Source organism: Lolium perenne, chromosome 3 (genome assembly GCF_019359855.2).
Source record: "Lolium perenne isolate Kyuss_39 chromosome 3, Kyuss_2.0, whole genome shotgun sequence".
NCBI classification, from domain to species: Eukaryota; Viridiplantae; Streptophyta; class Magnoliopsida; order Poales; family Poaceae; genus Lolium; species Lolium perenne.
The window spans coordinates 231,300,177-231,372,265 of record NC_067246.2 but is presented as its reverse complement, the minus strand read 5'-3'; the positions used below and the strand labels follow the sequence as shown (position 1 = coordinate 231,372,265).

The 72,089-nt window shown below is 45.8% G+C and overlaps 4 protein-coding genes and 1 pseudogene across 4 annotated transcripts; 3 read left to right on the top strand and 2 right to left on the bottom strand.

Moving 5' to 3' along the window:
• Positions 1–16,258: 16,258 nt before the first annotated feature.
• Positions 16,259–18,790, top strand: LOC139838110 (uncharacterized). Its single transcript, XM_071827462.1, has 6 exons — positions 16,259–16,327; positions 16,418–16,633; positions 16,713–16,889; positions 16,958–17,107; positions 17,618–17,743; positions 18,575–18,790. Exons 1-6 carry the CDS (start codon positions 16,259–16,261, stop codon positions 18,788–18,790), a joined length of 954 nt encoding a protein of 317 aa, XP_071683563.1.
• Positions 18,791–19,736: 946 nt separating this feature from the next.
• On the top strand, positions 19,737–20,843 carry LOC127343631 (chlorophyll a-b binding protein 2, chloroplastic-like). Its single transcript, XM_051369792.1, has one exon. The coding sequence runs from the start codon at positions 19,752–19,754 to the stop codon at positions 20,676–20,678; it is 927 nt and encodes a 308-aa protein (XP_051225752.1). The 5' UTR covers positions 19,737–19,751; the 3' UTR covers positions 20,679–20,843.
• Positions 20,844–22,861: 2,018 nt separating this feature from the next.
• LOC127343630 (probable serine acetyltransferase 1) lies at positions 22,862–24,100 on the top strand. Its single transcript, XM_051369790.2, has one exon. It carries the CDS (start codon positions 22,923–22,925, stop codon positions 23,841–23,843), a length of 921 nt encoding a protein of 306 aa, XP_051225750.1. The 5' UTR covers positions 22,862–22,922; the 3' UTR covers positions 23,844–24,100.
• Positions 24,101–26,458: 2,358 nt separating this feature from the next.
• LOC127338577 (chlorophyll a-b binding protein 2, chloroplastic-like) lies at positions 26,459–27,245 on the bottom strand (annotated as a pseudogene).
• A 15,268-nt stretch (positions 27,246–42,513) lies between these two features.
• Positions 42,514–43,328, bottom strand: LOC127338576 (avenin-E-like). The gene has a single exon (XM_051364635.1). The coding sequence runs from the start codon at positions 43,287–43,289 to the stop codon at positions 42,648–42,650; it is 642 nt and encodes a 213-aa protein (XP_051220595.1). The 5' UTR covers positions 43,290–43,328; the 3' UTR covers positions 42,514–42,647.
• Between the last annotated feature and the right edge of the window lie 28,761 nt (positions 43,329–72,089).

Genomic DNA, 72,089 nt, shown 5'->3' with positions numbered 1-72,089 from the left:
TCAATCTCAAATGAGAAAATTAATTGTTGCTACATGCTTATGCATAAAAGAGGAGTCCATTATCTGTTGTCTATGTTGTCCCGGTATGGATGTCTAAGTTGAGAATAATCAATAGCGAGAAATCCAATGCGAGCTTTCTCCTTAGACCTTTGTACAGGCGGCATAGAGGTACCCCTTTGTGACACTTGGTTAAAACATGTGCATTGTGATAATCCCGGTAATCCAAGCTAATTAGGACAAGGTGCGGGCACTATTAGTATACTATGCATGAGGCTTGCAACTTGTAAGATATAATCTACATGATACATATGCTTTATTACTACCGTTGACAAAATTGTTTCTTGTTTTCAAAACCAAAGCTCTAGCACAAATATAGCAATCGATGCTTTCCTCTTTGAAGGACCATTCTTTTACTTTTATGTTGAGTCAGTTCACCTATTTCTCTCCATCTCAAGAAGCAAACACTTGTGTGAACTGTGCATTGATTCGTACATACTTGCATATTGTACTTATTATATTACTTTATGTTGACAACTATCCATGAGATATACATGTTACAAGTTGAAAGCAACCGCTGAAACTTAATCTTCCTTTGTGTTGCTTCAATACCTCTACTATGAATTTATTGCTTTATGAGTTAACTCTTATGCAAGACTTATTGATGCTTGTCTTGAAGTACTATTCATGGAAAGTCTTTGCTTTATGATTCATTTGTTTACTCATGTCATTTACCATTGTTTTGATCGCTGCATTCATTACATATGCTTACAATAGTATGATCAAGGTTATGATGGCATGTCACTCCAGAAATTATCTTTGTTATCGTTTACTCGCTTCGGGACGAGCAGAAACTAAGCTTGGGGATGCTGATACGTCTCCGACGTATCGATAATTTCTTATGTTCCATGCCACATTATTGATGATATCTACATGTTTTATGCATACTTTATGTCATATTTATGCGTTTTCTGGAACTAACCTATTAACAAGATGCCGAAGTGCCAGTTGCTGTTTTCTGCTGTTTTTGGTTTCAGAAATCCTAGTAACGAAATATTCTCGGAATCGGACGAAATCAACGCCGAAGATCTTAGAATCCCCGGAAGCATCCAGAACACACGAGAGTCGCCAGAGGGGGGCCACAGGCCCACCAGACCATAGGCCGGCGCGGCCTAGGGGTGGCCCGCGCCCCCCTATAGTGTCGTCGCCCCGTTGACCTTCTGACGCCGCCTCTTCGCCTATTTAAGGGCCCTCGACCTAAAACTTCGATATGGAAAAGCCACGGTACGAGAAACCATCCAGAGCCACCGCCATCGCGAAGCCAAGATCTGGGGGACAGGAGTCTCTGTTCCGGCACGCCGCCGGGACGGGGAAGTGCCCCCGGAAGGCTCCTCCATCGACACCACCGCCATCATCATCAACGCTGCTGTCTCCCATGAGGAGGGAGTAGTTCTCCATCGAGGCTCGGGGCTGTACCGGTAGCTATGTGGTTCATCTCTCTCCTATGTACTTCAATACAATAATCTCATGAGCTGCCTTACATGATTGAGATTCATATGATGATGCTTGTAATCTAGATGTCGTTATGCTAGTCAAGTGAATTTTACTTATGTGATCTCCGGAGACTCCTTGTCCCACGTGTGTAAAGGTGACAGTGTGTGCACCGTGTGGGTCTCTTAGGCTATATTTCACAGAATACTTATTCACTGTTATGAATGGCATAGTGAAGTGCTTATTTATATCTCTTTATGATTGCAATATGTTTTGTATCACAATTTATCTAAGTGCTACTCTAGTGATGTTATTAAAGTAGTTTATTCCTCCTGCACGGTGTAATGGTGACAGTGTGTGCATCCGTGTTAGTACTTGGCGTAGGCTATGATTATGATCTCTTGTAGATTATGAAGTTAACTATTGCTATGATAGTATTGATGTGATCTATGCCTCCTTTCATAGCGTGAAGGTGACAGTGTGCATGCTATGTTAGTACTTGGTTTAGTCGTGTTGATCTTTCATGCACTCTAAGGTTATTTAAATATGAACATTGAATATTGTGGAGCTTGTTAACTCCGGCATTGAGGGTTCGTGTAATCCTACACAGTTAGTGGTGTTCATCATCCAACAAGAGAGTGTAGAGTATGCATTTATCTATTCTGTTATGTGATCAAAGTTGAGAGTGTCCACTAGTGAAAGTCTAATCCCTAGGCCTTGTTCCTAAATACTGCTATCGCTGCTTGTTTACCTTGTTTCTTTGCGTTACTACCGCTGCGTTACTAAGCTTGTTTCTTGTCTGGGCAAAGCACTTTTCTGGTGCCGTTGCTACTACTTATTTATACCACCTGTATTTCACTATCTCTTCGCCGAACTAGTGCACCTATTAGGTGTGTTGGGGACACAAGAGACTTCTTGCTTTGTGGTTGCAGGGTTGCATGAGAGGGATATCTTTGACCTCTTCCTCCCTGAGTTCGATAAACCTTGGGTGATCCACTTAAGGGAAAACTTGCTGCTGTTCTACAAACCTCTGCTCTTGGAGGCCCAACACTGTCTACAGGAAAAGGAGGGGGGCGTAGACATTGATACGTCCAAAACGTATCTACTTTCCCGAACACTTTTGCTATTGTTTTGCCTCTAATTTGTGTATTTTGGATGCAACTAACACGGACTAACGCTGTTTTCAGCAGAACTGCTCTGGTGTCTCGTTTTTGTGCAGAAATCCAACTTTCGGGAAAAACCTCGGAATTTATGCAGAAGGCCCTATTTTCCCAGGAAACTAACGGAGCCAGAAGGGCAATTGAAGTGGAGGCCCGAGGGCCCCACACCATAGGGCGGCGCGGCCCAGGGGGGGCCCGCGCGGCCCTGTGGTGTGGCCCCCTCGGCCGGCCTTCGACGCCCTCCTTCGGACTATTTATCGGCCTCGACCTAAAAACGCCAAAGAAGAAGTCGAAGTCAGCAGAAACCCTCCAGAACGCCGCCACATCGCGAAACTCCGTCGCGGGAGCCAGAAGTCTCCGTTCTGGCACTCCGCCGGGATGGGGAATTGGAGGAGATCATCACCGCCATCACCGCCAACGCCTCTACATCAACCAGCCATGTTTCCCCCATCCATGTGTGAGTAATTCCCCCGCTGTAGGCCGAAGGGGATGGTAGGGATTGGATGAGATTGGTCATGTAATAGCATAAGATTGTTAGGGCATAGTGCCTAGTGTCCGTAATTGGTACTTTGATGATATTGTTGCAACTTGTTATGCTTAATGCTTGTCACTAGGGCCCGAGTGCCATGATCTCAGATCTGAACATGTTATTGTTTCATCATGATATTCATTGTTTATGGTCTTACCTATAAGTTGTATACACATGTCGCCGTCCGGAACCAATGGCCCCGAAGTGACAAGAATTGGGACAACCGGAGGGGATGGTAGCGATGTGAGGATCACATGTGTTCACGGAGTGTTAATGCTTTGCTCCGGTACTCTATTAAAAGGAGTACCTTAATATCCAGTAGTTTCCCTTGAGGCCCGGCTGCCACCGGCTGGTAGGACAAAAGATGTTGTGCAAGTTTCTCATTGCGAGCACGCACGACTATATATGGAACACATGCCTATTGATTGCTTTGTACTTGGACACCGTTTTATTATTATCTGCAAATGCCCTGCTATGATTGTTACATGAGTTTCTCTCATCCATGCAACGCCCGTCATCCGTCCCCGTGCCTACAGTATTTTAATCCTGCTGTTTACTAAAATCACTACTGCTGTCTTTGTTACTCTGCTGCTGTTATTTCACTACTGCTACTGCTATAAAACTCGTTATTACCGATAAACTCTTGCGAGCAAGTCTGTTTCAGTGCGGCTGAATTGACAACTCCATTGTTAAGGCTTCCAAGTGTTCTTTGTCTCCCCTTGTGTCGAATCAATAAATTGGGTTTTACTTCCCTCGAAGACTGTTGCGATCCCCTATACTTGTGGGTCATCAAGACTATTTTCTCGCGCCGTTGCTGGGAGCATAGCTTTATTTGGAAGTTCACTTGGATTATTATTGTTCGCTGCAAATTCTCCATCATGGGTAAACCTCGCGATACTAAGATCGCCATATTACCATCCACTACAAGAAAAGGTACAATTCTGAGTACCTCCGCTGCTCTTGATTCACCATCTGTGATTGATAAACTTGTTTCACCGCCACATGCTTTGCATGCGGGTACATCTGCTGAATCTGAATACTCTCATAATATTGATAATGTTTCTGCTGTGCTTGATGATAGTGGTTCATTGGGATCTTTTCTAGATGCTACAATTGCTAGGTCTAGACAAATTGAAAATACTGAAACTCCTAATGCTACTACACCTGTTAGTTCACCTGAACTTGGTTATTTTAGTGATGATCCTGAGGAAGATTATGTGGAGCTTAATGATGATTTTATTGAAAAATGCAATGCTACTACTGATGCAAGAAAAATTAAAAAGTTGCTTGCAGAACATGCTGTTAGATATAAACTGTCTCCTGATCCTAAGTTTGCCACATCTCCTATAAACATTAGGGATAAAGATTATGATTTTTCCCTTGATCTATCTCATATAGCTATTGTTGAGAAAACACCCTTTTGTGGTACTGAAAAAGAAAGTGCTGTTGAACACATGACTGAGTTATCTACTCTAAGTAGCTTGTTTTCTGATGATGTCAAGATGCGTACTTACTTTGTTGCTAAAATATTTCCATTCTCATTAAAGGATGACGCTAAATCTTGGTATAATAATTTGCCACCTAATTCTATTAAAAGTCCGAAAGAATTGCTTGATGTTTTCTTCCGCAAATACTTTCCTGCTAGTGCTCAACATATTGCTTTGCAGAGAATTTATAATTTTAATCAGGGAGATGAAGAGAAATTGCCTGAGGCTTGGTCGAGATTCTGCTCTCTTATTAGAGCTCGACCTGAGCATGATTTGGAAAAGCATGATTTACTTGATATATTTTATAGTGGACTAACCATTGAGTCTAGGGCATACCTGGATAGTTGTGCTGGTTGTGTTTTCAGGAAAAGAACTCAGGGCAATATTTGAAGAATTATTGGCTAAAATAAGCCGGAATCATGATGAATGGACTACGCCTGAACCGACTCCAACTCCAATATTGAAGAAGCGGGGTTTAATTAAATTGAATGATGAAGATATGAGGGAAGCCAAGAAGTCTCTCAGGGAGAAAGGTATTAAATCTGAAGATGTGAAGAATCTACCTCCTATTGAAGATATATGTGAGATAATTCCCCCTTCGTCTATGATTGAGGTAAACTCCCTTCAACGCTTTACTAGGGAAGATATTCCGTATTCGAAACCTCCTGCACAATGTTTAGATGAGTTTGATAATTATATTGTTAAGCAAGAAAATTTTAATATGAGAGTAGAGAATCATTTAATGGAAAATTCTCAAGCTATTAGTGAATTGCATGATATTGTGGAGAGAACCTCCAATGATGTTAAGATGCTTGTTAAACATTTTCAAATGATTCAAACTCAAATTGATCAACTCACTAAAGTGCAAAATGACTTGTTAGGGAATAATTCTAAAGAGAAACATGCTTATGAAGTAACAACTAGAGGTGGTGTCTCTACCCAGGATCCTCTATATCCTGAAGGGCATCCCAAAAGAATTGAACAAGATTCTCAACGCATTGAACCTAGTGCTCATTCTAGGAAGAAAACGAAGAAGAAACATAAAAATGTTGTAGAATCCTCTGAACCTGCTAATGATCCTAATAGTATTTCTATTTCTGATGCTGAAACTGAAAGTGGTAATGAACATGATAATGATAAAGATAATGATAAGAATGATACTCCTGATAAAGAAGAGGTTGAAGAAGAACCTGAAAAGCATGCTAAAAATAAAAAGTATACTAAAGAAGACTTTATTGCTGAGAAACATGGTAATGAAAGAGAACCTTGGGTGCAAAAGCAAATGCCTTTTCCTGCTAAGAAACTAAAATCAAAGGAAGAAGAACACTATAATAAATTCTGTGATTGGATGAAACCTTTATTCTTGCAAATCCCTTTGACTGATGCTATTAAATTGCCTCCTTATTCAAAGTATATGAAAGATATTGTTACTAACAAAAGGAAAATCCCCAATGAGGAAATTTCCACTATGCTTGCTAATTACTCTTTCAATGGCAAAATACCAAAGAAGTTGGGCGACCCAGGTATACCTACTATTCCTTGTTCTATTAAAAATAACTATGTTAAAACTGCTCTATGTGACTTGGGAGCCGGTGTTAGTGTTATGCCTTTTTCTCTTTATAAGAGACTTTATTTAGATAAGTTGATACCTACTGATATATCTTTGCAAATGGCTGATAAATCTACTGCTATTCCTGTTGGTATATGTGAGAATGTTCCTGTTCAAGTTACTACTAACTGCTTGATATTAACTGATTTTGTTGTGCTGGAAATGTCTGAAGATGATAATATGTCTATTATTCTTGGGAGACCTTTTCTTAACACCGCAGGGGCTGTTATTGATTGCAATAAAGGAAAGGTTACTTTCAATGTTGATGATAGGGAGCATACCGTTTATTTTCCCAAGAGGATTGAGAAAGCGTGTGGAGTTAATACTATTTCTAATGTGAGAACTATCAAAGTGGGAACTATTGATTGTCCTATATATGAGCCTAAGGAAGAATATCAAACTCTTGTGATTGGATCCATATCAATACAATTCAAGGTAACATGATTGATTTGAGGTTTAATTCTTCTCATGCTATGAAAAAGTTATTTGGTGACAAGACTTGATCAACCTTGTTAACGGATACTTTTTATATGCATAGAGGAGGTAAACAACATATTTTTCTTCCTCCACTTGCTCTAGTTGCTGTAGCACTTTTAATTTGCAAAGTTCTTTAGTTATTTGAAGATTTCAAAAATTTTCCTGGCCAGTAATAATAAACTAAATACCCAGAAATGTGCGTTTTTCAAAGTTTTCAAAAATTCACAAAAATTATACCATTGGTCCTATTTTTCGACGAGGCACCTGGGAGCACCAGAGGATGACCTGTGGGGCACCAGAGGGCGCCAGACCACAGGCCGGCGCGGCCAAGGAGGTGGCCGCGCCACCATGTGGTGTGGGTCCCCCTCTGCCCCACTTTGTCATCTCTTTCGCCCAGAACAGTCTCTCTCCCGAAAAAACTCGTACCAAGTTCCTCTCTCTCGCGTTTTTGCTTCAGAACTCCAGATTTTTCGATCTCTTTGCTCAGCCCAGATTTCTGTCTGAAATTTGGCACATTTGCTCTTCGGTATGTGACTCCTCCACCCATCCAAGTAGAATTTCGTTTGGTTGAGTATATCTTGAATATTTTGCTGCTGTAGGTAACATGTTTAGTGAGCTTGCATGCTTGTTCTAAGTGGTAGAAACTAGTTTTGATGCATGATTAGTACTCTAGCAAGTTCCCTTGGTAGTTTCCCTCAATTATATGTCACCAAATCAAATTTGTATATTGGTTGTTGAAATTTCAGAAAATGGAGTGGAATAGATATCACTTGAACCAGCAAGAATTGGAAGTCCAACAAGTTATGATAGTCAATCACGAAGAAGGAGTATACCCCTCTTACTACCCGTGCGCGGATTTCATGAGAAGCGCGGGGATATTTGAAGATGTTCAAACTCTAATTTCTCGTGCAGGGCTGAGTGACTTTATTGAAGGAGAGCCAAGACAATATGTAAAATTAACTATGGCTTTTGTGCAGGACTTCAAGTTTAATTGGTCGCGATCTAACCCCACGGTCCAGTATAAAATTTACAATAAAACTGTCAACTTGCCATTTAGTGCTTTTTGTGCAGCAATTAGAATACCGCAATGGGGGTCGTGCGAGAAGATAAGGGGATCGCCGCAAGAACTCTCGGATCTTTACAAGATGATTTGCGATGGAAGGAGTTTCTCAGGTGAAGGTGGTAAAATCACTAGTATTCAGCTCCCGGCTATCCGCTACTTTGCCTATTTTATTACCAAATGCGTTCTCGCTAAAAGGATCGGTGGTAAACTTTCTATCCCGGATTTAGCTTTTCTAGCTGCAGCACTGCAAAATAGTAGGTCTTATAATTTGGGGGCATTAATAGCTTATAGACTCGCTACTAACCGTGAGAAAGGTGGAATTTGTGGAGGTCTCATCGCCTCTCGTTTACTAGCTTTTCATAGTGTAGAACCTCATCATTTTGTTATTCCGTTCCCCATAGAAAAACTTGATATAGCCTCTATGATTAAACATGAATTTGTTTCAGATTCCTCCAACTTGGGTAACCTGTATTATAAGATGATATTTTATAAGAAAGTTTGGAGAATAACTAAGAAAACTGAGAAACTAGTAAGATTGCCTGCGCCTGTTTTGTCTAACCTTGATTCCAGGGGAGATTGGTCGGTTACAGAAGGTGCACTGGATGCACACATAGAGAGAGGAGGTCAACATGCAAGAGACGACATGGAGGTCGAGGAGCACCTCGACTCGTCATCCGATGCAGCAAGTTCCTCGCATCAACACGGTGGATATGCGGAGCCTCCACGCTTTTCTTCTGCGCAGGAGTTTTACTATGACTACTCCATGGACTACCCACCGGCGAGGAACAACGACCCTCGTTGGGGTTGAACTCCACTTAGGCCAAAAGCCTAAGCTTGGGGGGAGGTATACCGGCATCACTCATTCTTTGCATATTATGGTTGCTGGATACTTGTACATACTTGTTTTGTTCGTTTGAGTGGTTTTCTAATGAGAGGAAGATGATATTTGGGGAAATGCTGCCTGAAAACAGATTCTGGAACGTTACCGTAAAAATTGTCAAAAATAGCCAGAACGTCATTTTGAGCTGCAAATTTTTGTGCAGGTTCCCCAGGTTGTTATCTAACTTTCATTAGTTGAACACTTTTAGATCTGAGCAACGTAAGATTTTTGTAAAAATCGATTTCTGTACTGCTGTCAGGTTTTGGCAGATTCCTGTCATCTCGCTTTTCTGTGTTTCTTTTAGTTTGCTATTTCTTGTTTTTATTTTGTTTCTTCCCCAAAACACAAAAAGACCAAAAATATTTCTGTTGTCTCTCTTCACCATTTGTTTGCTTTGGTTTCTTGCATTTGTTTCGCTTTATTTGCTATTGCTAGTTTGCTATAAGAAAACCCAAAAAGATTTTGCTTTGTTTGTTTGTTTCCTCTTGTTCTTATTTGCAATTTGAAAACACCAAAAATATTTGCTATTCTTCTCTGGTTTGTAAAGTTCTTTATGAGTTCAATGGTCTTCGGTGGCTGGAGCGTGGTTTTCATTTCATATTATCCAAGCTACACAAGTGAAAAGGCAATAATGATGATCTACGACAATTGGATTGTGGTGAGAGGCTGGTATGAACTCTATTTGTTTTCATTTTTGTACATATACTCATCCATGTGAGCATGCTTAGTTGGTTCATGTGAGGTATATGTTATTTGAGAAAGTCTAGTAGTTTATGATCTCTCATGTTTAGCTCCAATCTATTAATATGAGTAGCATGTCATGGATGTTTGTTTGCATTGTTTTATTCATAAGTAAGTATGGCATTGTGGTATCCTCCTCTGAATAATTCATTTATATCGACTTGGCACATGCTCACGCATGCATATGACTGAACAAAAAGTCAATTAAGCCTCGATGATCTATATTGCTTCAGAGTTCTTGTATCACTTTTATGCCTCCGTTAATTTATTTTGCCGCAAGCATGATTATGACGATTCTTTGCTCTCTTGATTTGTCGCTCCCTAGTCTATTGCTAGCCTTCACTTGTACTGAGCGGGAACGCTGCTCGTACTTCCAAACACCTGAAAACCAAGTTGTTCCAAAAGTGTCCACCATAAATACCTATGCATGGCATTTCAAACCATTCCAAGTAAATTCTCATGCGCTACCTTTAAAACCTTCAAAATGCTTCTCAATTTGTGTTTATGTTTCATAGCTCATGAAGAAGTATGTGGTGTTTAGCTTTCAACCTTGTCATTTACTTTTGACGGACTCTCATATGGATTAGTGGCACATCCGCTTATCCAATAATTTTGCAAAAAGAGCTGGCAATGGGATTCCCAGTCCCGAATTAATTAACTTAAATAGACACTCCTCCATGGTTTGTGATTGTTGGACGGCACCCGAAGGATTCGGTTAGCCATGGCTTGTGTAAGCAAAGGTTGGGGGGAGTGTCATCATCATAATAAAACCAAAATAAAAAGGCACTCCTTCATGGTATGAGATTGTTGGCAGGCACCCGAGGATTCGGTTAGCCATGGTTTGTGAAAGAAAGGTTGGAAGGAGTGCCAAATAAATATGCAATAATTCATGGGAGCCGCTCTTGAAAGTCCGGTTGGCGAGGTAGTTAGTGTACCCATTACCATTCGTTGACAACAACAAACACCTCTCAAAATAATTTTACTCCTGTCTTTATAAAAATGAAAAGCTCTAGCGCATGTTAATCCCTGCTTCCCTCTGCGAAGGGTCAATCTTTTACTTTTATGTTGTGTCTCCATTATTTCTTTGAGCACTATCTTGAGAGCACAACTGTCATTCTTAGTACAATATGCTTGTCTCAAAATATGATTGATTGTGGTATAACTTTGATGCATTTATCTTTTGACAATCACTACTTCTAGTCTTTCTATGAACTCCAGAGGTGCCCGGGCATTTATGTTTTGCCAATCAAATACAGGCAAGCGAGATACCACTTTATCATGCTCTCTTATGAACATTGCAATTCTGCTTATATGCATGATTCATGATGCTTCTTATTAATTGTTGGTACCTCTCCATGATTGACATAGCTGTTAGATGATCTTATTTGCATGTATCTCATTATGAACTGCTTAAGTATTAGCCTTTGCATGAGAATATATACATCATATGAGCAAATGTGTTCGTGAAAGTTCTTTTATCGCTCAGTTGTTAACTGAATTGCTTGAGGACAAGCAATAAGCTAAGCTTGGGGGGAGTTGATACGTCCAAAACGTATCTACTTTCCCGAACACTTTTGCTCTTGTTTTGCCTCTAAGTTGTGTATTTTGGATGCAACTATCACGGACTCACGCTGTTTTCAATGAACTGCTCTGGTGTCTCGTTTTTGTGCAGAAATCCAACTTTCGGGAAAAACCTCGGAATTTATGCAGAAGGCCCTATTTTCCCAGGAAACTAACGGAGCCAGAAGGGCAATTGAAGTGGAGGCCCGAGGGCCCGACACCATAGGGCGGCGCGGCCCAGGGGGGGCCCGCGCGGCCCTGTGGTGTGGCCCCCTCGGCCGGCCTCCGACGCCCTCCTTCGGACTATTTATCGGCCTCGACCTAAAAACGCCAAAGAAGAAGTCGAAGTCGGCAGAAACCCTCCAGAACGCCGCCACATCGCGAAACTCCGTCGCGGGAGCCAGAAGTCTCCGTTCTGGCACTCCGCCGGGACGGGGAATTGGAGGAGATCATCACCGCCATCACCGCCAACGCCTCTACATCAACCAGCCATGTTTCCCCATCCATGTGTGAGTAATTCCCCCGCTGTAGGCCGAAGGGGATGGTAGGGATTGGATGAGATTGGTCATGTAATAGCATAAGATTGTTAGGGCATAGTGCCTAGTGTCCGTAATTGGTACTTTGATGATATTGTTGCAACTTGTTATGCTTAATGCTTGTCACTAGGGCCCGAGTGCCATGATCTCAGATCTGAACATGTTATTGTTTCATCATGATATTCATTGTTTATGGTCTTACCTATAAGTTGTATACACATGTCGCCGTCCGGAACCAATGGCCCCGAAGTGACAAGAATTGGGACAACCGGAGGGGATGGTAGCGATGTGAGGATCACATGTGTTCACGGAGTGTTAATGCTTTGCTCCGGTACTCTATTAAAAGGAGTACCTTAATATCCAGTAGTTTCCCTTGAGGCCCGGCTGCCACCGGCTGGTAGGACAAAAGATGTTGTGCAAGTTTCTCATTGCGAGCACGCACGACTATATATGGAACACATGCCTATTGATTGCTTTGTACTTGGACACCGTTTTATTATTATCTGCAAATGCCCTGCTATGATTGTTACATGAGTTTCTCTCATCCATGCAACGCCCGTCATCCGTCCCCGTGCCTACAGTATTTTAATCCTGCTGTTTACTAAAATCACTACTGCTGTCTTTGTTACTCTGCTGTTATTTCACTACTGCTACTGCTATAAAACTGTTACTACTGATAAACTCTTGCGAGCAAGTCTGTTTCCAGGTGCAGCTGAATTGACAACTCCGCTGTTAAGGCTTCCAAGTGTTCTTTGTCTCCCCTTGTGTCGAATCAATAAATTGGGTTTTACTTCCCTCGAAGACTGTTGCGATCCCCTATACTTGTGGGTCATCAGACATCACTTTACTTGACTGAGGAGACCGCCAAACAGATGACGTGGCACAAGATGGGGACTCGAATAAAGGACAATCAGGGGCGGGCGAAGATGGGACATCCATCTGATGGCAATGCATGGAAGAACTTTGATAGAAAATACCCCCATAGGGCAGCAGATGCTCGGAATGTCAGAATTGCGATAGCTACAGATGGCTTCAATCCATATGGTATGTCGAATGCCAATTACACTTGTTGGCCCGTGTTTGTAATTCCGCTCAATCTCCCTCCCGGAGTCCTAATGACGAGGAAGACCATGTTTCTGTCGCTGATCATTCCAGGGCCCCATTACCCGGGGAAGAACTTGAGTGTCTACATGCAGCCGATTGTGGATGATTTGAACCACTCTTGGCACCACGGGACGTTGACGTATGACCGAGCATCGAAGACAAACTTCTGCATGAAAGTTTGGTTGCAGTATACCATGCATGACATGCCCGGGTACGCCCTAACATGCGGATGGTGTACAGCTGGTAAATGGCCATGCCCAGTGTGCAGGCATCGACTTGAGTTCCTTTGGCTAAATAAGGGTCGCAAGTATGTTGCGTTTGACACGAATCGGCAGTACCTCAAACGGAGGCATCCGTTCAGAGAAGACAAAAAGAACTTCAAGAAAGGCAAAGTTGTGCATGAAGTAACAGAGGTGCCAAAGTTCGATGGTATAGCTGTTGATGCCGAGCTACGTGCTCTCGTGCCAGCGGCATCGGAAGCTGGCCATCAATTTGAGGGATATGGTGTAACGCACAACTGGACTCACGAGGCAGCCTTAACGAAGCTCGAGTATTACAAGGACCTCGAACTTCCCCATAACATCGATGTGATGCACATCGTAAAGAATGTCGCGGAGTCCTTATTTCACACGTGCCTAAACATTCCCGGGAAGTCAAAGGATAATGTCAAGGCTAGAGTCGATGTTGAGAAGCTCTGTGATAGGAAGAAATTACACATGCAACGTCCTACTAGCCGTCGAAAGAATTGGTTCAAGCCGCACGCCGACTTCTGCCTTGATTCCATCCAAAAGAAGGAGGCATTCAAGTGACTAAAATACGTCGTGATGTTCCCTGATGGTTATTGTTCGAATATGAGCAAGGGAGTCAATCTTTTGACGGGAAAAGTCACCGGGCTCAAGAGTCACAACTATCATATATGGATTGAGCGGCTGATGCCGGTGATGCTTCGAGGGTATCTCCCCGAGAAAATATGGCGAGTGCTCGCGGAGTTGAGCCATTTCTTCCGCACGCTCTGTGCTAAGCAGATATGTCCTAAGGTTATTGAGAAGCTGCAAGTTCAAGTGTCGGAGTTGCTATGCAATTTGGAGATGATCTTTCCGCCAGGCTTCTTTACTCCGATGGCACATCTCATTGTGCACCTCGCAAACGAGGCACTCTTGGGTGGCCCAGTGCAGTTTCGGTGGCAGTTTTGTATTGAGAGAGAGTTCAAGTATATTCGGAAGATAACTGGAAACAAAGCCAAGATTGAAGCATGCATAGCTGAGGCAACGTGCCTTCGGGAGATGGCAGATGCCGCAACAACGTATTATCCTGATGAAGTTCCCACTCTGCATAACCCGATCTCTCGTTACAATGTCGACGTGCCCATGAATGACCCCAAGCTTCAACTATTCCAATGTCCCGGTGGCAAGGCTGGTAAAGGACAAAAATATAGATTGGAGAGGGAAGAGAAGGATTGCATAATGCTCTATGTGCTTATGAACATGAAGGAAGTGGTGGGAGGGGACGACGACGATGGCGGTCACGATTTCATTAGGTAACATGGTGTGATGCTTATTGTATCTAGTTTCGATCACCTACATGGTCTCGGTCTAATGCTTATTGTATCCTTTCAGCAAATTCACGGATGAACAGTGGTGGCTTCCGCGCGATCCCACTGGCGCGGAGTTGGACACTCTACTGAAAGAGGGTGCTCCCGAAGTATAAATAAACTTTGTGTCTTGGTTCATGAAAAAAGTAATGTCTAAGTTGTCCCTCTTACCTACCAATATGTGACTTGTCCCTGTTATTCCACGTAACTAATGCACACAACAAATTTGAACCGTGCTTGTAGGGAGCTGATGCAAACGTTGAGATGACAGATGAGTTGAGATGTGTTTCCCAAGGTTGTAACCGTGACGTCATGAAGTATGAGAAGTATGACGTGAATGGGTTTCGATTCCATACAGAGACACACCAGAAGGGCCGGACGAATCCAAAAACGATAAATACTGGTGTCTTCACTAAAGGATCCGATACCTTTGATTACTACGGGAGGTTAGAGAATGTATACGAGCTGACCTTCAATCGTACAAACAAACAACTCAATCTCGTTGTGTTCAAGTGTCATTGGTTCGACCCAAGAGGTGGACAGAGAATTACCAAGTCCATTGGGTTAGTTGAAGTTAAGCCTTCCACCACCTATACCGGAGCCGATGTCTATATTGTTGCTCACCAAGCCAAGCAAGTTTATTATTTTCCGTACCCATGCCAGAAAGCGGCACTCAACGGCTGGGAAGTCGTGTTCCAGGTATCGCCACATGGTAACCTACCGATTCCCTCCGAGGACGATTACAACAACATTGACCCTGTAACATACGAGGGAATTTTCTATCAAGAGGAAGAGGACTTCGGGCACTTTGAGTTAGAATGTGTTCTTGAAGAGGACCTCAGGAACGATGCAGAAACTCGTGGTGAGTCAGTGGTGGATCTAAAGGACATAGATATGCTCGAGAAGTTACAAGTGGAAGATGATAGCGATGATGAGCCTCCACCCGTCTATCAAGATCCAACTTACTACTCAAAAGATAGTGATAGTGATAGTGACAAGGAGAAACAAAATGAGATTGACGATGAGATTGATGACGGCTGGTGAGGGTCTTTTATGTGTTTATATTTCAACATGCTTCTTATTTGTTTAGTGTCTTTATGCTTAGTATTTCTATTTTTTTCAACATGCTTCTTATTTGTTTAGTATCTTTATGCTTAGTATTTATATTTTTTTCAACATGCTTCTTTATTGTTTAGTATCTTTATGCTTACTATTTATATATTTTTCAACATGCTTCTTAATTGTTTAGTGTCTTTATGCTTACTATTTATATATTTTTCAACATGCTTCTTAATTGTTTTCTCTTTCTCAATGCAGGTGATTGAACAATATGAGCGGCGGCAAGGAGGACTCGTCGAGCTTGCTTAAGAAGATGCAACAGCGCAAGACCAATGTTAGAAGGAGTGAGAGGGCACCGCGTCGCAATCCGCGTTACGAGGACGGCGCGGGAGGAGGACGAGGACGGGGACGAGGTGGTGGAGCTGGAGGTGGAGGTGGCTTGGGAGGAGCTGGAGCTGGAGGTGGAGGTGGAGGTGGAGGTGGAGGTGGAGGTGGCTGGGGAGGACCGGACTTTGAGCCACCACCCTCGGCTTCAGGCGACGTTGCTTCCGGGTTCTTTTTGGAGGGGACGTCTAGAGAGGAGGCGGAGACGGAGTCTAGAGCCGAGGAGGACTCTAGCCGCGGGTTTGAGACTCCGGAGGAGGATGGGCGGCCGAAGCCACTGAAGATTCGTGGGGAAGCGAGAGTCCCCGACGAGAGGAAGGAGCCTAGGACCCATGAGGCGAAGACCCTTATTATTCCTGCTGGCCCTGAGTAAGTGTACTAATTTGGCAATTTCGATTTTCATGTACTAATGTTTGATTTTCATGTGCTAATGTTTGATTTTCATGTGCAGCAATTGGACATTTCCTCCGGGGGTCAAGGGGCGCCAGCCTAGCAGCATGATTGGAGCTTTGCTTAGGAAGTTCTGGCCGGGCAAGTACTATCCCCTCGGCACTGTCCCCGTTGGCGAGAAGAAGCTAGCCACTACTTGGATGGACTATGAGAGTGCCCCTGGCGTAGGCTTCCCGACGGCTGCTGAGGCCGTGATGAGAAAGTTTTGGGTAAGACATATTTTCTCGAGCTTCGTTCATATTTGATGACCCCAATGTTCTAACTCATGACTCTCACAATTGTTTTTTGCATGATTGAAGTGTTTTTATCGTGTGGCGCCCGAGGTTGAGGAGACGGCCGCGAACATGACTTTGCGGGCGACTTGTGAGAGGTTGACACCGCAGGTGTGGTACAACCAAAGGATCACGGCCGCGGGTCACTTCTGGGCACAGAGAGGCGAGAGGGTCCATAAGCCGGACATTGTCGGTAAGAATGCTAAGGCCGAGTACGAGATGACGGTGGAGGACTACATGTCGGTGAGTAAAATGTCAATGAGATTCTACATTGCTACTAAGTTGCAATTGCATTAGATTGAGTTGAGTATTGCATTTTCAGGTTATCCCCGATTGGGCCGAGCCGCATGCCGAGGCATGGGAGGAGATGGTTAGGACGAGGTGGCTCAAGATGGACGAGGACTTTGCAGCCGTGGCGAGGCGGAACGCGGAGAACCGAGGCGACGGTGGCACACACTGTGGGGGAAACCTCAGCTACGAGCGCTACAAGGGGAAGATGGTATGTATACATTTTATTTTCCGTCAGGTTCAAAGTTGGTACTCACAACATTTCCTTTCGCGATGCAGAGGGCCGCGTTAGGACCCGAGGAGGAGATGTCTGACCTCGAGATATACAACAAGATGCGGCTTAAGAAGCCCGATCTCTCGCAGCCTCAGCCCTCGCTCCCTGAGTACTTCAGCACCTACGCCGAGGACGTCGAGAACTACTGCGCGATGGTGAGGCATCGTCACCCGGAGGTGGATGACCCCATGAGCGCGGATGTCGACGAGGAGTCGTTGGTCCTGTCGTCCGGAGGGTTGCCGCTTGGTCGTCTCGCCATGCTGAACAAGGCCGTCAAGCATACCCTCACCACGACCTTCACGCGTCTCAAGGCGGGCCTCACCAAGGACAGCCCCCCTCTCCCGCCTCGTCGCCGGGCTCGGTAACAACCCGCATACGACATAAGTTTCCCTCATTTCAATCCTCTTTCCGACTTTCGTTCATACATTGCTAAGTGCTAACGAGACATGAATTTGTGAAATTGTAGCCTGACTTCGAGGCGGCCTACGCGGCCGCTCATCAAGAATATCAGGTGGCCTTCAACCGGCAGCAGCAGCAGTTCACGGAGTACATGGCATATATACATGTAAGTTCCAACCTTTGTTTTCGCAAATGATGACAAGTCCCACTTTCCCCTAGTTTGATGCTTCATTTCTGCAAAGACTGACATGCAAACTATCTTGCAGGCGTCGATGCTGGCCAATCAAACTGGACAGACAGTGGATTTAGGGCCGATGCCTCCCTTTCCGGGGCCGGCGCCAAACTATCCATCGAAGGAAACTTTCGCTGCAGAGTACTATGGGAGAACAGCGGTAAGTTCTTCGCCAAACCGAATACTACGACTTTCCTTTGCCTCGCAAATTGCTAACATCTCGGGAACATGTGTGTAGGGAACGGGATGTTCCGGAAACCAGGGTGGTGGGAGGCAGATGACACCGGTTCATCATGGTGGTCCTTCTCCCGGTGCTACTCCCGGTAGTTCTCCCGGTACTTCTCTCGGTGGTTCTTCCGCAGCTTCTACTGGAAGGCATCCGCCCGGGCCGGTGTTTAGCGGCGACGAGCTCCTCTAGTTGTATGCACACTATGGCACCATGTATGCACTATGGCACTATGTATGCACTATGGCACTATGTATGCACTCTATGACACTATGACACTATGTATGCACTTCATGTTACGTGTATTTGCACTTCATGCGATGTTTTTGTGAATTTTATGTGAATTATATGTTCTTTTATATTCTGTCAAATCTGGAAAACGAAGGAAACAACAAAAAACGAAAAAAACTGGACCAGATGGTCGCCGATACGCCGACGGGTTTCCCCTCGGGGTAGGGTCGACATGGACCAAATGGTCGGCCCTACGCCGACGGCCACCCCCTCGGCGTAGCTTGCGCGCGGGCTTCCCAGGCTGCGCCACGTGCCCCCGTATGCCGAGGGCCACCCCCTCGGCGTAGCTTGCGCGCGGGCTTCCCAGGCTGCGCCACGTGCCCGCGTATGCCGACGGTCCCCCCTCGGCGTAGTGTGCGCCAGGGCTTCGCAGGTCGCGCCACGCGTCCACGTACGCCGACGGTGCGGCCCTCGGCGTAGCCGTAACGGCCGTTACCTTGACGGTGCCGGGTAGCCACCTGTGCCGACGGCCAGTACGCCGACGGGTGGGGCCAGCCGTCGGCCCACTCCGTCTACGCCGACGGGCGGCGCTACGCCGAGGGCCACGTGTGCTGTGCCGAGGCCAGCCTTCCCCGAGGAGCTACCCCGAGGGGCCCCGTCGGCGTAGCGTATGCCGAGGGCGAGGCGGTGCTACGCCGAGGGCTGGAGGCCGTCGGCATCTTGGCAGATTCCTGTAGTGTCATGTCTTAATTTGTACAAACTAAACTGAGAAATACGCAATGACAAGAGGCAGACCTGAATTTGCGGAACTGGACTTGAACCCAGGAGCACAAACTGTGCTCCTAATACAACACTTCTGTGTATTGCATGCCTAATAAGATGCGATCCCTTCTGAGGAACTAGCCTGTTTGTGCAGTAAACCTGGTCGTTCAGAAATTTTCATCACAATACTTCTATAGAAGTGTTGCAAAAAATGAGAATCAGAGCTGAACATATGGAGACATAAACAAAACTACATTTGGAATGTAGAAACTTTGCACCAATTTCGTTAATCCCTTCCCAGAAGAATTAGGGAGAATCCTTGCACGCCAAGTGGGGACAAACTGTAAGATCTAAAAACGTAGTTCAGTAAAACCATTTTGCACCTTATTCTTCTGAAACAATCAAATATTTTGTACTGCCAAGTACACAACCATAAATTGATTTTGACATTCATAGCAAGAGTTATTTTGATTCTAGGTACTAATGATATGCTAGTAAAAGATAGTTATGTTATATTATATCAACACTACCTATTGGATCGGTCATCTGGGATAGTTTGCTCGTAGGAAGATCTAAATGATATCAGAGTGCCCAGGATCCTCATTTAGGCATCTGGCTCTACATAAAACTGTGGACCTGCATGGCATGACCCAATGAATTGAGCATACGAAATCCACGTGGCACCAACATTATGCTTGCATGCAATATGGATATATTCCTATTGGCTATTGCTGCCTTGACTCCCTATCTAGTCCTATTGGAAATCGAGATGTCCACCTGCCATCTCCCAATTGGCTGTGCCCGCTTCCATAAGGTTACACTTTACATGTAAGCAATACATTCATAGGTGGCATGCTAAGACAGAATCAAAGAAACCATTGTCCAATCAGAGCATCACGAGGGATACCGATAGGCCCATCCATCCAGTGACATAGCGGGCAAGGCCCTCATGGAATCACAGCTGCACTCACTATTTAAACTCCAGTACAGGTCTCTACTTCACACTACTTCACAGCACGGCCTACAGCTTACAAGCATAACAGAAGTAACAGAGTCTCCCTCCTACCCTGTCCTCTCCTCTGCAATGGCAGCTTCCACCATGGCACTCTCCTCCCCGGCTCTTGCAGGTAAGCCCTCTTCCACCTTCAATGTGTTCGGTGAGGGCCGCATCATGATGCGCAAGGCGGCTTCCAAGTCCAAGCCTGCTGTGTCTGGCAGCTCGTGGTACGGCCCGGACCGTGCCCTCTACCTTGGCCCATTGTCAGGGCAGCCACCATCCTACCTCACCGGTGAGTTCGCTGGGGACTACGGCTGGGACACAGCCGGTCTCTCGGCCGATCCCGAGACGTTCGGCAAGAACAGGGAGCTTGAGGTGATCCACTGTGGGTGGGCCATGCTCGGCGCCCTCGGGTGCGTTTTCCCGGAGCTTCTAGCTCGCAATGGTGTCAAATTCGGTGAAGCAGTTTGGTTCAAGGCCGGATCTCAGATCTTCAGTGAGGGTGGCCTAGACTACCTCGGCAACTCCAGCCTCGTCCACGCACAGAGCATCCTCGCCATTTGGGCTTGCCAGGTCATGCTCATGGGCGCTGTCGAGGGGTACCGTGTTGCGGGTGGCCCATTCGGGGAGATTGTTGACCCACTCTACCCCGGTGGAAGCTTCGACCCTCTTGGCTTGGCTGACGACCCAGAGGCATTCGCAGAGCTCAAGGTCAAGGAGATCAAGAACGGCCGGCTTGCCATGTTCTCCATGTTTGGATTCTTTGTACAAGCCATCGTGACTGGAAGGGGGCCCCTCCAGAACCTTGCTGACCACATCGTCGACCCTGTCAACAACAATGCCTGGGCATTCGCCACCAACTTCGCCCCCGGCAAGTGATTCTCAGGCAATGCAATTCATTGTGCAACTTCGAATGCGGGGCTTTGAGCTTATTGCCAAAGGGCATTGAAAGCATGAAACTGATAGGCTGTGGTGAAATAAGCATTCCGCCCACCTATATTTGTTGATTTGGGTTGTATCATGTAATATTAATCGATTGGTTTATGACACAAGAGTAAGGTAGACTTGAAGGAATTGATCTAAAAGTAAAGAATGATACCGTTAAAAAGGAAAGATTCAATTGTAACAATGAAAGAAAAAAACATTGTACTCAACTTTGGTCAAATAAACTGATTAATGACGTGAAAAAGAATGGTTGGATAGAAGGAAACCACTCACCATCAGGGAAAATATGAAGCGCTGTTCGGGATAACCGGGGTACAGAATAGAATTGCAAACTCGCAGGAAGTCCCAAAATTTCTTCTTTGTAACAACTTGGCCATGGTAATTTACAAATTTGTATGCGTTTGTGTTCTTGATCAGCTCTGTTGGCCACAGCAAGGATGACCATATCAGTATACGGAAGGGATGATGAATGTGAGAAGATAAATATAATTTTGCTTCAAATGCCTAATTTGCAGCTGATGCACCAAGCACTAAATCTGGAAAGAAACCAAGCTCTTGAAGGCGTAGAAAAACAATATGTTTGAACTGCTACCCTTACCTGACCAACAACACTCTGATTATGCAGTTTACCAGTCATGGTAGTGGATAATATCTACTTTCTACCCTGATTGGTGAAGTAGCACCAACACTTCACGCCTAAAGTACGAATAACTCAAGAGGTTTTCCTCCCATGACTAAGAAAGACGGCTATCAAGGGTTTTCCATCCGGGGATCGACGGGTCCTCGTCTCCTCTGCTTGTCGCTCCAGCAGCGGGTGGGGATGGGTACCTCGGACCTGCGCCCGGTGCTGTAATAAGTTCCCTAAAGTAAAATTTAGCCAGCCGGCAGCGACGTTATGGTGGCTGTAGCGGCACAATGCGGAAGAAGAATAGGGTATACCCTTCTCCTCGTCCACTTTGTCGGCGGCGGTCTCACTTGCGGCGTTCAGGGGAGCGGAGAATTGTTTGGTCGCTACTTTCATAGAGTGTTGGACGTCGCAAAAGTTTTCTCATCTTGATAGACGCAAGTAACAAATGTCCTTATTTCAGCATTAAGTCCACACGAAGCTGACTAATGTAGTACCGTTCTTCACAGCCATTCGGCCTTGTACTTAACTTAACTTTAAGCAAGAACCCAGGAATGGAAATCATGTAGCTGATACTGAAGGTAGGTAACTATCAGAAGAATTTTGTTCTGACCTGTATTGGTTAGATAGAAGAAGTGACATTGAGAAAAATGTACAGATGTTTTATGAAAATTCCCTCGATAACTGGTCGAGTACCAATCACCTTCCCAGAACATACTTACATCTCCAGCTCTGAATGATCTCGGCGATCAGGCACCAATCAAGGGTGATCTCGCCTTGCCTGCAGCCTCGACGACAATATGACATAGGGCACTCCAGTAGAGTGGTGCTTCCAGGTGAGAGAACACTGCAGCAGCAGCAGCAGCACAAGCAATGAAGACAACTGTAAAGAGAAAGCTCCGCAATCAACCGCCGGGTAGCAGATGTGCTCATCAGCCATTCGTCGAGCACATCGGCGGCCGCCGCCTAACGACATTCAGGACATTCAGGTGGGTCAAATGCACGCACCTCGGGTTGCAGGGGTGGGGGCGGGTGCGGGTGCGGCACGAGATGGTGAAACGGCGGTGTGTGCTCCGCTCGAAGCGACGGGACGGGAAAGCCGCCACCGCTTAAGGGTGTCAAGTGGGATCCCACTTTTATCCCACTTGTATTATAATTTGATTTTTTTAGTACAAATTTTGACATCAAAATTTAAACTACATAGTACAAAATAACATCCCACCCAGACCACCTTGACACCCTGTCCGCTGCATTGGTCGCCGCGGCCGCCATGTCAGTTTTTCGCTCCTGCTTTTTTTTGTCGATGGCAAAGCCAAGCTAGGCCACCGAAGTCAACCGGCCCACCCCGGGGAGGGGGCCCAGTTGCAGGTCGGCAACTCGGGCTCGTGGTCTCCGTGTGGTGTCGTGTTGCGTGTACCACCTCGCTGTGTGGTTGGTTGGGATAAGCTTGGAATTGGATTGGCGAGGAGGTCCACGACGTGTCTGCACGCGGCCCCTGCCTCCTATACATTCTCTCCCGCGGACGGCGCCCAGACACCGTAGAGGCGACGACAATGACGGCCGGGCAGCCCCTCCGCGCAGACCCCGATCCCCAGCCGCGCCGCCACGCGCCACCGGCCCTCCACCCGGCCATCGTACCGGCCTACCCGCCCCCGGAATCAGACAGCGAGGAATCCTGGGTCTGGTCCCAGATCAAGGCGGAGGCGCGGCGCGACGCGGACGCGGAGCCGGCGCTGGCGTCCTTCCTCTACGCCACCGTGCTCTCCCACCCTTCCCTCGACCGCTCCCTCGCCTTCCACCTCGCCAACAAGCTCTGCTCCTCCACGCTGCTCTCCACCCTCCTCTACGACCTCTTCCTCGCCTCCCTCGCCGCGCACCCCACCGTCCGCGCCGCCGCCGTCGCCGACCTGCTCGCCGTGCGCGCCCGGGACCCCGCCTGCGCGGGCTTCTCCCACTGCCTCCTCAACTACAAGGGCTTCCTCGCCGTCCAGGCCCACCGCGTCGCGCACGTGCTCTGGGCGCAGTCCCGCCGCGCCCTCGCGCTCGCGCTCCAGTCCCGGGTCGCCGAGGTCTTCGCCGTCGACATCCACCCCGCCGCAGCCATCGGCAAGGGCGTCCTCCTCGACCACGCCACCGGCGTCGTCATCGGCGAGACCGCCGTCGTCGGGGACAACGTCTCCATCCTCCACCACGTCACCCTCGGCGGGACCGGCAAGGCCGTCGGCGACCGCCACCCCAAGATCGGGGACGGCGTCTTGATTGGCGCCGGGGCCACCATACTTGGCAACGTCCTCATTGGCGCCGGCGCCAAGATCGGGGCCGGCTCGGTCGTGCTCATCGATGTGCCGCCGAAGAGCACCGCCGTGGGGAACCCCGCCAGACTGATCGGCGGGAAGAAGGGCGATGACATGCCGCCGGGGGAGTCCATGGACCATACCTCCTTCATACAGCAGTGGTCAGACTACACCATTTGAGGAGCCATTCAGCCGAGCAAAAGGTGCCACTGCCCTCCTCTGTAAGATCTGCCTCCGGTGAGGCGAGAAGGTGAACAGTATTATCGTACATCCCCGTGCTCCACTCCGCCCATATGTACTCAACTATAGGTTCACCCTGTACCTGTAATTTTTGCCAAGATGCTCTCTAGTGAAATGTTATACAGTACCCATCACAAAAGTTGGCATCATCTTTCATGTTCTCTATACTCCCGAACAAAATTGGTGTTGGTACAGTCTGGATAATCGTGCTAAAACTAATTTCTGAACATTCTAAAAAAAATACTTTCTGCAATTCCAAACATAAAACAACCACATGGAGAGCTCCTGAACATGCATCTCTCACTCCACTCACATGGGAAAACACCAGATGTGTCATTTCTTTCAACATGCTTCTCAACAATCAGGTTGAGAGCTTCTGAACATGCTTCTGAACTACTTTCAGATGTGTCATTTCTTCTAAAACAAACACCTGTGACATGAGAAAACACCAAAACATCCATGCAGCATTAAGACAGAGTGATCACGCATGATGCTCTTACTCTGGCTGCCTCCCGTGACGGCAGCGGGGACAAGGTTTTAGGAGAAAGGGGCCTAGCCCCGGTTCCATTTCTGAAACCAACCGAGGTTTACAACATTCAAGTTATAGAGTTTTTTGGGAAAGCTCAAAATGTAGCCTACAGGACACCGAGCACAACCTACAGACAAAAACATCACTACCCCAAACAAGGGTAAGCTAGCTGCAGATGTCTAAGGCCATCCAGGGTTCTCCCTAGGCCAGTTGCCGTAATTCTTGTGAGGATGCCCTCTAGTTAAATGTCACGTCCATTGCTGAATTGTGCATCATCTTTGAGGCCCTCTATAATGGCATCCATAGTTTGACAACTAAAATTGGTGTTGGTACAAATCAAATTGCTCGTCTCCGGTTACATGTGCGTTGCGCCGCTGCCCCACCAAACCAAAAAACTAAAACCAGAGGAACGGAGCCGTCACGCCGACGGGGGCTGAGATCCACCCCGCCTCCATAGCCCGAAAGCCACATAAGCGAGGAAAATCGCCGGCTACACGGACGGGAGACAAAAATAAACCCTAATCGTCTCCTAAGCCTTCTCTCAGGTGAAGAGTATGACACGTGAGAAAGTACCCATTCCAAAAGTTGGCACTCTATACTCCGCATAACAAAATAGTACCCATTCCAGAAGTTGGCATTCTATACTCCGCATAACAAAATAGTACCCATTCCAGAAGTTGGCATTCTATACTCCGCATAACAAAATAGTACCCATTCCAGAAGTTGGCATTCTATACTCCGCATAACAAAATAGTACCCATTCCAGAAGTTGGCATTCTATACTCCGCATAACAAAATTGATGTACGCCCGGATAATTGTGCTCAAACTACTTTCTGGCAATTCCAGATAACCTTCTGAACATGCGTCTCTCCCTCCATATACTTAATACTTTCAGATGTGTCATTTCTTTTAAAACAAACACCGTTGATATGGGAAAACACCAAAACATCCATGCAGCATCTGCAAAATACCAAACAGATCAGCCATGATGTTCTTATTGTGTCTGCCTGTATGGCTACCTATAGGCTCCGGTGACGGCGGCGGGGAGAAGGTGAACTGTACTGTACGTGCTGCGAAGATGCCCTGTTGTGAAATAATGCTACACCCATTACTAAATTGGGTATCATCTTTGACGCCCTCTATATATAATATATAATGGGGTCCACAGTTTGAGAACTAAATTAGTGTTGGTACAAGTCAAATTGCTCGTCTCCGGACACATGTGCTCAAACTAGATTCCAAACATAAAACAGAAACCTGTGGTAAACACTATAGCAGCCCGTGGTTTTAATCAATCTTGTGGGTGATTGATTCGAATCTTCGCACGTTCACACTAATTGATATGATCTCTTATGCTTATTCCATGGTTTTAATCAATCTTGTGGGCGATTGATATGAGTCTTTGGACGTTCGCACTAATTGATATGTTTCCTATGCAATCGTGATGTTCCAACTTGGAACATATCAATTCGGATGAATTTGAATTCAAAGAAGTGGGCAGCAGCCGTCATAGAGACATCTATCCATTCCTCAACGCCGAAGCGATGCCGCCGCCATCACCTATCTTCGTAGACATTCCACTAGCCAGCTTAATAGCCATTCCATTCGTATCTTTATTTCATCGCGATTAGCGATATTGTAAGACTATCAATTATGAGGTCACCTTCAGGTAATTTTATTTTAATATTTATTATTGTTATATTAGTCGTGATGTGTGAGTAGTCCTCTCGGGCTAAGCCGCTTTTGTTTTGATTGATACGATTTAATCTTTCCTTTCCCATTGGTCTTCCAGACACTGCATGGAATCATTCCATACTTTACATCAATTCTTGCAAGTCTATCTCACTCTTGTGTCATAAACCAATCAAATGATATTACATGATACAACCAACCCGAATCAACAAATGTAGGTGGAAAAAACACTTATTTCACCACAGCCATCAGTTCCATGTTTCCAATGCCCATTGGCAATAAGCTCAAAACCCTGCTTTCGAAGTTGCGCAATGACTTGCATGGCCCGATCAATCACTTTCCGAGGGTGAAGTTCGTGGAGAATGCCCAGGAATTGTTGTTGACAGGGTCGACGATGTGGTCAGCAAGGTTCTCTAGGGGCCCCTTGCTAGTTACGATGGCTTGCACAAAAATTCAAACATGGAGAACATGGCAAGCCGGTCATTCTTGATCTCCTTCACCTTGAGCTCTGTGAATGCCTCTGGGTCTTCAGCCAAGCCAAGAGGGTTGAAGCTTCCGCCGGGGTAGAGTGGGTCAATAATCTCCCCGAGTGGGCCACCTGCAACACGGTACCCCTCAACAACGCACATGAGCACGACCCGACAATCCCAAATGGTGAGGATGCTCTGTGTGTGGACGAGGCTGGAGTTGCCGAGGTAGTCTAGGCCACCTCACTGAAGATCTGAGATCCGGCCTTGAATCAAACTGCTTCACCGAATTTGACACCATTGCGAGCTACAAGCTCCGGGAAGACACACCCAAGCACGTAGAGCATGGCCCACCAATAGTGGATCACCTCAAGCTCCCTATTCTCGGCGAATGTCTTAGGATCGGTCGAGAGACCAGCTGTGCCCCAGCCGTAGTCCCCAGGGAACTCACCGGTGAGGTAGGATGGTGGCTGCCCTGACAATGAGCCAAGGTAGAGGGCAAGGTCATGGCCGTACCACGAGCTTCCAGACGCGGTAGGCTTGGACTTGGAGGCCGCCTTGCGCATCTTAATGTGGCCCTCGCTGAACACATTGGAGGTGGAGAGCTTATCTGCAAGAGTTGGGGAGGAGTGTGCCATGGTGGAAGCTGCCATTGCGGAGGAGCAGACCGGGGAGACAATGTTGCTCGTGTTGTGCTTGTAAGCTATAGGCCGTGGTGTGAAAAAGAGACCTGTGGTGGAGTTTCAATAGTGAGTGCAGTTGTGACTTCGTGAGGGCCTTACCCGCTATGTCACTGCGTGGATGGGTCTGTCGATATCTCTCCTAATGATATGGTTGAACTTTGGTTTCTTTGATTCTGTCTTAGCATGCCACCTGTGTGAACGTATTGCTTACATGTAAAGTGTAACCTTATGAAAGTGGGCGTTGACGAGGGATCACCTCGCCAATGCCTACAGATTGTAGACTTGGGTTTCGGGCGAGAGCGACGATGGAGATTCCAGGAACGAGATTAGGCACATGATGTACCCAGCTTCGGGTCCCCTCGGTGGAGGATCCCTACATGCTGCTAGCAATCTAGTATATGAGCATAAGTATGTTTACATGGTGCCGCCGTAGCGGACCTATGTTGTCTATCTGTTGTCCTCCCCTCTATCGGGTGCCCTGGCTAGCTTTATATATGCAACCAGCCTAGGGTTTTACAAGAGTCCTAGTCGACTACTTCTTCGGGTTGCCTTGTTGGGCCTTCTCCATATTGGGCCGGGCCGAGCAAGGTATACTAACAATGGGTACCCGAAGGGTATATGTCAGGCGTAGCCAACTGGGAGATGGCATGTGGACATATCGATTTCCAATAGGACTGGATAGGGAGTCAAGGCAGCAATAGCCAATAAGAATATAGCCATATAGCATGCAAGCATAATGTTGGTGCCAGGTGGATATGTGTAAGGGTACATTGCCCTTATGTGTGGTTTTGGTAATTAATGACAACCCCTATGGGCTAATGTTTTCATTGAGTTTATATGAAGGAATATTCCATATGTACTACTAGTATTCCATATGTTGGATTCAAGTATGGATGCCATGAAGATTAAGATATACCTTGTGTATTGGCATCAAGATCATCGATTTGAAGATATATATGTGATATGATCAAGAGGAAGAAATCAAGATGGAGTTCTTATGAGGAACTCAATATTAGCCATGCTCTAGCTTAATCAATGAATGATCAAGATCTTGAGTGCTTGATTCCAAGTGAAGAATTTAAGTTATGGCTCTAAGTCGGCGTCATGATAGTCTCATAAGTTGAGCTATGGTTAAATAAGATTTAGAGCATCCAAACAAATGAAGAATTCTATATACACCTCAAGATAGTATGATAGAGCATGAGAATATACAAGGTTAACCAATACAGAGCGACTTCAACGAGGAGTTCTCCTCTAAGTTCCTCTCCGGCGACTCAGCTGTGGCGCGCGGGAGCTTCTTCTCTCCTTCCGGCGACGATGAGGCTCCGAGGCGTGCGGCAGCGGATCAGGTTCTGCGCAGAAGATCCCAAGGGCTTGTTTGTTATTTTTTTGTTTCTTCAGGGTTCCTTCTGTGAAATGGGGACAGTCGTCCCATGTCTGGACTGTTCTTGTAATTTCCAGTTTCCTTACTTAATATAGTTCAGATATTAATACAGAAAAACGCTCCCTCTCTCCCCCCGCGTTGCCCTCCTCTGGCGACAAGGGGGGAACCCTGCCGCCGCCGCCTCTCACCCCTCCACCCCTCTCCCTCGCTTCGCCACCGCTGGAGGGGGGCCGGCAAAGCCGCGCGCGCCCCCGGGGAAGGTGGCGGCGGGGCATTCTCTCCCCCTCCCGCGTCCCCTGGCGAGGAGGAGCTCGCCCGGGCGCGGCGATGTGCGGCGAGCGCGGCGGGCCGGCGGCTGGGCGCCGGCGGGGCTGCGGGCGACAGGTGGTCCGTGGCCCGGTCGAGGTCGGGGGCCGGAGGTGGTGCAGCGGGGCGCGGCGGGGCTTGGCGGCGCGTGCACAGGGCCCACATGGGCTCCTGCGGGCCTGCCCAGGCTTGCTCCGGGTCGCTGGCTCGGCCTGGTCGGCCGGCGGCCTGGCTCGGCGCCCCCATCTGCACCCCCGGTGGTTCGAAGCGGCGCGGCGGCGGGCGGAGCTCCGGCTCCTCCCAGATGTGGCGTCGTCGACGGCGGCTCACAGCTGTTGTCCGGCGAGGGTGAGCGGGGTGGCAGCCCCTCTCCCCTGCTTCTTCCGCTGCGGGTGGTGATCTGCCGGTTGTTGTCGGTTGCTCGTCGCGGCGGGCGTCGGCTCCTGCCGGCGGTGAGGTTGGTGGTCCTATGTGGTGTGGCGTCGTCGCCGCGTGGGAGGTGCTGTGCTAGTGGTTCGCAGGCCGGCGGCGTTGTGGGTCTCCCTCATCTCCGTTCGGCAACGTGGGAGTGCGGAGGTTCGGCTGCTCCGAGCGAAAGCTGATGGCGCGGCAGCTGCGGATGTCGCTATCATCTTGGGGGCCTTCATGGAGCCTTCAACCTCCTCCGCTCCCGGAGCTTAGTTCTTCGGGTGAAAGCCTAGGCCGTGGCAGGGCCGGACGACGGCGTCGATCCACGTCGCTTCCCTCTTGGGGGCGTGGTCTTGAAGACTTTGTTCCCCATCGTGCTTTCCTGAGGCTGGACTTGTACGGCATCTCGGCGGGTGGCCGGTGATGTGTGAGGTCCGTGTGGTGGCTTGTGTGGCAACGATGGCGGTGGTGAGCGATGTTTTGGTAGCGTCAAGACCTTGGCTTCAGCGAGCGTCCGAGCTTCCTCGTCTTGTGTTTCGCTTGCGGTGGAGTCGGAGCTGCTATGGTTTGTCGAGTTTCTTCATTTGAGCAGCGTACGATGACCTGCTGGGTGGCCCTCTGGCGATGATCTTCCTCGGCGCATGTCTTGCGCTTATCCTCTTCGGAGCTTGTCATCAGAGTCGGAGCTGCCTGTTGCTTCACGAGGAGTCGCTTGTTTGGCGGTGGCCGGCTTGAGCTTCACGGTGCCGCTTCGGCGGGGTCTTGGTGGTTGGTTCTTCGGTGAAGTCGGAGTCGCTGAAGAGTGATGACGATGACGTTGAAGGTCAACCGCGACGACTTCTCGCTTCGGAGCCCTGTGTATCTTGTGTGGGTTGCCAGGGTGGCTCTGTGCCCCCGCGGCGGTCGTGCTCCATAACGAGCGTCGGGGCACTTGTTTCGGTTTTCGGCCGGTTTTCCGTTAATAAACCGGCCAAATTCTGTACTTCTACTCTATTAATGAAAACTGCAAGTCTTTTGCCTCGTTTCAAAAAAAAAAAGTTCAGATATTTGGCTCAAAAAAAAAAATGCCTGGTCAAGTGGAGATCAGTATGCAGGCCAGAGATCTACGTCGGCTTGGGCATCCACGATATGCAGGCCACCAGCATCGCTCTGAGAACGCGGGTTTGGCAGACCTGGACGTCGCTATCCATCTAAGCCATGGCGAGGCGAGCGACTGGTGTTCTAGACTGACCGCTGGCTGGGAAGGTCTGCATCGATGAAATGGCTCCAAATCTATTTCAGGCCTGCACCCGCAAGAATCTAACTATTGCTCACGCCATGAACGATTTGGTTGAGGCACTTGAAACGTGACTTGCCGCAGTTGGCTGTGTGATCGAACTGCTGGTGGTCTGTGTGACCGGACTGCGTCTCTTGGCGTTGCACCGCGGACGGCGTGTACAGTGTACTCGGCGGCCTCTACGTATGCCGCACAGTTTATTGGCGCCACTCAAACTTGCTTCACAGCGTGCATTTGGGCTAGCGACGCCCCCATGCCAGTTCTTCGCTTGGCTCGCTGTGCTTAGTGCAAGCCAGCTTTGTGCAAAACTCTGAAGGAATTATTCTTGGAGCTGCTTAGAAAGTTTTTTTTTTTTTTTTGCCTTTTTGCAGATCTAGGATCAGATAGGTGGGGTTGCGAAGCTTTGACCACAAAAATTTAATTATCTTGCATTTTAATTCCTGATATAGCATGGAATTAGTCCTAATACTTGTCTATAAGAAGAAAAAAATGGTATTTTGGAGGGGGGGCCATGGCACCCCAACTGGATACGCCCCTGGCTCCCGGGTTCCCTCCGTAGGATAGTTTGGTTCACTTTCGCAGCCATGTGCTGAACTTTGTGAAATATCCGCAATAAACTAACTATCGAAGGGAAAATGATCTCCAACCCATCTGATATGTTCTTTCAAATGTCAATTCTTATGAAGTCTAGCGATGAACAGAACACGACTGGACGAGGTGATGGGTGCAGTGAGGAGGTTGCACGTGTAAACTAGAGCCTGAGGACGTCGACGTGATGCTTATGGAGGCTTAGTTTTGCCTGTTTGTTTCTCTCTTTTACCCTTGTTGGCTTGTTTCAAGCGTTGTGTTGTATTTGCTAGCACTTATGACGTTATCTATGTTGTAACCGACTATGTAATGTCCCTGTTCGAGGCTTTATATATAAAGCGAAGCCTGAGGCCTTATGTTAAAAAAATCGAAGACATGAATCTTACCACGGTAGCGTCTCATCTCTATTACACATCAGGCACCGATTCTCCATCTGATAGGAAAATTAAATCCACCCACAAAGAAAGCATCTTAATCACGATGTTATCGACTGGTCAGGTGTATCGACCAAGGAACACAAGTTACATGACTATCTTCAATTAGGTGTATGAGACCATTCTGCACATGGAAAAGAATAAATCTCCCGGGCCAGATAGGTTTCTGTCCGAGTTTTATCAAAAAATTTGGTCAGTAGTTAAAAAGGATCTGATGAACTTGTTCGAACTTTTCCAATGAGGGGAACTTCTTCTCTTTCATCTAAATTTCGGCACTATAATTTTGCTCCCTAAAGAAGAGAATGTTGTTCAGATTCAGCAGTACAGACCGATCTTCCTATTGAATGTAAGTTCTAAAATCTTCGCAAAGGTGGGAAGAAATCATTTTACTAAGGTTGTGCATATTGTTATCAGGCCCACGCAAATGTCCTTCATGTCAGTGAGACATATTATGGAACGAGTACTAATTCTTCACGGGGCTATTCATGAGCTTCGAAAAGGCGTACGACAAGGTTAAGTGGCCTTTCTTACAGCAGGTCATGCGGATGAAGGGGTTTAACCCTAAATGGTGTCATCGCATAGATAATTTTATTAGCAAAGGCAATGTTGGTATTAAGGTTAATCATGACATAGTTAATTATTTCCAACTAGGAAAGGATTGAGACAAGGTTACCCGCTGTCACCTATGTTGTTTAACGATATGCTTGCAATTTTAACTGCACGTGCTAAGGAAGACGGTGAGGTTGATGGTTTGATACCACATCTAGTTGATGTGGCATTTTCATCTTGCAGTATGTGGATGAAACACTTATTTTTCTGGAATACAATCTTGAAAAAACGCTTAATATGAAGTTGATTCTATGTATCTTCGAACAACTCTCGGGACGGAAAATTAACTTCCATAAGAGCAAAGTTTTCTCTTTTGATGGGGCTAAGGATGTTGTGGAGGATTATATGAACCTCTTTTGATTTGAAACTAGATCATTCCCATTCAAATATTTGGGAATCCCAATTCATTTTCGAAAATTTAAAAATAATGAATGGAAAGCCATAGAGGATCATTTTGAGAAAAAACTTTAGCAAGTTGGATGGGAAAACTATTGTCATATGGTGATCGTTTAGTGCTAATTAATTGAGTTTTAACTAGCCTACCAATGCTTATATTTCTTTGAAATGCCGAAAAGGGTATGGAAATATTGGATTTCTTTATATCACATTTTTTTGGCAAAGCGATGTCCATAAGAGGAAGTATAGGCTAAATCGATGGATCTTCATTTGTCGACGAAAGCATCAGGGTGGCCTTGGAGTGGAAGTGCTTGATATCAAGAATAAGTGTATGTTAAAAAAAGTGATTTTTAAACTCTTACCCAAACAAGGGGTATAATAAGAACTCATACAAAATAAATATCTTTACTCTAAATCTATATCCCAAGTAAAACCCAAATCAATGGACTCACCTTTTTGGAAGTGCCTAATGAAATCAAAGTATGAGTTCTTTAAATGCGGTTCTTTGAAGGTGGGTAATGACGAGTAAACTCAATTTGGGGAGGACACATGGCTAGTCAACACGCATCTATCTCAACCATACCATTACCTATATAATGTATTACAGGGAAACCTAGTTTCAACTGAAAATGTTATGTCTCAAAGGCCACACAATATACGATGGAAAGTATGGCACTCTCGCCACCAGGCTGCACCGTTGTAAGAGAAACTTCTTACACTGGTTCAATTTTGTTGCAGATATGGCTGTATAAATGGTGGTTGTTGAGGGAATTGTTGTTGTTGTTGCTGAGGGGATGGTTGTTACTACAGAAATTGTGGTTGTTATTGCGGTGGAATTGGTTGCTACCATGTGTAGGGAAAGGGTTCTTGTTGCGAAAATGGTGGTTGTTGTTGTGGATCTGGAAATAGTTGTTGTTGTCCTTGTTTCTCGTAACCCAGAGTTGTGGTGGCATCAACACTAATTGTCGTGAAGGCAAGGAGAGCTAGGATGAATTAGTTCTTCATGTTGTTACTAGTGTTCGATGCTGTGATCGGATGCATATGATTGTCTTAATTAAGTATCGAAGATGGAGAATGCTCTTCAAGGTGCGGGCCTATTTACAGCTGAGATGACATGGTTTCTTTTCATCTTTGCATTTGGTTTATGGAAAGTGTATGCATGCTCCTCAAAAAGATCATTTGTATGTAGTGTTAGGTGGTCTTACATATGTATTATTGGGTCGATCATCAAAATGGATTTGTTGATATGACTCATCTTGTTCACTTTACATGTCAAATAGTAATCAAGGTGTATCCTTTTCTGAAGCAGAATTTGTTGTGTGAATAAGTTGTTGTGCATAAACCATAGTTGACATGGTTTGTGTGGAAGAATGTTTGTAATCTTGTGTGAGTATTATTCAGACTAGTGATACTTCATGTGTTAAGGGTTGTCCAGGACTACATTACTTTTTCTGAACTAACTTTGGAGTGTTCTACTATTAGTTGGTAAGATGAAGTGGCATTAGCATATCATGACATTTCTCAGGTTTATAATGCTGTATAACTAATGGTTATGGATTATATTAGTAATGCTTTACACGGCTTCATCATTTTGCTCAAAGTGTGAAGATTTCCATTTATTTGCATTGTTCAGATAAATAAACAAGTTGTTCATGACTTGATAAAAAAATATGAAAAATGTGTGGATCGTACAAAAAGGACAAGAGGAATCTTTGCACTTCCTTAGCATGTATGCACAAAACACAAGCTGTCATATTTACTCAACAAACATCTGTAGCCATAATATCTAGAATTCGTTAGATCCATGATTTTATTTTCATATGTTCTTAAGACCCAAAGTGCAAAGCCACTATCCAAAATTGTGTTAGATTTTCAACTTTGGGGTTTAATACAGATACTAGGGAACAATTTCTCCAACCTCTCATACTCTCAACAATTATGCGGGTCTCTCACTTGATGTCTACGCACGCTTCTATTCCTGTAGACAGTGTTGGGCCTCCAAGAGCAGAGATTTGTAAAACAGCAGCAAGTTTCCCTTAAGTGAATCACCCAAGGTTTATCGAACTCAGGGAGGAAGAGGTCAAAGATATCCCTCTCAAGCAACCCTGCAATCACGATACAAGAAGTCTCTTGTATCCCCAACACACCTAATACACTTGTCAGATGTATAAGTGCACTAGTTCGGCGAAGAGATAGTGAAATACAAGTGGTATGAATGTATATGAGCAATAGTAACGGCACCAGAAAATAGCTTGCTGGCGTGCAGTTGATGGTAGTAATATTGCAGGAAGTAAAGATGCGGTAAAACAGTAAATAAGCGATGATTGCAGTATTTGGAAACAAGGCCTAGGGATCATACTTTCACTAGTAGACACTCTCAACATTGATCACATAATAAAACCACTCTACACTCTCTTGTTGGATGATGAACACCATTAATTGTGTAGGGCTACAAGAGCACCTCAATGCCGGAGTTAACAAGCTCCACAACATTCGATATTCATATTTAAATAACCTTAGAGTGCATGATAGACCAACGCAATTATACCGAGTACTAACATAGCATGCACACTGTCACCATCAAGCTATGAAAGGAGGAATAGATCACATCAATACTATCATAGTAATAGTTAACTTCATAATCTACAAGAGATCACAATCATGAACTACGCCAAGTACTACATGATGCACACACTGTCACCATTACATCATGGAGGAGGAATAGAGTACTTTAATAACATCACTAGAGTAGCACATAGATGATATTCAACTAGATCACAAAGAGAGAGATGAACCACATAGCTACAGCAGAGCCCTCAGCCCCGGGGGTGAATTACTCCCTCCTCATCATGGAGACAGCGATGGCGGTGAAGATGGCGGTGGAGATGGCGGTGGAGATGACTCCGGGGCAATTCCCCGTCCCGACAGGGTGCCGGAACAGAGACTTCTGTCCCCCGAATTGGAGTTTCGCAATGGCGGCGGCTCTGGAAGGTTTTCTCGGGTTTCGTCAATCGGTGTCGATGTTTTAGGTCAGGGAGACTTAAATAGGCGAAGAGGCGGAGTCGGAGGGGCTGCGAGGCAGCCACACAGTAGGGGGGGCGCCCCCCTGGGCCGCGCCGCCCACACGTGTGGTGGCCCTGGGCCTCTCCTCTGGTGTCTCTCCGGTGTTCTGGAAGCTTCGTGGAATTATAAGATGTTGGGCGTTGATTTCGTCCAATTTCGAGAATATTTCCTTACTAGGATTTCTGAAACCAAAAACAGCAGAAAACAGGAACTGGCACTTCGGCATCTCGTCAATAGGTTAGTGCCGGAAAATACATAAATATGACATAAAGTATGTATAAAACATGTAGGTATTGTCATAAAACAAGCATGGAACATAAGAAATTATCGATACGTTGGAGACGTATCAGCATCCACAAGCTTAGTTCCTACTCGTCCCGAGTAGGTAAACGATAACAAAGATAATTTCTGAAGTGACATGCTATCATAATCTTGATCAATACTATTGTAAGCATATGTAATGAATGCAGCGATTCGAAGCAATGGTAAAGACAATGAGTAAACAATTGAATCATATAGCAAAGACTTTTCATGAATAGTACTTTCAAGACAAGCATCAATAAGTCTTGCATAAGAGTTAACTCATAAAGCAATAAATTCAAAGTAAAGGCATTGAAGCAACATAAAGGAAGATATAAGTTTCAGCGGTTTCTTTCAACTTGTAACATATTTATCTCATGGATAGTTGTCAACATAAAGTAATATAATAAGTGCAAATATGCAAGCATGTAAGAATCAATGCACAGTTAACACAAATTTTTGCTTCTAAGATAGAAGGAAATAGGTAAACTGACTCAACATAAAAGTAGAAGAATGGCCCTTCGAAGAGGGAAGCATTGATTGCTATATTTGTGCTAGAGCTTTTATTTTGAAAACATAAAGAGAGCATAAAAGTAAAGTTTTGAGAGGTGTTTGTTGTTGTCAACGAATGGTAGTGGGCACTCTAACCCCCTTGCCAGACAGACCTTCAAAGAGCGGCTCCCATGAAAGATTTTTATTTTTGGGTGGCACTCCTTCCAACCTTGCTTTCACAAACCATGGCTAACCGAATCCTCGGGTGCCTGCCAACAATCTCATACCATGAAGGAGTACCTTTTTATTTTAGTTTTATTTAGATGACACTCCTCCCCACCTTTGCTTTCTCAAGCCATGGCTAACCGAATCCTCGGGTGCCGTCCAACAATCACATACCATGGAGGAGTGTCTTTTTTTTGTAAAATTATGAAGGTTAATTAATTTGGGGCTGGGAACCCCATTGCCAGCTCTTTTTGCAAAATTATTGGATAAGCGGATGAAGCCACTAGTCCATTGGTGAAAGTTGCCCAACAATATTGAAAGATAAACACCACATACTTCCTCATGAGCTATAAAACATTGACACAAATAAGAGGTAATAACTTTTGAAGTGTTTAAAGATAGCACTCAAGCAATTTACTTTGGAATGGCGGAGAAATACCATGTAGTAGGTAGGTATGGTGGACACAAGTGGCATAGTTATTGGCTCAAGGATTTGGATGCATGAGAAGTAATCCCTCTCAATACAAGGCTTAGGCTAGCAAGGTTGTTTGAAGCAAACACAAGTATGAACCGGTACAGCAAAACTCACATAAGAACATATTGCAAGCATTATAAGACTCTACACCGTCTTCCTTGTTGTTCAAACCCTTACTAGAAAATATCTAGACCTTAGAGAGACCAATCATGCAAACCAAATTTAAGCAAGCTCTATGTATTTCTTCACTAATAGGTGCAAAGTATATGATGCAAGAGCTTAAACATGATCCTTATGAGCACAACAATTGCCAAGTATCAAATTATTCAAGACATTCTACCAATTACCACATGTAGCATTTCCCGTTTCCAACCATATAACAATTAACGAAGCAGATTCAACCTTCGCCATGAACATTATGAGTAAAGCTAAGGACATATTTGTCCATATGCAACAGCGGAGCGTGTCTCTCTCCCACACAATGAATGCTAGGATCCAACTTTATTCAAACAAAACAAAACAAAAACATACAGACGCTCCAAGTAAAGCGCATAAGATGTGATGGAATAAAAATATAGTTTCACTAGAGGAACCTGATAATGTTGTCGATGAAGAAGGGGATGCCTTGGGCATCCCCAAGCTTAGATGCTTGAGTCTTCTTGAAATATGCAGGGATGAACCACCGGGGCATCCCCAAGCTTAGAGCTTTCACTCTCCTTGATCATATTGTATCATCCTCCTCTCTTGATCCTTGAAAACTTCCTCCACACCAAACTCAAAACAACTCATTAGAGGGTTAGTGCATAATCAAAAATTCACATGTTCAGAGGTGAAACAATCATTCTTAACACTTCTGGACATTGCTCAAAGCTACTGGAAGTCAATGGAACAAAGAAATCCATCCAACATAGCAAAAGAGGCAATGCGAAATAAAAGGCAGAACCTGTCAAAACAGAACAGTCCGTAAAGACGAATTTTTTAGAGACACCAGACTTGCTCAAATGAAAATTCTCAAATTGAATGAAAGTTGCGTACATATCTGAGGATCACGCACGTAAATTGGAAGATTTTTCTGAGTTACCTACAGAGAACCCTGCCCAAATTCGTGACAGACAGAAATCTGTTTCTGCGCAGAAATCCAAATCTAGTATCAACCTTGCTATCAAAGACTTTACTTGGCACAACAATGCAATAAAATAAAGATAAGGAGAGGTTGCTACAGTAGTAACAACTTCCAAGACACAAATATAAAACAAAATTGCTGTAGTAAAATAAAAACATGGGTTATCTCCCAAGAAGTGCTTTCTTTATAGCCATTAAGATGGGCTCAGTAATTTTAATGATGCACTCGCAAGAAATAAGAGTTGAAGCAAAAGAGAGCATCAAAAGGCAAATTCAAAACAAATTTAAGTCTAACCCACTTCCTATGAAAGGGAATCTTGTAAATAAACAAATTCATGAAGTATAATGCAACAAGCATAGAAAGACTAGACAAGCGCAACTTCAAGATTTTCAGCAAAAAGAGAGGTGTTTTAGTAACATGAAAACTTCTACACCCATATTTTCCTCTCTCATAAAGATTTTCAGTGGCATCATGAACAAACTCAACAATATAACTATCACATAAAGCATTCTTATCATGAGTCTCATGCATAAAATAATTACTCTCCACATAAGCATAATCAATTTTATTAGTTGTAGTGGGAGCAAATTCAACAAAGTAGCTATCATTATTATTCTCATCAAGTGTAGGAGGCATAGTATAATCATAATAAAATGTACTCTCCATAGTAGGCGGCACCAAAAGACCACTATCATTATAATCATCATAAATAGGAGGCAAAGTATCATGAAAGAAAATTTTCTTCTCAATGCTTGGGGGACTAAAAATATCAAGCTCATCAAAACCAGCTTCCCCAAGCTTAGAATTTTCCATATCATTAGTAACAATGGTGTTCAAAGCGTTCATACTAATATGTTCCATGGGTTTTTTAATTTTCGCATCAAACCATCCATGTCTTAACTCAGGAAATAGATTAAAAAGCTCCATGTTGCTTTCCATTATGCCTAACTAGTGAAATAAAAACAAGAAACAAAAAGATGCAATTGCAGGATCTAAAGGAAATAACTTCGAGCACTTACAACGGCGCCAGAAAATAACTTTGTTGCCTGGGACCGGAGTGTGAGTGCCTTTTACCTTACCTCCCCGGCAACGGCGCCAAAAAATAATTTGATGTCTACGCACGCTTCTATTCCTGTAGACAGTGTTGGGCCTCCAAGAGCAGAGGTTTGTAGAACAGCAGCAAGTTTCCCTTAAGTGAATCACCCAAGGTTTATCGAACTCAGGGAGGAAGAGGTCAAAGATATCCCTCTCAAGCAACCCTGCAATCACGATACAAGAAGTCTCTTGTGTCCCCAACACACCTAATACACTTGTCAGATATATAGGTGCACTAGTTCGGCGAAGAGATAGTGAAATACAAGTGGTATGAATGTATATGAGCAGTAGTAACGGCACCAGAAAATAGCTTGCTGGCGTGCAGTTGATGGTAGTAATATTGCAGGAAGTAAAGATGCGGTAAAACAGTAAATAAGCGATGACTGCAGTATTTGGAAACAAGGCCTAGGGATCATACTTTCACTAGTAGACACTCTCAACATTGATCACATAATAAAACCACTCTACACTCTCTTGTTGGATGATGAACACCATTAATTGTGTAGGGCTACAAGAGCACCTCAATGCCGGAGTTAACAAGCTCCACAACATTCGATATTCATATTTAAATAACCTTAGAGTACATGATAGACTAACGCAATTATACCGAGTACTAACATAGCATGCACACTGTCACCATCAGGCTATGAAAGGAGGAATAGATCACATCAATACTATCATAGTAATAGTTAACTTCATAATCTACAAGAGATCAGAATCATAAACTACGCCAAGTACTACATGATGCACACACTGTCACCATTACATCATGGAGGAGGAATAGAGTACTTTAATAACATCACTAGAGTAGCACATAGATGATATTCAACTAGATCACAAAGAGAGAGATGAACCACATAGCTACAGCAGAGCCCGCAGCCCCGGGGGTGAATTACTCCCTCCTCATCATGGAGACAGCGATGGCGGTGAAGATGGCGGTGGAGATGGCGGTGGAGATGATTTCGGGGGCAATTCCTCGTCCCGGAAGGGTGCCGGAACAGAGACTTCTGTCCCCCGAATTGGAGTTTCGCGATGGCGGCGGCTCTGGAAGGTTTTCTCGGGTTTCGTCAATCGGTGTCGATGTTTTAGGTCAGGGAGACTTAAATTGGCGAAGAGGCGGAGTCGAAGGGGCTGCGGGGCAGCCACACAGTAGGGGGGCGCGCCCCCCTGGGCCGCGCCGCCCACACGTGTGGTGGCCCTGGGCCTATCCTCTGGTGTCTCTCCGGTGTTTTGGAAGCTTCGTGGAATTATAAGATGTTGGGCGTTGATTTCGTCCAATTCCGAGAATATTTCCTTACTAGGATTTCTGAAACCAAAAACAGCAGAAAACAGGAACTGGCACTTCGGCATCTCGTCAATAGGTTAGTGCCGGAAAATGCATAAATATGACATAAAGTATGTATAAAACATGTAGGTATTGTCATAAAACAAGCATGGAACATAAGAAATTATCGATACGTTGGAGACGTATCATCACTCTTATAACCTGCAGGTGGAAAACAAAAGGGAAAAGAGAGGTCATAAGACGACGGATATTTGAGGGAGAAAGGGGAAGAGGATGATCACCTTTAGGCATTTTTAACCCACTTCCCAATTGGATTGGGGTGTATCACATGGGATTAGGCGAGAATTTGACCTATATGGGATTCAGTCCAATTCAATCCATGTAAATCCCGTTCAATCCATTGGAAACCGAACAAGAAGATGATCATGCTGAGTGGTAGAGGCAAGATGGGAGAAAGGGGTAGAATGATGGTGCGGGTAATGAAGAAGAGAGACTTGTCGCCGCTGTTGGTCATAGCCGTACTGGTCCTGCTGACGCCAGTTGTCCCCGCTGCCGCCATTAATGGACTACCAGATGGCGCGATCACCGGCCGTTGATCGGCTATGATGATGGAATTCAGGAGACTCTATGCACAATTGAGAGAGCTGTCGCTTCTGACGAACTTGGATGTGGTGGGAGGCTCCGGCTGGCCGGACTTCCTCGTCGTCAGTCAACAAACACGAGATGAGATGCAAACAAGCAAAATGATGTATGTGCTGGGCTGGGATTGTGAGTTGATTCGCCTCTCACAACAAAAAGAAGTCCAATTCAAATTTTCCGCTTGTGACGCTTAGCTTGAGTCTGGTCACTCCAAACTAAGAACCAAAAGCAACTTTTCTTTGGCTCACTACTTTTTCAGAAGATGTATTAAATGTCATTATAAGTTGCTTAGCCACATGTGTATTGTTTTACTTTGAACTCAATTTTACAGGGCATAACCTTATCGATCTTTGGCAATGAGTAAAGCAACATATTTTGTTTTTACACTCCTTTCTATCTAATTTGGTAGTCTATACATAATTTGTAAGTTTCGTATCCTCATGTGTATTATTGTGTTGACATGGACATGACTCGTCCACTTTACACTTTATAGGGATGATATATTTGTATATATTTTTCATGCATTTCGTTCCTTCATGTGAATGTGAAGGTATGTACACACGTATTAGGATGAGCGAAAGAGCGGTGACATTTATAGAAAATTGTAGTTTCTGCATGCATTCTCTTCCTTTTTGTGAATGTGAAGGTATATATATACACACGTATTAGGCCTAGGGAAATAGGGGTTAGATAAAATTGTATGCTGGGGTATACTTTTTCATGCATTCCCTTCCTTCTAGGGAATGCGAAGGTAAATATGCATGAACTAGACCAAGCGAAAAAGGGGTGGAATGTAGAGAAAAATGCATGTTTGAAGGAACTTGTGGTTTCTATAAAGCATGGAACAAGATTAGTGTATATTTTCTCCATTCTGTTACACATAACAAATCAATTATATCCCATATAAATCATAAATTATATCTAAGGCTAACCTCAGTGTTAATGCATATAGATCCGGACGGGGATGAGTTAACCTCACACCCTTAGGAAATTAAGTTGCATTTTGTCCTTACTTAATAGTAGTCTACTCAATCCAATATGCATAGTCATTCAATAATGATTAGAAAGATGCATTACATTGTTCTTAGTGATGAACGTTTGAACATGCACATGAAAGGAACACCAACAAGAATTTTCACGGAGACAAGAACTTTCTTTGTCTTTTATTCCCAAATTTGAACCAACAAGGGTCCATGTTAACACACTTTATTTGTCACCTCTACATAGGGTAAACATCGTTGATATGTCTACCTACGGCGAGAGCTCATATATTCTCAATAGCCACCAATGCTGACAGAGACATCACCAAACTGTGGGGGTGGGATGTTCACATTACACACCATCGATAGTGTCTGCAGCGCCTGGACTTGTAGCTGTTGAGGCTGGAGGAAGCCCTGGACCTGCTGGTGAGGCTGGAAGAAACCTTGACCCAACTTTGGTTGTTGTTGTTGCATGATGATGGCGTGCACGACATTTTGGATGGCCTGATACCGAAACTGCATAGGGATCTCCGCCAGTTGGCGGCAACACTGTTTTCTCATCACTTGGCAGCTAATCTGCTGCAACATCTGCGATGGAAAGAATGGCACTCTCGCCACCGGGCTACACTGTTGTAAGAGAAACTTCTTACACTGGTTCAGTTGTTGTTGTTGCGGATATGGCTGAAAAAATGGTGGTTGTTGAGGGAATTGTTGTTGTTGCTGAGGGGATGGTTGTTGCTGCGGAAATTGTGGTTGTTGTTGTGGATATGGTGGCTCCCATGTGTAGGGAACATGTTCTTGCTGCGGAAATGGTGGTTGTTGTTGTGGATCTGGAAATAGTTGTTGTTGTCCTTGTTTCTCGTAACCTAGAGTTGTGGTGGCATCAGCACTAATTGCCGTTAAGGCAAAGAGAGCTAGGATGAATAAGTTCTTCATGTTGTTACTAGTGATCGGTGTTGTGCTCTGATGCTTATGATTGTCTTAAGTATGGAAGATGGAGAATGATCTTCAAGGTTCGGGCCTATTTATAGCTGAGATGACATGGTTTATTTTCATCTTTGCATTTGGTTTATGGAAAGTGTATCCGTGCTCCTCAAAAAGATAATTTGTATGTAGTGTTAGGTGGTCTTACACGTGTATTTATTGGGTGGATCATCAAAATGGATTTGTTGATATGACTCATCTTGTTCACTTTACATGTCAAATAGTAATCAAGGTGTATCCTTTTCTGAAGCAGAATTTGTTGTGTGCACAAGTTGTTGCGCATAAACCATAGTTGACATGGCTTGTGGGGAAGAATGTTTGTAATCGTGTGTGAGTTGTTCAAACTAGTGATACTTCATGTGAGTGATACTTCATGTGTGAAGGATTATGCAGGACTACATTACTTTTTCTGAACTAACTTTGGAGTAGATTAGAAAATTTCAGCCGGCTGTGTTGCTTAACGGACGGGGTGACCAAACCAAAACGAATTAAAAATAGCCGAGATCATCTAAAAAAAAAAAAAGCCGAGATAAGCGGGGACATGCTTCCATGAAATACGATAAATAAAAGGCCTAAAATACAAATAGCTAAGATGATAAGATTTTCCATGTCTCTCCCGTGGGTTTCATCCCCAAATCCGTCGGCAATGTTGAGGCCCCGACCGTGCGCAGGCGCTAGGAGCATGGCGGCGTGAGCCCGTGACTCCCTTCTCCTCCCTTGCACCTCTAGCCTCCAGACCACTCCGGCTGCTACTTCTTGAGCCACCTCCGGTAGCAGTCGCCGCTACCGAGCTCTCCAACCGAGCCCCGCGCGAGCCCCCTCTTCCCCGTCGCCCTGCTCGGCCTCCGCTCTTCCGGCCTCCTGCGAGCGCCGCCCTACTCGGCGCGACCCTGGCGCCGCCTCCTCTCCCTGCTGTCGCCGCCGAGCAAAGGTCTGCGCCCAGCGCCGCCTCTTCCCGTCGTCCCGGCCACCTTCCTGCTCCGCGCTAGCTGCGCGCCGCGGCCGCATGACCTTCGTGGCCGCTGCGCGCCCTGCCTCGCCCCACCGCGCATCCGGCCTTTCTAGCGAGGAAGATGACGGATTCTTAGGCGTTTGATTTGGATGGGCTGTCCTTACGTGCGTGGGTCAGTTTTTGGGTCAGTTTTGGCCCAAATAAAAACTGGGCCAGATGTGACACCAGCCACCACCACCTCTTCACCACCGCCTCCTCTGCCTTCGCCGGTGGTCTCCATCAGGCAAAACCCGTGTGGAGCCGGCGGCGGCAGGCCCTGGTTTCTCTCTGGCCGGCGGAGGCATGCTCGCGGGAGGGGAAGCCCGGCGGGAGGTAGCTCAAGCTCTTGCTCATGGAGGAAGGTGCGGCGGCGGGGGCAGCGGCGATAGAGGTCGCGACGGACGAAGCCTGTGGCGGCCCGGGGCTCTACGGCTGGCGGCTGCGAGGCGGGCCCGATCTGGGCTCTGCTTGGGCCGGGCGGGTCGCGGCCATGGTGGTTGTTGGGCGGTTGGTCAGCTGCTTGGCGACCGGATCGGGTGATAGAGGAGGCTGCCTCGCGTTTGGCTTCGTGCGTGAGGCGCTGAGTGGTGGCATCCTCAGCGGGGCGTCGATTCCTCGTCGGTTGCTTGTGCGGGAGTGGAAGGAGGTTCGTTCGGGGGCAGCGAGGAGGCCCTGTGCAAGGCGGGCGGACATGTCCTGCGCGAGGTGGTGAGGGGGCTGCCTGTCGGGGAAGGTAATCTCCTCCGGCTGGCGTGCTCCAGTGGCGGGTGAGGATGCCGGGCAGCGGCCCCGGAGCGGCGGCTGCAGCTTGGGCGTTGCCGGGCATGGCGTTTGCCTACCGTTGTGTGAGGTGCAGCAGTGGAGATGCCTTGCGGCGGAGATTGGTGGTTGGCGGCAGAACTGGACTGACCATCCTGCTTCTCGGTGCTTTGCAGACGGATTGAGCTCCGGGGCGAAAGCCCTGCACCGTCTTCGGTCGGTGCCAATGGCGGCGGCGCCTGCGGGCGGCGTTCACCTTCTTGATTGCGCCAGTGTGGAACTCTAATTCCATCCGACGCAAGTGGTTTGAAGACCTCCAGGTGAAAACCTAAGCTTCTTCGAAGGCAGGTGGCAGCGACGGACGCGTCGTTACCTTCTTGAAGGCGTCGCCTTGGAGGCTCTTGGTCCTCACGGCGCAACTGGTTCGGGTCGGTTGGTCTGGGCGGTTCTGTGGTCAGTGGAGGCGTGGCCCGGGGCGGCGGCCCCGGACAGTGGTGGATCTTCAAGGCGGCGGCCTTGATCTCCTGTGCAGTTGCAGCGGTCCTATGGGGTCGGGGTCGTGGCACTGCTTGGTTTTGGATGGCGGTTCTGGTGCTGCGTGGGCGGCGAGGTCGTCGACCCGGCTTGTTCGTCGTCGAGCTATGCGAAGGTCGTCCTGGTTGCTACGTCGGGGCAGCGGCCCCGAAGGCATGGTGCTTGGGTGGCGACTTGGAGATCTGTGTGGACATCGAGTTTGCCGACCTGGCTGGTTCATCTTCGGACAATGCGGAGTTCGTCCGGGCTGGTAAGTCGGGGCGGCGGCCCCGGACCTAGAGGTGTGTTTGTTGCATTGGTGGTTGCGTTATCTAGATAACGGACCTCCTCGTTTGCTTATAAATTGGATCATTCTGTGCATAGCGCTCTTTCTATCTAATCAGACGGCAAATGCGACTGCCTTTCCTCAAAAAAAGAAATCATGACTAGATCTCAAGCAATTGGTTCAAGAATCATTTCTAGATTTCTATCAATTGGTTCGAGGATCATATCTGGATCTCGAGCAAATAGAAATTTCATTGAGCATTGAGTAAACCTGGGGAACCACCATTAACATTGGAGCCATCACTGTTCTAGCAAAGTTAGTTAACACAGTGTTCGATCTTATGCTTTGCTTCCGTTGAGCAACATATATAGTTCATGAACTCCCAAGTATGTTCCTTAACACAATGCCCATTAAACATTGTACCTGCCTCAGTTTCTAGGGGAGCACAATTTGGCTTGTCATTGGTATGGAGAACTTCGTGTTTGTGGTGTTTGTGATTCTATCAGAGAAACCTATCATAGGTTTGCACATGTAGGTTACTATAATGAGAAAGTGAAAGCTGTTTTATTGTTCTTTGCACTGCTTATTGTTTATTGATGTGATTTCCCTCATGCATTGTCATAGATACTAATAGGAGTACTATATGTTCTATTATTATTTTTAACTGAGACAAAAGATTTTGCCTCATCGATTGATTAAGAAAAAGAGAATTGCCCATTTAATTGATGAAAATCAGGTGGAAACCATTACAACAAGGACACATGTTGACTACCCCTAAAGAATGAAACTCCATGACCGCCTCGACACACCAACAAGCGCACCCAACACACTAGAACCAAAAACCTTTGTCACACGAATCAACTCCTCTCATCATCTCTTCGCGAAGGATCAAGGCCCCACTAAAAAGTGAAAACACGAAAACAAGGACTTCGAACCCAAAAGAGGAGATATTCATCAAGCAGTAGAAGACACCTTCCTTGAGGAACCACACTTCTTGATTTTGCTCTTTACTGATTTCTCCTTTAGGGCACCTTATCTCACATCTTTCTTTTGTTCCTGATTGCTCTCTCTCTCTCTCTCTCTCTCTCTCTTACAAAAGGCACACAATCGTCTTGTCGGATCCATGGTCATCAGCCTCCAATCTGGCGAGAAATCGCAAAGCTTTTTATAGCGAAGAGAATTCCTGCAACATGTGCCAACAAAATGGATGCCACAATCTCATCACACAGAGGAACAACTTGTCTGGAGCAATCGGGCGAGTGAAAAAATCTCAGCACTCAAACCTTTGCGATATCATGGGTTACAAGGGTGTTTTTTAGGATTTGATATGTCCCCTCTCGGTGGCTCCTCCCAGCCCTTATATAGCGGGCTGGGTCTCAGAGTCCACCTCACGGTCAAGTTACAACAAATGTGGGTTCACCCGATATGGGCTTTGCCTTCCTAATTAGATTCCTTCGAATTCTTCCGGACTTCTTCATGGACTTGCGTCTATTCCTTCTTGGGCTTTGCATCAGGGGTAACAATGCTTAAAAGCCGATATAGCATACCTATGTTAGTTGGCTAGTCCCAAATTGTGTTGGTGTATATGCCAAAGCCACCGCCAAGGTCCCAACCAAGGCCACCTTCAATGAAGTTGGCTTCCCACATAGCTCATGCAGCTTGTGCATGATCTGTATCGACAGAGCCATGACCCCGGGGATGTCCTCGGCTAAAGATGCCGCAGGAACAACGGTTGTTTTACATGCTTGTTTTTACTAAATTTAGTATTGATAGAAACTACTAACTCTTCCATGTTTCTATTTTATTAAAATCTTCATAGTTAGTGCCCACAAGGGAGCATTGCCATGGAAATGCATAGTTGCAAAACTGGCCCACGAATTTATATCGACATCGTAAGTGGTAAAGTATTTTCACAAACTGTCTTCCACCAATTCGGGGTTTCCCCCATCAAACCGTGGAAAATCAGTTTTAGGCATGCGAGGTTGATTTATATCGCTATGTGATGAAAAGGAAATGTAATCACTCTCATGCATCATATTATCCTTGCCAAATTGTCTCCTAGCTCGAAATGAACCAGAGCGTGAGGCAGAGTGCCACTTACCCCTGACCAGGGCGTGAGTCGGTGCTCGGAGAGCATCCGATTCAATACCCTGGAGAGCTTGTGGCTGGTGGTGCCTTAGTCAAGGCGTATGTCAGGAACACTCGATCGCGCTGCCTCTAGCGCAGCTACCCGCGGTGCCATGGCTTAAATGAACTGCTGGACTGTGGTGATGGAGGTGTCGACTTGCGACAACCAAGTGCTCAATCCTTGTAGTGTATCAGCCATGAACTTTATCTACTCTGCTACAGAAAATGCCTTGCGCCTTGAGATCGGTGAGGTCCTTATCCATCCACCCTTGTGCGCTCGATGCTAGTGTCAGCTGCCGCCAAAGGTACACGGATCCACCGTCAAGCAGGGATTTGACAACCCACAATTGGTATATGAGCAACCGCTCGCTGCCTTGAGATTTGTGCCCGATCGGCCTACCGCCGCACGTCGCCGGAGTTGCGAAATGTCAGCAACTACTCCGCCATCGCGAGGATGAAACAAGAGGGGATTTTACTGGAGAGCTCAACCACCCATGTTCATACCCTCGATTTCACACCGCTCGCTGGTACGGTAGAACGAGGAGCCTCAAATCTAAGCCATAAATGGATTTCTACTGTATTTTGGTGGTAAATTAGGGAAAGAATTCTAGGCATGATTGGGAGAAACACGTCGAAAAATCGGTGGCTCTGGTACCACATGTAACACACATGATAGTCTCAGGGGACAGATTGATACACAAATTCACACGGTTTAAGTCTCAACGTCACGTCAAGGGGATCGAATCCAAAAAAAGGTGTGCGTCCATTAGATGAGGAAGAAAGAGAAGCTGCTCACGGCAATCCATTACAGCAATGATTCTAGAAAAAACTTGTCCCGACCCCGGCACAACTCAGTCTTGAGCTAGCGATGTGGTCCGGCTGCACCATGAGCTTTGGCTGCCGCTTGGGCCAAGAGATGGGCTTCCCTGATGTTTTGTCTCTTCGCGACATGCCATGTGTTTGCCATGGTAGTCTTCAGGGTGCGTGTCGCAATAGAGCGGGTTTGGATGGATATACCAAAACTATATCCATGTCCAAATCCATCAGCCTCGCTCTGCTCTGCTCACGAAATTATTCATGGATATGGATGTCGCTCCAAATTCAAATCCACCAGATATCCGGATATCCATGTGCTTACATAATATGTACACGAACATAACATATTTGAGCATAACACCACATCATTTCGACAATATTCCCGGAGCATTTCAGCAATAATTATGTAGGCAATGAATATGAGGAGGATGAAGGACGACATGATGAGAGCAAGCCCACTGCCTGCCCGTGCGTCTCCTAGGAGGAGGAGAGCTAGATTGTCGGAGAGGTGGAAGGGAGGGCCTCCAGCCAAGCCCTCTCACACAGCGTGTTAGGGAGTTAGCGGGGGACGCCATGAAAGAAGTAGTAATTAGTGGTTACATGTTAAACTCACCGATTTTGGCCTCAGGGTAGGGCATCTAGACTTAGGTGAAACCCCATGTCTCACTGGCATGTGGGACCCACATATTAGCCAGATATCTATTGGATATCTGTGGGGCAAAACCTCTACCCGTGCCCGTCCCATGAGTTATCGGATATTCGCCCCATGAAATCCGTGGACATAATCAGCCCTCCATACCCGTGCCCATTGGGCCAGATATTCGTGGATACCCGGATCCGTGGATAAAATTGGCATCCTTACGTGACATCTTCCTATCATCATTGATACAGATTGCAGCCAACTCATTTCACCTTGTTGTTTTTAAATAAGAGGCAAAAGCTTTGCCTTATTCAATAATTGAGAAGAAGGCATCCAGTTAATTAGCGAAAAACAAGGTAAAAACCATACATCAGTAACACTACAGGACACCACCCACTAGTCTCGCCACAAGGCCAAGCCCAAAGTAGACCAAGGAACAACCAAGCAGAAACCCGAAAACACTCAACAACTCAAAGGTGCCACCATAATCCAAAAGCATCTATCAAGCACCTCCAGACCCTTTCCTTAAAGAACCATGCTGGCGCGTAGTTGACGAGGGAGTTAGAAATCTCTGTGGTGCAACTTTTTTTCAGTCCCCGGCAACGGTGCCAGAAAATCTGCTTGATACGCGTACAACACGCGTCCGTTGGGAACCCCAAGAGGAAGGTGTGATGCGTACAGCAGCAAGTTTTCCCTCAGTAAGAAACCAAGGTTTATTGAACTAGTAGGAGCCAAGAAGCACGTTGAAGGTTGATGGCGGCGAGATGTAGTGCGGCGCAACACGAGGGATTCCGGCGTTTGTCAACGTGGAACCTGCACAACACAACCAAAGTACTTTGCCCCAACGAAACAGTGAGGTTGTCAATCTCACCGGCTTGCTGTAACAAAGGATTAGATGTATAGTGTGGATGATGATTGTTTGCAGAAAATAGTAGAACAAGTATTGCAGTAGATTGTATTCGATGTAAAAGAATGGACCGGGGTCCACAGTTCACTAGAGGTGTCTCTCCCATAAGATAAATAGCATGTTGGGTGAACAAATTACAGTTGGGCAATTGACAAATAGAGAGGGCATGACAATGCACATACATGATATGATGAATATTGTGAGATTTAATTGGGCATTACGACAAAGTACATAGACCGCTATCCAGCATGCATCTATGCCTAAAAAGTCCACCTTCAGGTTATCATCCGAACCCCTTCCAGTATTAAGTTGAAAACAACAGACAATTGCATTAAGTATGGTGTGTAATGTAATCAATAACTACATCCTCGGACATAGCATCAATGTTTTATCCCTAGTGGCAATAGCACATCCACAACCTTAGAACTTTCTGTCACTATCCCAGATTTAATGGAGGCATGAACCCACTATCGAGCATAAATACTCCCTCTTGGAGTTAAGAGTAAAAACTTGGCCAGAGCCTCTACTAATAACGGAGAGCATGCAAGATCATAAACAACACATAGGTAATAGATTGATAATCAACATAGCATAGTATTCTCTATCCATCGGATCCCAACACACACAACATATAGCATTACAGATAGATGATCTTGATCATGTTAGGCAGCTCACAAGATCCGACAATGAAGCACAATTAGGAGAAGACGACCATCTAGCTACTGCTATGGACCCATAGTCCAGGGGTGAACTACTCACTCATCACTCCGGAGGCGACCATGGCGGTGAAGAGTCCTCCGGGAGATGATTCCCCTCTCCGGCAGGGTGCCGGAGGCGATCTTCTGAATCCCCCGAGATGGGATTGGCGGCGGCGGCGTCTCTGGAAGGTTTTCCGTATCGTGGCTCTCGGTACTGGGGGTTTCGCGACGAAGGCTATAAGTAGGCGGAGGAGATAGGTCAGGGGCCACACGAGGGCCCCACACGCTAGGCCGGCGTGGCCAGGGCTTGGGCCGCGCCGCCCTAGTGTGTCGCCAGCTCGTGGCCCCACTTCGTATCATCTTTGGTCTTCTGGAAGCTTCGTGTGAAAATAGGCCCCTGGGCGTTGATTTCGTCCAATTCCGAGAATATTTCCTTACTAGGATTTCTGAAACCAAAAACAGCAGAAAAACAAGAATCGGCTCTTCGGCATCTCGTTAATAGGTTAGTGCCGGAAAATGCATAAATATGACATAAAGTATGCATAAAACATGTAGATATCATCAATAATGTGGCATGGAACATAAGAAATTATCGATACGTCGGAGACGTATCAAACCACTCTTTTTTCCGTTTTGTTCTTGAAAGATTTCTCCTGCAAGCTACTCGAACCTGCCATCTCCTTCCTGGTTTCCCTCTCCTTCAGAAGTCAAACTATCGTCTTGCCATATCTAGGATCATCAGCCTCCAAGCTAGCGAGGAAGTCGCAAAACTTTATTTCAAGCAGAGCCCCGGGAACATGCTTCAATGCACTAGACACAACAATCTCATCAACCACAGAAACCTCCTCTCTAGTGGACTCGGTAGAGTGAGGGATAATAGCATCCAAGCCTCCTTGATACGCGTACAACACGCGTCCGTTGGGAACCCCAAGAGGAAGGTGTGATGCATACAGCGGCAAGTTTTCCCTCAGTAAGAAACCAAGGTTTATCGAACCAGTAGCAGCCAAGAAGCACGTTGAAGGTTGATGGCGGCGAGATGTAGTGCGGCGCAACACCAGGGATTCCGGCGCCAACGTGGAACCTGCACAACACAACCAAAGTACTTTGCCCCAACGAAACAGTGAGGTTGTCAATCTCACCGGCTTGCTGTAACAAAGGATTAGATGTATAGTGTGGATGATGATTGTTTGCAGAAAACAGTAGAACAAGTATTGCAGTAGATTGTATTCGATTAAAAGAATGGACCGGGGTCCACAGTTCACTAGAGGTGTCTCTCCCATAAGATAAATAGCATGTTGGGTGAACAAATTACAGTTGGGCAATTGACAAATAGAGAGGGAATGACCATGCACATACATGATATGATGAGTATTGTGAGATTTAATTGGGCATTACGACAAAGTACATAGACCGCTATCCAGCATGCATCTATGCCTAAAAAGTCCACCTTCAGGTTATCATCCGAACCCCTTCCAGTATTAAGTTGAAAACAACAGACAATTGCATTAAGTATGGTGCGTAATGTAATCAATAACTACATCCTCGGACATAGCATCAATGTTTTATCCCTAGTGGCAACAGCACATCCACAACCTTAGAACTTTCGTCACATCCTGCATTTAATGGAGGCATGAACCCACTATCGAGCATAAATACTCCCTCTTGGAGTTAAGAGTAAAAACTTGGCCAGAGCCTCTACTATAACGGAGAGCATGCAAGATCATAAACAACACATAGAAAATAGATTGATAATCAACATAGCATAGTATTCTCTATCCATCGGATCCCAACAAACACAACATATAGCATTACAGATAGATGATCTTGATCATGTTAGGCAGCTCACAAGATCCGACAATGAAGCACAATTAGGAGAAGACGACCATCTAGCTACTGCTATGGACCCATAGTCCAGGGGTGAACTACTCACTCATCACTCCGGAGGCGACCATGGCGGTGAAGAGTCCTCCGGGAGATGATTCCCCTCTCCGGCAGGGTGCCGGAGGCGATCTCCTGAATCCCCCGAGATGGGATTGGCGGCGGCGTCTCTGGAAGTTTTCCGTATCGTGGCTCTCGGTACTGGGGGTTTCGCGACGAAGGCTTTAAGTAGGCGGAGGAGATAGGTCAGGGGGCCTGATAGGGGGCCCACACACTAGGTCGGCACGGCCAAGGGCCAGGCCGCGCCGCCCTAGCGTCTGGCCACCTCGTGGCCCCACTTCGTATCATCTTCGGTCTTCTGGAAGCTTCGTGTGAAAATAGGCCCCTGGGCGTTGATATCGTCCAATTCCGAGAATATTTCCTTACTAGGATTTCTGAAACCAAAACAATGCAGAAACAAGAATCGGCTCTTCGGCATCTCGTTAATAGGTTAGTGCCGGAAAATGCATAAATATGACATAAAGTATGCATAAAACATGTAGATATCATCAATAATGTGGCATGGAACATAAGAAATTATCGATACGTCGGAGACGTATCAGCATCCCCAAGCTTAGTTTCTGCTCGTCCCGAGCAGGTAAACGATAACAAAGATAATTTCTGGAGTGACATGCCATCATAACCTTGATCATACTATTGTAAGCATATGTAATGAATGCAGCGATCAAAACAATGGTAAATGACATGAGTATGTAGGATAACGTTGCATAGAAAACAAAAAATTTCCTACCGCGAACACGCAATCCAAGCCAAGATGCAATCTAGAAGACGGTAGCAACGAGGGGGTATCGAGTCTCACCCTTGAAGAGATTCCAAAGCCTACAAGAGGAGGCTCTTGTTGCTGCGGTAGACGTTCACTTGCCGCTTGCAAAAGCGCGTAGAAGATCTTGATCACGATCGGTTCGGCGCCACGAGCAGGCAAGCACCTCCGTACTCGGTCACACGTTCGGTTGTTGATGAAGACGACGTCCACCTCCCCGTTCCAGCGGGCAGCGGAAGTAGTAGCTCCTCTTGAATCCGACAGCACGACGGCGTGGTGTCGGTGGTGGTGGAGAAGTCCGGCGGAGCTTCGCTAAAGCTACGCGGGAGTTATGGAGGAGAGGGGGGCGGCTAGGGTTTGGGAGGGGGTGGCCGGCCTCAAGGGGGTGCGGCCAACTTGTGGCTTTGTGGTGGCCGGCCCCCTCCCCTATGCCCCTCATTATATAGGTGGATCCCCAAGTGTTGGTGTCCAAGTCTTCGAAAAAGACCCGAACCAAAAACCTTCCATATGGAGGGGAAACCTAGCCAAGCTAGGACTCCCACTAGAGGTGGGAGTTCCACCTCCCATATGGGGGGGTGGCCGGCCCCCTAAGGGGGAGTCCACTTGGGACTCCTCCCCACCTAGGGTTGGCCGGCCATGGAGGTGGAGTCCCATGTGGACTCCACCTTCCTTGGTGGTTTCTTCCGGACTTTTCTAGAACCTTCTAGAACCTTCCATAGAACCTTCTGTGACATTTTAATTCACATAAAATGACATCCTATATATGAATCTTATTCTCCGGACCATTCCGGAACTCCTCGTGATGTCCGGGATCTCATCCGGGACTCCGAACAAATATTTGAACTCCATTCCTTATTCAAGTACTACCATTTCAACATCCAACTTTAAGTGTGTCACCCTACGGTTCGTGAACTATGCGGACATGGTTGAGTACTCACTCCGACCAATAACCAATAGCGGGATCTGGAGATCCATAATGGATCCCACATATTCAACGATGACTTTAGTGATCGAATGAACCATTCACATACAATACCAATTCCCTTTGTCACGCGATATTTTACTTGTCCGAGGTTTGATCTTCGGTATCACTCTATACCTTGTTCAACCTCGTCTCCTGACAAGTACTCTTTACTCGTACCGTGGTATGTGGTCTCTTATGAACTCATTCATATGCTTGCAAGACATTAGACGACATTCCACCGAGAGGGCCCAGAGTATATCTATCCGTCATCGGAATGGACAAATCCCACTGTTGATCCATATGCCTCAACTTATACTTTCCGGATACTTAATCCCACCTTTATAGCCACCCATTTACGCAGTGGTGTTTGGTGTAATCAAAGTACCTTTCCGGTATAAGTGATTTACATGATCTCATGGTCATAAGGACTAGGTAACTATGTATCGAAAGCTTATAGCAAATAACTTAATGACGAGATCTTATGCTACGCTTAATTGGGTGTATCCATTACATCATTCATACAATGACATAACCTTGTTATTAATAACATCCAATGTTCATGATTATGAAACTAATCATCCATTAATCAACAAGCTAGTTTAAGAGGCATACTAGGGACTTCTTGTTGTCTACATATCACACATGTACTAATGTTTCGGTTAATACAATTATAGCATGATATATAAACATTTATCATAAACATAAAGATATAAATAATAACCACTTTATTATTGCCTCTAGGGCATATCTCCTTCAGTCTCCCACTTGCACTAGAGTCAATAATCTAGTTTACATTTGTAAAGATATAACACCTTGGCCTTCTGGTGTTTTATCATGTTTTGCTCACGGGAGAGGTTTTAGTCAACGGATCTGACATGCTCAGAAACGTATGTATTTTGTAATTCATTTGCGTCTCAACGCATCACTCATTTCCAAATGAGTCGGCATTAAATATGTTTGGTCTTCTGGTGGAACCTTAATTCCGCGGTCTGAAATATGCCACTAATATTGTCACACACAATATAGCTTCAAAGTTCTGACACTATTGGAACTACACCAAGTTCTCAAAGAACTTCTTGACTTAACATCCTCAGTCATTGTCAAAACAATGACATACTCTGCCTTTCGTTTGTAGAATCCGTCACAATATTTAGAACTCTTCTAAATCTAACATAGACAACTTCTAGCTCATTGTGCTACCTTTAAAACAACACTTAGTCTAATTTGAGATTGAAATTCTATTTTTATATGTGACAAAACAAATATTAGTGTAATCACATTACAGCGATTTGTTTGTCATTTCTCCATACAAAACTATATATATATCCTTGGTTCTTCTAAAGTACTCAAGGATACTCTTACTGTCGTTCAATGATCATCTCATGAATCATTCTGGTATATGCTCATAACATTTTAGCGCACAGGACATCTGATTGTGTACATATTATTCGTGATCCATAATCACTCATGTGTTTTTACTCATTGAGTATCAGATACACTCAAGTCTTGTTAAAACTTCACATGACAAGAACATTTTCTTAATATTTCTATATTGAACTATTTCAATATCCATACTATGTACTTTTACTTAAACTTATTTTGTGTTTCAATCTATCTTCATAGATCTTGACACTAGATATGTTTCAGTCCATATCCTTTCATTGAAATTAATTTCTCAATGAAACCTTTTAATCAAGTATATAATTACATCATTTATAACCAACTATATGTCACCTACATAAAGTATTATAAATATGTCTTAGCGCTCCCACTTAATTTCTTGCAAATGCAAGCCTCTTCATCGTCTCTGATGAAATCAAAAAACTCTTTGACTATTTCATCTGGTGAAGATTCTAACTCCGTGATACTTACTTCATCCAATTGAAGTTCGTATACTTATCTAGTATTCCACGGACCAGCAAAACTCTTGGTTGTATCTTGTATACACCTTTAATACACACTTCTGATAAGTAATGTATTTTGCCATCCTACTAACATATCTCATAAAAGAAATATGTAGTGATTACTAGAATAATCCACATAGACTATAAGCATTGCTACGGAAGATCTAATCTTGTTGTAGTCAACTATTTGAACTTTGTCGTAAACAACTTTTCGACAAGTCAAGCTTCTTCAAGGATATTTCATCCAAGTCCATCAATTTTATAGATCCATTTACTTTCAAAAAAGTATTCATCTATCTTGGATTTCATGGCGTATAGCCATTTTAACGGAGTCAGGGCCCATCATAGCTTCTTTGTTTGTAGTTGGTTTATCATTGTTCATAATCAATCCTTTGTCCACAAATCATTTATTTGATCACAAAGTAAACCATACCTACAAGGTTCAATATGTACTTCGATCTCCATGGCTAAAACACTTTGTAGTCATGGGAGCCATGATCGTCGTGGTCGCTTCCGGAACCAATTTCCGATGCTGCGCTACACTGATCATTATGCTCAGGTTCATAAACCTCATCAAATTATATTGTCCTCCCACTCAAATACTTCACTAGAAACAATTTCTTGGAAATAATAAACATTGACAAACACTTTTGTCTTTGTCTACATAGTGGGAAGAATTCCCAATCAATTCTCTGGGATAACCAACAAAGACATTCATCCGATTTTGGTTGTAAACTTATTTACTTATGCTATGCATACCAAAATTTTAAGAAAAGACTATTAGGATTCATACCCATACCATAACTCGTATGGTGTCATTTTAACGGATCATGATGATGCTCTATTAAGTGTAAAAGTGGTAGTCACTAAAGCATAATCCACAAAAATATAATGGCGTCATAATATTTTATCTCATCATTAATCCAACAAGGTTTGGATACATCTCTCGGATACTTCATCATCACTATGATACTCCAAGAAACGTGAGTTGTAGAACAATTTTATAACTCTCTTAGATGTTCGCTAAAACTCGTAATTCAAATATTTTCACCATGATCCTATCATAGATATTTAACTTTTCTATTACGATGATTTCTACTTCATGCTGAAATTTATTTGAATCCATTCAAATGTTTCAAACTTCTTCCTTATTGAATATATCCACATATATATACTCAATTCATTGTTGGAAGTTTTCATGAAGTAGAAGAATCTCCCGCACACAACTATGCCCAGTGAACCATATACATCATCATGTATTTTTCACTAAGTTAGTTGCCCGTTCAACTCTTGGCCTATGAACGGTATTTTAATCATTCTCTTTAGAAAAGATTTGCAAGCGCCAAATGATTCAAAAAATCAAATGACTCCAGAAATCTATTTGCATGGAGTTCCTTCATGTGTTCCTTTCTAACATGACCTAAATGGCGGTTCCACAAATAAGTGGAATTCAAATCATTTGCCTTATGGCATTTTAGCGTCAGTGTTATGTATGTGTGTTTCACCATTAAGATTTATAATAACTTATCCATCGTACATGGAGTAATGTCATAATTTAAACAAGAGAGTGGATTTGGTGATCACGTGGATAGGTGTACACCCTCCCTCTATCGTTAGATTTGCTTTAAGATTGTGGCTTCACAAACGGTGACTAAACGGCGTGAAATCTGCTTTTCAGTCTGACTCTGCTCTCTGTACGCAAGCACGACACCTCTAATCCATGGTCTGGACTGCCATCTACTTTTCAGGTCACGTGTCCATCCAGACGAGGCCATATATACGACCCAATAGAAGCAATGATGCGTGCCACAGGACCCACTGCAATCAGTAATCAACGAAGAAAGAACAGTGCACTTAGACTTCATTTTCCATTGCATGGCTGGTTAGGAGGCGATGATGTGCAGATTGAAATTTATAAGTACTAACAGGGCTGCTGCAAGTGCATTAGCGGGGCTGTTCTAACATTTAAATCGGCACGCCGCGTTAATCATCTTTGACGGATCCCTACACATCAACGAACCGGTGGAAGATTCGGGCAAGAAAAGCATGATTGACTACTTTCGTCCCAGTTCCGCTTCACTAGATGAAACTAGATTCGCCCCATGAGATAGCTTCATAGTCAGAAACTGTTATCAAACAATCTCTCTCAAAAAAGTAGGAGTTCCAAAATTCAACGCATCTACTGTGTCAAGGGTGATTAGGCACAGTTGAACTAATGAACAAATGTAATCAATTCAGGGGAATGCTCCAGCATCAGTTCAGAAACTAAAAGTAAAAAATCACAGAGAAAGGGTAAAAGAAACCAAATAATTCCCTACTCCACGACATCGTCTACTCCAGTAGCATAATAGAGCAAACGCGAGACTGAAATCCGGATTTGCATATGCTTGTGCTGGAGCCGCCTGGGCTACCGCAGGTAGATGGCAGCCCAGATCGAGCTCACATTGTCCTGTCGACGCAGGGAGGAGATGTATGTCGAAGTGCTCACAGGTTGGGTCGCTGCCCCGGTTCACCATGGCGTCGGCAAGGGCGGAGCTGCCGAAGAGCTCCCCGGACTGCACCGTGTGCCTGTCGCCGTTCACGCCGGACGCGGAGCTGCGGCTGCTCCCCGCATGCCGGCACGCGTTCCACGCGTGGCTGCGCACCTCCCCGACCTGCCCGCTCTGCCGCACCACCGTCGCGCTCCCGCACGGCCGCACCCCCTCCATCTCGCTTCCGAGAATTAGCAGGGACCGTTTCCGTGTCGAGATGGGCAGCGTCAGCAGCCGCGGCTCGCCCATCAGTGTCGGCAGCGGTGGCCGGCGGGGGTGACAGCAGCACCTGCTCGCTCGTCATACCTTAATTTGTCTCCTCCTCGTCATATCTGCCCCTCTAGCTGCGGCACTTCGACACAACATCTCCGCCCTGCGGTTTGACGCCGCTGGAGACTAGCCATGCCCCATGCCTCCCAATCGAGCCCCTGATGACTGGAATTGGAGAACCATGACCTCCCATCGAGCTCCCGTTGATCCCGATTTGGAGATGGCCACCCACACCCCAATCGCTGCAACGCGCCGAGACGGGAGGATATCGGGATTTTGGCGGGCGAATCAGAAGGCGCGACCCGAGCACGGGGCCATCTCATCCTTCCCCAGCTCGCCCGCGACGAAGAACGGAGAGGAGGCACGGTAGCGGGAGGGGGCAATCGCGTTTTGGAGGCGGCCCGTCCCTCGATTCGCCTGGGAGGCGCCGCCGCTTCGCGACCCGCCGATGGATGGTGACGCGCGGTTGTGGAGTGGGGCGGACGGTGCCGCGCTGATGCGGACGAGATCCGGCCGGCTGAGGATGTGCGGCGGCGCTGCGTGCGTGGAGGAGCGGCGAGCCATGGCGGCGAAGGAGCGGCCGGCGAGCCCGCAGCGCAGGCGCCAGCGGAGTCGACCGAGACGAGCAAGCTGCCGGCGCCGGAGCGGCCGGCGAGCCAGGGCGACGACGAAGCGGCCGGCGAACGAGCCTTCCTCCTCCGCTGCCGACGAGCACTGACCGGGGAGCGCGGCGGCGAGCTCCGACTCGATTTGTGCCGCTCCGGCGTGGTCCAGCGGCAGCAGAGGAGGCCAGGTTGGAGCGGGCAGCAGACGATGCCGCGTTCCTGGCGAGGGGTTGGTGGAGGAAATGGGGTGAGGGGTTGGTGGAGCGGCCCATGGTCACCAGATAAGGGAAACGTGTCCTGGGTCTCTGTCTAACGGTGTTAGACACGTGTCGAGTAGTCAGGGGGTGCTCACGTACCTCCCTGTTCACCGGGTTTCATTCCATTTAAACAACTCATTGTTTTTATTTGACCAGAGAAAAATAACAATTTATTAAGTTCTTTATTATAAATTCTAAGGGCTAGATAGAATGCCAATGACGAACATAATAACACTTTATTTTTTGTTCCTGACGTGCATTCCTATTCATATTCCTTGTCAGTCACTTAGGCCATTGTATTCTTGTATTGCGTTGTTTTGTATGACACTTCATACCAACCAATATGGTACTAATACCCAAGAATTTCATAGTGTGAGTTAACTAGGAATACAACCATAACATGTATATCATTTATATACACCTGAGCTAGACTTTCTAGTCTTCTCTTTTCTTTTTGCCAAAATATCTTTTGCACTTTCTCTTTTAGCTTTCCTCATTATTCAGAAAAACACTTCAACATCATTAACTTCTAGGTTTGTTGGTCAAATACCAATAACCTTGAGGTTCTTACTTTGAAGTTGATCATCATATGACAAGTGTTCCAGATTTCACTATTAGTAACTTTGTAATATGATGAACAATTTCACTCATAATTTTATCCATCATATCATGACGACTTTCCGAGACCATGTCTGTACATGTTAGGCTCGTAAAGTTTTAACCTTGGTATTTGCATGTGCAAATCTAGCTTGCACCCGTTTTATGCACACGTAGAATCTATCACACCCGATCATCACGTGATGCTTCGAAACGACGAGTCTTAGTAACGGTGCATATTTAAGGATGGTCACTTCATGGATATGTGAATATCGTTAGTGCCCCAATAGTTGGAGGATTGTGACGCCTTGCGTCTTCAACCTTCGTACATTCCCATAAAACTTATGAGTTTATGTAGTCTCACCAAACTTTATTCTATCATCTTGCAATAAGGTCTTAGATATCACATATATCTCATACCTTGATTATTTCTGAAAACTATATTTTTAGCTCCTTACTTTTCAAACAGATTTGAACTTCAAGTTTCACGGAGACAAGATAACTTTAGGTACTAATTGAAACCATAGCTCTTTGAATCAACAATGTGAGGTTTACTAAAAGTTTGCAATAGGACTTAATTAATTCTTGATTCTTTAACAATACGGTACCAAACCGTAAAGTTTCTTGTCAGATTTTAACAGTATTTCTATCTCAATTACAAGACTAGCGCATGGTAGAAAACGGATGCCAATACTACAAAATTAATTCAAAATACTACTCAGACTATGTTTATGATAATTAGTTCATATTTTAATCTAATTACTAATGAACTCCCACTTAATACAACATCCCTCATAGTTGTTAAGTGGTACACAATCCAAATTCACTACACCAAAAACCGATCATCACATGAGATGATGTAGCTTCAATGGTGAACATCAACATGTTGATCATATCATCCATATGACTCGTGTTCAACCTTTCGGTTTCCGTTGTCCCGAGGCCATGTCTGTACATGCTAGGCTCGTCAAGCAAACCCAAGTATTCCGCGTGTGCAACATGGCTTACACCCGTTGTATGTGAATCGTTGAATCTATCACATCCGATCATCACGAGATGCTTTGAAACGACGAACTGTTACAGCGGTGCATACGAGGGGAGAACACTTTATTATCTTGATATTAATGTGAGGGATCATCTTATAATGCTACCGTCGCGTTCTAAGCAAAATAAGATGCATAAAAGGATTAACATCACATGCAGTTCATATGTGATATGATATGGCCCTTTTGTCTTTGCGCCTTCGATCTTCATCTCTAAAGCACGGACATGATCTCCATCATCAACGGGCATGATCTCCATCATCGTCGGCGTAGCGTCAAGGTTCATGGCGCCGGCTTCATGGTTGTTCACCTCATGTAGCAACTATTACAACTACTTTGAAATACTACTCAACATGAAAATTAAAGACAACCATAAGGCTCCTGCCGGTTGCCACAATACAATAATGATCATCTCATACATATTCATCATCATATTATGGCCATATCACATCACCAAACCCTGCAAAAACAAGTTAGACGCCTCTAATTTGGTTTGCATATTTTACGTGGTTTAGGGTTTTCGAGTAAGATCTAATCTACCTACGAACATGAACCACAACGGTGATACTAGTGTTGTCAATAGAAGAGTAAGTTGAATCTTCACTATAGTAGGAGAGACAGACACCCGCAAAGCCTCTTATGCAATACAAGTTGCATGTCGAACGAGGAACAAGTCTCATGAACGCGGTCATGTAAAGTTAGTCCGAGCCGCTTCATCCCACTATGCCACAAAGATGCAAAGTACTCAAACTAAAGATAACAAGAGCATCAACGCCCACAAAAACATTGTGTTCTACTCGTGCAACCATCTATGCATAGACACGGCTCTGATACAACTGTAGGATAACGTTGCATAGAAAACAAAAAATTTCCTACCGCGAACACGCAATCCAAGCCAAGATGCAATCTAGAAGACGGTAGCAACGAGGGGTATCGAGTCTCACCCTTGAAGAGATTCCAAAGCCTACAAGAGGAGGCTCTTGTTGCTGCGGTAGACGTTCACTTGCCGCTTGCAAAAGCGCGTAGAAGATCTTGATCACGATCGGTTCCGGCGCCACGAACGGGCAGCACCTCCGTACTCGGTCACACGTTCGGTTGTTGATGAAGACGACGTCCACCTCCCCGTTCCAGCGGGCAGCGGAAGTAGTAGCTCCTCTTGAATCCGACAGCACGACGGCGTGGTGTCGGTGGTGGTGGAGAAGTCCGGCGGAGCTTCGCTAAAGCTACGCGGGAGTTATGGAGGAGAGGGGGGCGGCTAGGGTTTGGGAGGGGGTGGCCGGCCTCAAGGGGGTGCGGCCAACTTGTGGCTTTGTGGTGGCCGGCCCCCTCCCCTATGCCCCTCATTATATAGGTGGATCCCCAAGTGTTGGTGTCCAAGTCTTCGAATAAGACCCGAACCAAAAACCTTCCATATGGAGGGGAAACCTAGCCAAGCTCCCACCTCCCATATGGGGGGGTGGCCGGCCCCCTAAGGGGGAGTCCACTTGGGACTCCTCCCCACCTAGGGTTGGCCGGCCATGGAGGTGGAGTCCCATGTGGACTCCACCTTCCTTGGTGGTTTCTTCCGGACTTTTCTAGAACCTTCTAGAACCTTCCATAGAACCTTCCGTGACATTTTAATTCACATAAAATGACATCCTATATATGAATCTTATTCTCCGGACCATTCCGGAACTCCTCGTGATGTCCGGGATCTCATCCGGGACTCCGAACAAATATTCGAACTCCATTCCTTATTCAAGTACTACCATTTCAACATCCAACTTTAAGTGTTTCACCCTACGGTTCGTGAACTATGCGGACATGGTTGAGTACTCACTCCGACCAATAACCAATAGCGGGATCTGGAGATCCATAAAGGCTCCCACATATTCAACGATGACTTTAGTGATCGAATGAACCATTCACATACAATACCAATTCCCTTTGTCACGCGATATTTTACTTGTCCGAGGTTTGATCTTCGGTATCACTCTATACCTTGTTCAACCTCGTCTCCTGACAAGTACTCTTTACTCGTACCGTGGTATGTGGTCTCTTATGAACTCATTCATATGCTTGCAAGACATTAGACGACATTCCACCGAGAGGGCCCAGAGTATATCTATCCGTCATCGGAATGGACAAATCCCACTGTTGATCCATATGCCTCAACTTATACTTTCCGGATACTTAATCCCACCTTTATAGCCACCCATTTACGCAGTGGTGTTTGGTGTAATCAAAGTACCTTTCCGGTATAAGTGATTTACATGATCTCATGGTCATAAGGACTAGGTAACTATGTATCGAAAGCTTATAGCAAATAACTTAATGACGAGATCTTATGCTACGCTTAATTGGGTGTATCCATTACATCATTCATACAATGACATAACCTTGTTATTAATAACATCCAATGTTCATGATTATGAAACTAATCATCCATTAATCAACAAGCTAGTTTAAGAGGCATACTAGGGACTTCTTGTTGTCTACATATCACACATGTACTAATGTTTCGGTTAATACAATTATAGCATGATATATAAACATTTATCATAAACATAAAGATATAAATAATAACCACTTTATTATTGCCTCTAGGGCATATCTCCTTCAGAGTAAACAAATGAATCATATAGCAAAGACTTTTCATGAATAGTACTTTCAAGAAAAGCATCAATAAGTCTTGCATAAGAGTTAACTCATAAAGCAATAATTCAAAGTAAAGGTATTGAAGCAACACAAAGGAAGATTAAGTTTTAGCGGTTGCTTTCAACTTGTAACATGTATATCTCATGGATATTGTCAATGTAAAGTAATATAACAAGTGCAATATGCAAGTATGTAGGAATCAATGCACAGTTCACACAAGTGTTTGTTTCTTGAGGTGGAGAGAGATAGGTGAACTGACTCAACAATAAAAGTAAAAGAATGGCCCTTCGCAGAGGGAAGCATTGATTGCTATATTTGTGCTAGAGCTTTGATTTTGAAAACATATAGAGAGCATAAAAGTAAAGTTTTGAGAGGTGTTTGTTGTTGTCAACGAATGGTAGTGGGAACTCTAACCCCCTTGCCAGACAAACCTTCAAAGAGCGGCTCCCATTTTATTTTATTTTTGTGTGGCACTCCTTCCAACCTTTCTTTCACAAACCATGGCTAACCGAATCCTTCGGGTGCCTGCCAACAACCTCATACCATGAACGAGTGCCTTTTTATTTTAGTTTTATTATGATGACACTCCTCCCCACCTTTGCTTTCTCAAGCCATGGCTAACCGAATCCTTCGGGTGCCGTCCAACAATCACATACCATGGAGGAGTGTCTATTTTTTGTTAATTAATTTGGGACTGGGAATCCCATTGCCAGCTCTTTTTACAAATTATTGGATAAGCGGATTAAGCCACTAGTCCATTGGTGAAAGTTGCCCAACAAGATTGAAAGATAAACACCACATACTTCCTCATGAGCTATAAAACATTGACACAAATCAGAGGTGATAAATTTTGAATTGTTTAAAGGTAGCACTCAAGCAATTTACTTTGGAATGGCGGAGAAATACCATGTAGTAGGTAGGTATGGTGGACACAAATGGCATAGTGGTTGGCTCAAGGATTTTGGATGCATGAGAAGTATTCCCTCACGATACAAGGCTTAGGCTAGCAAGGTTATTTGAAACAAACACAAGGATGAAGCGGTGCAGCAAAACTCACATAAAATACATATTGTAAACATTATAAGACTCTACACCGTCTTCCCTGTTGTTCAAACTCAATACTAGAAATTATCTAGACCTTAGAGAGACCAATTATGCAAACCAAATTTTAGCAAGCTCTATGTATTTCTTCATTAATAGGTGCAAAGTATATGATGCAAGAGCTTAAACATGAGCACAACAATTGCCAAGTATCACATTATCCAAGACATTTTAGCAATTACTACATGTAGCATTTCCCGATTCCAACCATATAACAATTTAACGAAGTAGATTCAACCTTCGCCATGAATACTATGAGTAAAGCCTAAGGACATATTTGTCCATGTGCAACAGCGGAGCGTGTATCTCTCCCACACAATGAATGCTAGGATCCATTTTATTCAAACAAAACAAAAACAAAAACAAACCGACGCTCCAAGCAAAGTGCATAAGATGTGATGGAATAAAAATATAGTTTCACTAGAGGAACCTGATAATGTTGTCGATGAAGAAGGGGATGCCTTGAACCACTGGAGCATCCCCAAGCTTAGAGCTTTCACTCTCCTTGATCATATTGTATCATCTCCCTCTCTTGATCCTTGAAAACTTCCTCCACACCAAACTCAAAACAACTCATTAGAGGGTTAGTGCACAATCAAAATTTACATGTTCAGAGGTGACATAATCATTCTTAACACTTCTGGACATTGCACAAAGCTACTGAAAGTTAATGGAATCGAAAAATCCATCAAGCATAGCAAAACAGGCAATGCGAAATAAAAGGCAGAATCTGTCAAAACAGAACAGTTCGTAAAGAAGAATTTTATTGAGGCACCAGACTTGCTCAAATGAAAATTCTCAAATTGAATGAAAGTTGCGTACATATCTGAGGATCACTCACATAAATTGGCATAATTTTCTGAGTTACCTACAGAGAATTAGGCCCAGATTCGTGACAGCAAAGAAATCTGTTTCTGCGCAGTAATCCAAATCTAGTATGAACCTTACTATCAACGACTTTACTTGGCACAACAATGCACAAAACTAAGATAAGGAGAGGTTGCTACAGTAGTAACAACTTCCAAGACTCAAATATAAAATAAAAGTGCAGTAGTAAAAACATGGGTTGTCTCCCATAAGCGCTTTTCTTTAACGCCTTTCAGCTAGGCGCAGAAAGTGTGTATCAAGTATTATCAAGAGACGAAGCATCAACATCATAATTTGTTCTAATAATAGAATCAAAAGGTAACTTCATTCTCTTTCTAGGGAAGTGTTCCATACCTTTCTTGAGAGGAAATTGATATCTAATATTACCTTCCTTCATATCAATGATAGCACCAACAGTTCGAAGAAAAGGTCTTCCCAGTATAATGGGACAAGATGCATTGCATTCAATATCCAAGACAACAAAATCAACGGGGACAAGGTTATTGTTAACGGTAATGCGAACATTATCAACTCTCCCCAAAGGTTTCTTTGTAGAGTTATCAGCAAGATTAACATCCAAATAACAATTTTTCAAATGGTGGCAAGTCAAGCATATTATAGATCTTTCTAGGCATAACGGAAATACTTGCACCAAGATCACATAAAGCATTACAATCAAAGTCATTGACCTTCATATTAATTATGGGCTCCCAACCATCCTATAGCTTCCTAGGAATAGAAGTTTCGCGATTTAATTTCTCTTCTCTAGCTTTTATGAGAGCATTTGTAATATGTTTCGTGAAAGCCAAATTTATAGCACTAGCATTAGGACTCTTAGCAAGTTTTTGTAAGAACTTTATAACTTCAGAGATGTGGCAATCATCAAAATCCAAACCATTATGATCTAAAGCAATGGGATCATTATCCCCAATGTTGGAAAAAATTTCAGCAGTTTTATCACACGAGCGATTTAATGGTTTAACAGTTTCAGGCAGTTTTTCACGCTTTGCATTAGAAGTGGAAACATTGCCAACACCAATTCTTTTACCATTATTAGTAGGAGATGCAGCAACATGTGGAGCATTAGCATTACTAGTGGTGGTAATAGTCCAAACTTTAGCTATATTATCTTCTTTTTCATTTTCTTCTCTTTCCCACCTAGCACGCAATTCGGCCATCAATCTTATATTCTCATTAATTCTAACTTGGATGGCATTTGCTGTAGTAACAATTTTATTATTATGATTTTCATTAGGCATAACTTTTGATTTCAAAAGATCAACATCAGCAGCAAGACTATCGACTTTAGAAGCAAGTATATCAATTTTCCCAAGCTGTCGTCGTGGTGAACAGACAAATGCCATAGGATGGCTTAGATTGGGGCCGAATGGACGCTAGAGGATTCGGGGGAGGGTTTGTGATCAGATGGGACGAACTTCCGGATGGTTTCCTCAAGAACTTGGCCAAGGCCAGAGGTTGAAGAAGAAAGACACAAGGAAGAACTCGCTTTAGATCGCTTTCTTCATTGATTCTCACAAGTTACAGGTTTGTGCTTCGTGCCTTGCTACTTCCGTGCGTCGCTCGTAAGGAGGGCTGCCCCCTCTCCTTATATAGGGGAGAGGATGGCTTACAGTGCAAGAAACCCTAATGGTATCTTTGACTAGACAAACTACTTTATAAAGCTACTTTACAAAGCTACTTTAATCATAGATGACACCGGGGTCCTCTTTAATCAGGGAGGCTGACGTCCTCCGGCTTCTTTCTTCGTCATCTTCTTCTTTATCGTCAGCCCTTCGTTTAAAGCTACTTTGCTTAGCTCATCTTTGTCTTCTAGCTCTGGAGAGGATCTTTGACCAGTCTTGCCGACATGCTCTTCTTTCCGGTGGCCCGGTACCTTTTCTATCCGGTTCCGGTATACCTCCCCTGAGGATACCGGCTTAGCCCTGCTCAGCCAAACGCCCATCTCATGCTCCGGTATGAACATTTAACCGGTATCCTGATGGCTCAAACCATCCGGTTTGGCATGCCTTTGGCATACCGGGGGTCATCCCCCCAACACTAGTCCCCGAAGCTGGTATAGTCTGGCGGATCCTATCCAACAGACCATGCCAGGTTATCACGTCTTTGGATACCGGTTTAATCCATCCGGCGTTGGGCTCGGATCCGGCATCTTTGCCCGGATTTTTATTATCTTTCCTTGCAAGTCATTCTCCGGTATCTTATCCTCCGGCATCTTAGCCATTAAACACCTCCTCGGCGAAGTCGAGAATATCTTGGGCCCCGTGCCTGACAGAGACATGCGCACTGTGACTGACGCGCCAGTGTCAGGGGTCACTTCCCTTCGGCTTCTGCGCCAGCATTTATGGCGGCACACCGGATCCTCGTGGCCGTTCCAGATCCGTGTGGCCTTCCTGTGGCAAACTGTTTTCTGCACGCGTATTTGCGCGCCATGTGGTGGCCCGTGGAGCGAACCGTCGCGGCCCACGATCTGAACCACCGAGGCCCAGCGGTTTTCTGGCCCACATCACCCTCTTCCTTTATAAAGCGAAACCGCTCCTTCTCCTTCCTCTCCTCGCATTCTCCACTTCTTCGCGCTTAGTGCCTTTGCCCTCTGCGCCTCCGCCTCTCCGTTCGCCGTTCAAGCTCCGCCGCCCGACGGACTTCCGCTGCCGTTCCGCCGGACGCCACCGAACTTCACCGCGCGAAGAACCTCTGCAGCACACCTGTTGCAGTTGCGGCATTAGTGCTTCCTCGAGTTCTTCCTCACCTCGCCGTCGACGGACCTCGTCGCCGGCCGCAGGCTCAGCATCTCTCCGGCGAACCCCTTCTTCTGCAACTTCGCCGCCTCAGGTTAGGCCCGACACGCCTCTACCTCTTTTCTTCTTGCTTTCCGGATCTTGGGGCGGTAGAGTATTTATCCCCTCTTTATTTTGCTTTTTCTCTTACTCATAGATCTTCGCGCGAGGGTCTTTCTGGGGAAAATTGTTTTTTGGTAGATTCCGGCGTCGCCCAGGTCCATATGTCTAGCGAAGGGTCTCTCCCCGCTGCCACCTCTAGTAACCAAGGCAGTAGTACTTCCGATGGGCTAACCGAAGATCTCGCCCGGATGGATTTGGCGTCTAGCCAAGATCAAGAGGCCGGCACATCTAGCCGGGCCTCCGGAAAGGATCTTTCCGGTAAGACACGCGGAGCCTGGAGGGGTTCCGACGTGACTCAATATGAGATCGACTGGCTCTACCGGTCCAGGAGAATTCCGGAAGGAGTCATCTGCCGGTTTCCAGGTGACAAAATCGAACCGGTGCTCGAACCCGGTGAGGTCGTTGTTTTCCTTGCTCATTTTGAGCGTGGCTTCGGCCTTCCTGCCTCCGATTTCTTCCGCCAATTCCTTGACTTCTATCGACTCCAACCTCACCACCTTCCCGGCAATGCCGTTTTTTATCTTTCTTGTTTTGTGGCCTTCATGGAGGGCTACATCGGCATCCGTCCCGCTCGCGAGACATTTGCCCGCTTCTTCTATCTCCGGATCAATTCGGTCCAGGGCAAGGACATTCCCAAGCCCAAACCCCCCGTTCAATGCGGGTCTTGTATCATCGGCTCCCGCCAAGGGAGCCCCTTTTTTAAGTTCAACGGCCTCGAGTCTTGCCGGTTGTGGCAGACGACGTTCTTCTACGTGAAGAACAAGAGCGCCACTGATCTCATCAACTTGCCGGCGTTCAACCCGGCGCCGCCCGCCAAGATCAACTGGAACTACAACCCTGGTACGGATCACAACGAGACGAACCGGGTGGTACGCTTCATGTTGAAGTTGATGAAGGACACCGACATTTGCTCCGATGATATCATCCGCGCCTTCATCTGCCGCCGGGTGCTTCCCCTTAAGCAGCGCGCTCACAAGATTAGCGAGATGTATGGCCCCGGTGATCCCACCAAGATCACCGGCCTGCCCTTGAGCAAGGCAGATGTGGTCCTGAAGGCTAACCAAATATGCCAAACGGACATGCCGGATGACTGGGAGTGGGGCCTTTGCCCTCTCAGCTCCAGAAATCCTCCGTCCCGAGAAGTAAGAAATTATGCGGCTCGGATCGTATTACCGGTAACTTTCATACTTGCGACTAATCCCCCTTTTTTCCTTTGTTTTCAGGATAGGGACCGCTTCCCCCGGATTGACTTAGATCGACGAGGACCTTGCCGGAAGAGGCCTTTGGACAATTACGATCCGGATCCTTTCATTCACTGGCTGGATCTGAGGATGGGCCGGACTCCAGCTTCACGCCTCGGCAAGTCTCCGCCAGAGCCAGCTGGTTCGTCTGATGACCTGACCTTGCTTGAGGTAGCTTTTCTGTTTGATCTCTCATATTCTTTTGTTATTGTTGTTTTGTAGACCTTCCCTCAGCCAACATCAACCCACAGGTCCATGAGCACGTGGCTCCCCTGCAGGCCGAGGTCGGGGATGAGTTTCTGGACAAACTTATGGCCGAAGGCCAGAAGAATGATCCTCCAGCTGCTGGCGCCGGCCCTAGCCATGCTCTTCCTGCCAAACGCCCTCGGACAGAAGTCATTGGAGGGAAGCAGGTAAGCATGAAGCGCTACAAGCAAAAACGGATGCCGGTTTCTTCCGGGTAAGTTCTTCGTTTCTTTTTTATGTTTTCTCCATTTTTACCAAGTTCCTTTCCGGTTGCTTTTTTCCAATTTGCTCTTTTTTCTCTCTTTCAGCCCTGCGCTTGAGCTTGGTTCCAAGCCGGAGGGCTCTGCCGGCTCCGCAAGGACCTCAACTCCTCCTCCTCACTCAAGTCCGGCACCATCTGGTGCCGGCAACACCTCTGCCTCCCCTCCGGGAGGCACTACAAGTTCGGGGTGCGCGGCCCCTACACCTCCTGATCACCGCGCGGAGGAGGATTTCACCTCCCCTCCTGAAGCCCAAGACACCGGCGCCAGCAACATCGGCGCCGACGAGATAGATGCCGGGCAGGCGGAACCTCTGGTTCCTCCTTCCCCGAAGAAGAAAAAAAAGAAGCAGCCAAGCTCTTCCGCGCCGGATACTTCCGCGTCGGTATCTTCTGCGCCTCAAGCGGAAGCTCTTACCCTCGAGCCTACCGGGACCACGCCTACACCGTCGCCAAGCCAAGGACATTCCGCGGCCAAGCGAATGGCGCCGCCAGAGACCCCCAAGATCACCAAGTTCCTCAAGCCCGGGGCTTCTCGGGGCAAGGCCGTGGAGGGCGACGCCTCAGGCGGCTCGCGGTCCGTGGTGCTGCATGTCGGCCCTGCTGCTGCTGCTGTCCCAGAAAAACCTTCCGGCCTCCTAGGCCGGATCGTTGCGCTGAATCGCGCGGGTAAGGACCTGGGGCACCTTCTCCCCTACGCCCAAAAGTGGAATGATGCGGATATCTCTGCATCCACCCGCGGCCTGGGGAAGGACCGCCTTCCAGCGCCAGACCCTGCTGGGCCTCGGTCCACTGAAGAACACTTCACGCGGCTTAAACGCGCCGTGAAGGAGTTTGACAGTGCATGGTACGATGCCACCAGCAACGTGGTGGTAAG

Coding starts and splice junctions, on each gene's coding strand:
- LOC127343631 (XM_051369792.1), top strand. CDS start 19,752: ATGGAATCACAGCTGCACTCACTATTTAAACTCCAGTACAGGTCTCTA.
- LOC139838110 (XM_071827462.1), top strand. CDS start 16,259: ATGGACTATGAGAGTGCCCCTGGCGTAGGCTTCCCGACGGCTGCTGAG. Junction 16,634..16,712: donor CGGTGGAGGACTACATGTCG/GTGAGTAAAATG, acceptor TTGCATTTTCAG/GTTATCCCCGATTGGGCCGA. Junction 17,108..17,617: donor TCGAGAACTACTGCGCGATG/GTGAGGCATCGT, acceptor ACTATCTTGCAG/GCGTCGATGCTGGCCAATCA.
- LOC127343630 (XM_051369790.2), top strand. CDS start 22,923: ATGACGGCCGGGCAGCCCCTCCGCGCAGACCCCGATCCCCAGCCGCGC.
- LOC127338576 (XM_051364635.1), bottom strand. CDS start 43,289: ATGAAGAACTTATTCATCCTAGCTCTCTTTGCCTTAACGGCAATTAGT.